This window comes from Panthera onca (genome assembly GCF_046562875.1).
Source record: "Panthera onca isolate mPanOnc1 chromosome Y unlocalized genomic scaffold, mPanOnc1 haplotype 2 h2.ChrY_unloc_6, whole genome shotgun sequence".
Classification (NCBI taxonomy): domain Eukaryota; kingdom Metazoa; phylum Chordata; class Mammalia; order Carnivora; family Felidae; genus Panthera; species Panthera onca.
In genome coordinates, this window is record NW_027675869.1 from 324625 (window position 1) to 396713 (window position 72089).

The following is a 72089-nucleotide window of genomic DNA, read 5'->3' on the forward strand; positions in this document are numbered from 1 at the left end:
TTAGACTATTCACATTTGGTGTGAGTATTGATATAGTTGGAATAATATCTACCATGTTTGTAACTGTTTTCTATTCACTGCATTTATACTTTGCTTCCTTTCTATCTTCACCTTTTTCTGCCTTCTGGATGTTAATGCAGCAGTGGGTATATTCCATTTCCTTCTTTCTCTTAGCATATTCACTATACTTTTTTATTTTAAACAGTTGGAGTGGTATCCCCTTTATTTGCATTTGCATTACTCATTTATAACTAGTCAAATTCCTCTTTCAAATCACACTGTACCACTTCAAAGGTAGTGCAGCTACCTTATAAAACTTTCTCAATTCCTCCAACCCATGCCTTCTAATATTGAGGTCATCTACCTCCTTATCCATATGCTATGATCAACCGAGTATATTGTTGCTGTTATCACTTTAAGCAAATTGTTATCTATCAGATAAGTTGGGAATGAGAAAAATAAAATATTTTATCTTACCTTCCCTTATTCCTACTCTAATCTTCTTCTTTTTTAAACATAGATCTGAATTCCTTATCTAAAACCTATATCCATATTCCTTTTTCTAAAGACCTTTCTCTTGAGAGAGACAGGGGGCACAAACGAGCAAGGGGCAGAGAGAGAATCCCAGGACAGGCAGAGAGAGAGGGAGAGATAATGCGATCTCACTCAAAGCATGTATCATGCTCACTTGCAGTGGGGCTGGAGCTCACTTGATGTGGCACTTGAACTCACAAACTGGGGGACTTGAACTCATGAATGATGAGATCATGACCTGAGCTAAAGTCAGGTATTTAACCACTGAGGTATCCTCCAAGGAAATTTTTTTTTTTTATTTCTTACAAGGCAGATCTACTAGTGATAAAGTACTTCCTTTTTTGTTTGACAACGTATTACTTGTTTTGGGGTTGTTGTTGTTTTTCTTGTTGTTGTTCTTGTTGTTTACAAAGGTGAGGGATTGTAAAATTCAGATGCTTTTGGGAAGAATAACGCACTCCATGCCTAACGTCTTTTTTTAATGTTTATTTATTTGTGTTGAGGGAGAAAGGGGCAGAGAGGGGGGGGGGAGAGAGAATTCCAAGCAGACTCCATTCTGATAGCAGAGAGCCCTATGTGGGGCTCAATCTCATTAAACATGAGATCATGCCTTGAGCAGAAACCAAGGTCGGATGCTCAACCGACTGAGCCACACAGGCACCCCAAAAAGTCTTTTTTCTTCAGTTTGAAATACACTTTTGCTGGATATAGAATTTTCAATGGGTATTTTTTTCCCTTTCAACACTATTTTTATTTTTATTTTTATTTTTATTTATTTTTATTTTTATTTTTATTTTTTTTTATTTTTATTTATTGTATTTTTATTTGTCCTTCTACCCTGGCTACGAAGAAAGGGATAGATGGGGTAAGAGGAGAGAGAGTGATGCTGGCTGGTGGAAGGGCATGACCTTAGCCTGGCTGGTGAATTGCTGTCTGACAGACACACTAAATGGAGCATTGAAGCAAACGTGCAGTCATCTGAGGGAAGATGCAGGAAGAGCTGTAAGTGTAAAAGAACAGTGGTATCACTGAGGTATTTGAGAAAGGGGATGATGTGACACACGCCAGTATTGTGTTGCCTCAAAAAGCACATCTGCAAGCAGTCTTGTATATTCACAAAAACACTTTCTACTTACCTGGCATTGTGGCTCTCTGAAGTTTTATGATGAGTGTAGTTTTCTTTTTCTTTTTTAGTAATGAAAGGAAAATGTTGAATTCTCTAGTTTCCAAACTCATTTCTGGGACATCATTTTTTCTTGGAAGTTTTTGAAAACCATCCAGTACTACTCAAGGGAAGGTGAGACTTTGCTTCTATGGTATAAGGGGAAGGCCCCAAAGCCAGACAGTGGGATGATGTATTTTTTTTTTAAGGTAGTATATCAGCTCAGAGGGGGCACATGGCAGAATGGCCGAATATGAGCCTGGAGCCAGATGACCTGGGCTTGAACCCTGGCTGACTAGATGTGTGACCTTGGGTAGGCTATTTAACCTTTCTGTTCCTTAAGTCTCCATTTGCAAAATGAGGCTAGTGATTCTATGTCCAAATGTTCCTGGATTGTGGCCGTGCCTGGCACATCTGTTAATGGCTTTCCGCTTTGATTCCCCAAAGTATCTTTATTTGGACAATAAATTATATTGTTGCCCTCACAATAAGCAAACCTGTGTCAGATGATCCATTTTGAAGATTAAAAGCATTAAAAACTATACCTGCTCATAATATGTGCTCAGTAAGTACTAGTTGCTATTATTAGCTGTGACAACCAGAATACACCTTTTAACTATCCAGTTTCATGCATTACCCCAGAGGCAAGGATTGTTACTGTAGACCTTGAACTCTGAAAGTGACATGTTTTGTTGGAAAATGGAGAATCACCACAGTGTGAGCAAATTTAATACAGTTTTGAAAAATTCTCTTCCAGTTTAACCTAGCATGGGTGAAACCAGTAGCTTGAAAAAAATGGCCGTTTTCTTTCATTTCACTAACAGGGTAATCACCACCCAGGACATGCTGGTGTTACAGAGAAAATACCATGGGGGTTGTTAATTTGGGTTTTGTGTTTACTGTGCTGTTCTTTCCGGTCTGATCCCTAGTTTTCTTTCTTTGATCTTTCTTTGGGCATTCCCTTCCTTCTCCTCCCCTCATGTAATGTCTAAAGTCAATTGCTGTCCCTTCTTCATACATCCTTGTGCTAGGGGATAAAGAAATTATACATAACTGAAAAAGCTTTATTTGCGGTAATGGTTTCATGTGCCTACTCTTAAAATCCTTTGACGTGTTTGAGATTGGGTAGAAAAAAGTGGGTTAATTGGGATATGACTTTTCTTCATATAGGCATCTTGATGAGAGTTTCTGCTAAGCTTGTGAGGTAGTCACGCTACACAGGCACAGAGGTGGGATGGACCTCGACTCCTGGCCCTGCCACAGGCTAGTTGTGTGACCTTGGGCACTCCATTTGTTTCATCTCTCTGAGTTTCAGTATTTAGCATGCTTAAAAAGGGGGGTAAAGATACTTGCTGCTTCCCAAGGTTAAACATGAGGCTCAAATGAGATGAGTTAGTGTGCTCTAAGCAAGTGTTGGCCAAGAGTTCCTTTCTTTAAAAATCGGTTGATGTGATTGGGACTCCTTTTGTAAGATGCATGAGCAGAGGCTTGGAGGAAAAGAAGATAAAAATGCTGCTTCTGTTTGTGTGTTTCTGAGTTGCCTGTGGCTGTAGTACTTGGCTATCTAACCAGGTGCTGCTTCAGCATGCATGAAATACTTCAAATGGGCGACAAGATGGTTTTTCTTTTATCCTAAACTTCAGGCTGTTGGAAGCATATCTGTGAAAGCCTGTGTGGTCTGACAGCTTGAAGGCTCCACGAGAAGTCAAGTGTGCAAGGGAGCCCAGCTTTGAGCCAACCAGGGAAAGGATGGCTTCGCTCTCAAAGGAGCGTGCACGTTTCTCAGGTGATAGAGTAGAGAATAAAATGTGTCCCTTTAAACTCCACATTCCCCTGCTCTTCAACTTCTAAGAAAGTCTTTGGCTACTAGCAGTCTGGGCTCTGGAGCCAGCATAGTATTTTTGTTCTTTTAGTTTATCCTGGTTTATGATTTGCTCCCCTTCAACTGAAAAAATGTTTTTATTATAGAAAATGTCAAATATGTAAAAGTTAAGAAAATAGTATATTATACCCCCATGTCCTTAGGACCTAGTTATAAAAATTAACAACTCATGTCTAATCTTGTTTCATCTGTATTTCTACCCGTTTTGTCCTTGCTCCCGTCTTCGCCTGGTTTATTTGAGACAAATCCCACACATTGCATTTTATTAAAAATATCATCCTGTTTGTTTTTATTTTTAAAAGTTTTATTGTAGTATAATTGGCATAACTTGCAGGAAACTAAAGTGTGCTATTTGATAAGTTTATACATCAGTGTGGATGAGTATTCACACAGATCAAAAACTATATACACACACATATCCATGGAACCACCACAGTCTAGATAGTGAACATATCCATCACCGAAAAGTTTCCTTGTTTCCCTTGGTTATACTTTCCTCTTGCCCCTCTCTGCCACCCATTACTGATCTGCACTCTGTCACAATATATTAATTTCTTTTTTTTAGAGTTCTAGATGAATGAGATCATAAACGACGTACTTTTGTTTTTGGTCCAGTTTTTTTGTTTTTTGTTTTTTGTTTTTGTTTTTGTTTTTTTTTCCGCCGTGGCATAGTCTTTGTCTAATCTACCAATATCAGCATGTTGTGACTAGGTACCATTTAGGAAGCTGCACGTCTGGGATGCAGACGGGATACCTGATCAGACCTAGACTAATCTTACAATCAGTGTTAGAGCTGTAATTTGGACCCAGGCAGGTCCCAGATGGTACTCCTGGGTGGCTCAGTTGGTTAAGCCTGCTTGGGATTCTCTCTCTGCTGCTCCCCTGCTTGTACACTCTGGGAGGAAGCCGGGTGATGTCCCGGAGGAGGAGACTGAGCAGGTACCCCGAGGGTCCGAGCTGACTGTGCTAAATTCATTAAGAGATAATATTCTCATTAAGAGATGGTACTCCTGGGTGGCTCAGTTGCTTAAGCCTGCTTGGGATTCTCTCTCTGCTGCTCCCCTGCTTTTGCTTGCTTTCTCTCTCTCTCTCTCTCTCTCTCTCTCTCTCTCTCTCTCTCTTTCTCTCTCCCTTTATCTCTATCTCTATGTCTTTCTCTCTCTCTCTCTCTCTCTCTCTCTCTCTGTCTCAAAACAAACAAAAATGTGTTCTTTTTTAAAAAAAAGAGATAATACTTGAGGTGGATCTTGCAAGATAAAGGGAAGTGTAATGGACTGTGGGGACTGGCATATAATGTAGAAAGAATGTAGTACCAATGCGGGGACATGAGAAACTTATTGGCCTGGGGGCTGATGATGAGAAATAATTTTGGTAATGATGGTATGACCAGAAAGATGTAGGGCCTAAAAAAAAAATACTTGTTTTGCTTATCCAAGGCAGCTTTTTCACTGATAATCTTATGAGGTCTTCAAAAAGTCTCCTTGAAATGTTGAATAAATGCAGGAGATCCCATTTCTGTTTTCTCAGTTCCAAGGATCTCAGATGGAGAGCTTCTGAACAAGCTGATCTCAAAAGCATTTTCTGATTTCAGCCAACCTAGGTTTTGCCATCCAGGAGTAAATTCACTGCTCCCACCTTTTCTGCTCAGCTCTGAGTCCCTTTCGTGTTAAAAGAGATCTGCTTGCTACTTTTAAACTGAATAGTATTTCCAAACCTGTCCCCACTGTCAGTAGTTGAAAGGCTAATAGTCAGCTAGCATCTGAATACCATTGGAGTGGTACCTCACTTATTTGGTTCATAAAAGGATGACGGTTGTAAAAAGGAAAGTGTACGATGTGGTGGTTTAGCCATGTTTTGGAGGCTAACTCTTGTTTCCTGCTTTAAAAATGCATTTTGCTATTTCCTAGTTAAGAATCAATTATAATGAGAAGCTAGTAAATGCAAAATAAAAGGTGCTTTTAGGTTTTAATGCACAGTGCTGTTGCTGAGTATCAGTGAAACAGATTTCTTTTTGTTTTTGTTTTTGTTTTTTAAATGAATAGGTAGTTTGTGGATGTGAATTTTAAAAGGTACACATGTTCATCCTATATCTCAAATCCCTTCTTTCCTCCTCAAGCAACTTTAAATGTTCTTTAGTGGCCCCTTTTATAAAGGGAGTCTATGCTTGTATTAGCGTGTATGAGTGTGTTATTGTTTCTAGGATTTTGTTATGGAAATGCAAATTAGTAAGAATAGAGAGAATGTTACCTCTTGCCAGTCATGATATCAACCAGTGTGTGTGTGTGTGTGTGTGTGTGTGTGTGTGTGTGTGTGTGCGCCTGGTGCGTGCGTGTGCGCGCGAGCAAATGAACAGATAATCTAAACAAGTGTTTACTTTTCACCTAAAAAAAGAAACATGTACATTAACAAAGTTTAACCCATACTAAGGAAAAAGATTAAATAGAAACTGACTAGGCCCACCTTAGGATTTAACAAACGCTTCAAGAGCTACTATATTTTTCGGTGAGTGGTGAATAAAGGCCACAGGTGGACCAATAAACTCACAAGCAAGCGAGCAAAGGCTGACAAGGGAAAATCCACCTGGTGTATGGTGGTATAGAGAAAGTAGGTGCTTTTAGCAATGCCAGTAAGAGGGTAAACATTATAGAACAGGCCAATTAGTGAATTCTGTGGGTGGAATGTTTTCCCCTGATTACAATGGGCAGCTTATCCATCCTCCAGCTCTGAAGCATATGGTAAGTGGACATCACATGCTGGGGACAACAAGTTCTGGAGTAAAGGAGTGGAAGTAACAAGTCTCCACCTTTGGTAACATTCCAGCCTCCATTTACACCCTCCATCTGCCCCCTGGCCATATCTTCTTCCCACCCACCCTGATTACTCCCACATATTATATCCTTACTGCAATCTTGCAATCCTTGGTTTTGAACCATCCTTCTAATCTGTTTTGTTGTTGTTTGTAAGATCTGTCATTTATCTCCGTAAAAACCTGGGGATTACAATCTTAACAAAGGTGAGATTACCTGGATGGCTCAGTCAGTTAGGCATGTGACTATATTGCTTTTGACTCAGCTCATGATCTCATAGTTTGTGAGCTCCGCTCTGAGTCAGGCTTTGGGAGGACAGTGTAGAAGCTGCTTGGGATTCTCTCTCTCCCTCTCTCTGAGCTTTCCTGGCTCTCTCTCACTGTCATGTTTGTGTGCTGCTTTTTAAACTGGCCTACGAGTAATTTGGGACGAGTGATATGATAAGTAACCTTCTCTTTCACCTTCTATGACAGCTCTAATGTTCCTGTTACTCTGCTGAGATAAGATGTAAGGCAGAGTGTCCCGAGATCCTCAACCAAACTACACGGTGTAATCGTATGAGCATAGGTATTCACACTTCTGTCCATTCCCTCATAAACTCACTCAATTCGCAAAGAGCGAACACTTACGCTGTGCACTCTGAGAAATATAACAGTAAGCAAAATAGCCTTCGTAAATTAATATTTTTCCCGCCTTGGGATTGCATGGGCCTATAGTACCCAGTCCTATGTTATTCAGCGCATCATTATGATTAACATATTTCACTTCTTCCAAAGATGTTTCTAAAGATTGGCAGAGGCAGTGGGATGTGACCGATGCTGGTTCAAATCCTAGCTCTGCCACATAGATGTGATATTTGGCAAGTTATTTAAACTTTCTAAGCATTAGTCTAGTTGCGTGTTAAATGGGAATAATAATACCTTTCCCACAGGCCTGTTATGTTTGCTTGAGAGGGAAACGTGTGTGAATTGCAGAGAACTGTACTGGTGTATGGTGGGAACTAAAGGAAAATTAGTTTGATCCCTCTGTTTTCCTATGGCTTTCTGATCATCTTGTTATGGGTTTGTACCAGGCCTTGTGCCTCTCTGTGCCTCTATGTGCCCTTGAGTATCGTCTTGCAATCACCAGCATCAGGGAGTTGGAACTCATTCTACCAAGTAAGCCTGACTCTGACATGGTGCCTTCCATAGTTCACCTCTTCTGTACATTCAACACAGACAATGTGGAGGTTTTAAGTAAGCAAGCAGCGACTTTGTCAAAAATGTAGTTACATCACTAATAAAGGTGAGTGTTTACTGACTCGCAGTTAAGAGGGTTCCATGCATTATTCTAAGTTTTTTACCTTTGTTACCTCACTGAATTCGTTTCAGAGCTCTATGGTGAAGGTGCTAGGTTGTGCCTGATTTTACAGTTGACAAAACTGAGTAACAAAGAGAAAAAGTAAGTTGTCCAAAGGTCTGCTGCTAGAAATAGAGCAAAATAGGATTTCAGATCCCAGGCAGCCTGGCTCCAGGGGCCACCCTCTTAGTCACTGAACTATAGTGCTTCTTGCTAAGCAAGAATTTACTCTAGGATAGGGAATTTGAGTGGTATTGGGTTGCAAATAAGATCTTAAGAGATGGCAAAGTTTCCACTCAATTCATCTGATCACAAAAGGGTAAGAGTTCATCAAAAGTTGATTATGCAGGTGTTTGTAAAAAGAGAGAATGTGAGAGAGAATCCCCAGTATAGAGTGCTGCTGTTACACATAAAATTGAAGTGAGACAGCTAGTTCTTCTGTAAAAATTGGGAACTGAAACCCCATAAATACATTGCATTCATTCATTATGTACAGGGTCCTTTGCACATGGCTGGCACTGTAGTAACGACACACGGATGGCTAAGGTGAGCCCTGTCCATGAGGAACACGTGGTCTAGGAGGGGAGCAATGGCTATGTAAGGAGGTTCATGGCAACACAACTAGTGGGAGGAAGAACTGTGGACACACAAAGGTGAAGTAAGCATCGCCAAGACACTTTCCATAAAAAAAGACATAAGAAAGGAACGAATCCTCTTAGAGTTCTGGAGGCATCCTTCACGTAGGCTCTCATGAGTGTATTTTCACTAAGTCCATAACAATTGGAAGCTAATCCCTGCTGAGCCAAACTCCTCCAGGGCAGAACCTTCCTCTGCTCAGTTGGCTTCAAGTGAACCTGGGTATTCAGCACTTCTCCAGTGTCCCTCTCCCACCATCCCACTTCTGGCCCTCTTGATTCCTAAATTTCTAGGAAAATCTGCCAATAAGGTCAAATCCTTATTTGTTGTTAGTTCCTTCCAGAGACAGGGTCTCCACGATGCTATCGATTACTTCAGTGGAATCCTGCCCATGGGCTGCACAAGGAACTCCATGATACTAGTTCAATGCCTCCTCAAATGATGGGTTTTATGAGTAGTTAAGTCCTCTTAGCTTGTGTTAGAAATAGTCCACATCATTCCCAATCTCAAGGCTTGTTTCGGACAAAGGATGAAGATAAAAAACAATGAATACATAAAAGCCTTTTGTAAAAGCTCAGCCTAAAAAAGGCAGAAGAACATATAGGGGGAAAATGTCTTTTCATTTCATGCTAAGAGCCAAAGAGAAAAGCTTCTTTAGATTTCAAGAAAAAAGGAATAATATCAGTACACAAAGCAAGCTTTAAAGATGAGTTTATCATCGTGTCAGTAGAGCTTTTTAGCTTATCTTAGTTCATCAAGCTTTTTAGCTTATCTTAGTTCATCAAGTTCTTTAAGCTTTTTAGCTTATCTTAGTTCATCAAATATTTTTTTTTCTTTTTTTGATGACAGAAATCTTATTTACACTCCTGAATGTCCTATTACCCTTGACAGGTACCTAGCATTCTACCTTGCACATCTACTTATTTATGTGGGGAAAAAAGAAAAAAAAATAGACATTTGTTTATTCACCGTCCACAGACAGAATAAACTCCTAACGGAAATCATAAAATATTTGGGCAGTGAACACCTGACTGCTCTTAAATGTTCATATATTCAATTTGAGGAATTTTTTTTTGACAGGTTTGCTTAAATGCTCAAAAGAACGATTCAAAAATAAAGAGAACTCTGGGAATAATTGGGTTAGGAAGGTAATGAAAAATTGGAGACTACGATCCAGATCTTAAAAAAAGCTCTGAATGTATACTCACAAAGACTTAATGACTTTTGATAAACAGGTTAGAAATAGTGCTTTGAAAGTCCATAGAGCTGTAGCATTCGAAGGCAGGGTTTCTTACAGTATGGTCTGATACCTCTCCCTAATCAACGGAATCATGGAGGGCTTACTACAGGTACGGATTCTGAATTCACAGCGAATTCTACATTTTTAGATAATTTGCCAGTTGTTGTTAAGATAACCCAAACTAGTAACAGCATTCCAATCTGCAAAGGACACACGAGGCCCACTCTCTTTAGCATAAAGTTTGGGTTGCTTTGGTAGGTGGATGAAAGCAACAAAACACAGACGTCTGCAGGGAGAAGTGGAGACTTGAAGGGTTTGAAATGCATACTGTCCCATTTCTGAGGGAGGGCACAGATACTGCTTGATGGCACCCAAATCAGGTGTTTCTGTCTGAACCAGTCCTGCTACCCAGGCCACAGGCAACCATAAAGATTATCCAGAGAAATGATCTGCATCTGTATCTGCTGGAGATTCACTGACTAACCATATTCTCACTGCTGCTTGGGCTGGGGGTATGGGGTGGGAGGCAGATAAACGGGAAAAATCAGACAAGGCCAAGTGGCCAAGAACTGGATGGAGTCCACCCTAACTTTTACCGTGGCCATACCTGTTACTGTGGCCATATCTGAAGTTTCCAGAGCTGATAATGCTACATTCGGGCCACCATTGTTCCCTGATGATATTGCAGTTGGTATATGATGCGAAGAAATTAAACAAGGAAACGGGGTAACTTAGTATACATTATAACGTGTCAACAAGAAGACAAAGAACACTCTTGGTTTTTACTTCATTGGCAATTACTAATAGATATGAAAGTTACAGTGCCTCCTAGGAGGCAAGGTTCTTGCCAACAGAAATACAACGCTAATACAGGAGCACCTTCCAAGGGTTCATCTGAGAGTATACTGAATGGCATGAGTATTTAATGTGATTTGATAAGGCAGAACTGGTTTCTCCATGACTCACAAGTATTAAATTCTAGAATTCCTATGAGTTTGCTTGATGCATTGATAAGCAAAGGAAACCTAGGAGGGGATTTGGTGAAGCCACATGCCCTAGAAATATGACAGCTAATTTTTGACTTAAGAAGAAAACGAATGACCTCCAAAAGACATCAACAATTCTACCTCACAGATGTGCTGTGAGCTTGAAATGCTCACACATGTGATGCATCTTGAAGATGGTAAGTGGTAAAAATATTTGTATTATTATATTAATGGCTGCTACCCTTTTCTCCAAAATTGTGTAGTAGGTCGTAAAGAAATTGGCAGCTCTGCCATTCCATGCAGCCTGCTGCAGATGACGTTGCTGCCTTAATGGGACACAGCCTACAGCCTCTTTGTGAGTAAAACTCTCTTTGTTCGTGCCACTGGTGGCAGCCTTTCTGTGACAGCTGAACACGTCCCTAACCGATACTACTTGCCCTTACTCAATGCCATTCAAATACAATTTCATGTTTTGTTAGCACAGATAACATCAATAATGTCACTCTTATTGAAGGTGAAATTATTACCAACCTCACTCAGCAGATGACATTGGGGAAAAGATGCTAGAAAAGTGTCCTAAATGAAGAAGGGTCTTGGAGAATACTGGTGTTCTCTCTCATAAGCATACCCTCGCAGAGTAAACTGTGGGGCACAGGGTTCTCTCTGTTACAACATAACTTGAAGTTTAGGAGTGGTTTTCCTTATAAAGGTTTGAAAAAGTCCATGGTAGAGAAGAGTTTACTTAATCCCAGAGAGTAAAATGAAAGAAAGCTTTGGACCCACAAACTCCTAAAATCAGTAAGTAGGCCGAGACAACCATAAGGCTGTAGACACAGGCTACCTTTCATGAGAAGGGAAGAATGACTTGGAGGTTGAAAGCCAGAACCCCGGAGGAGCTAGAGCCATGGAAAATCAATCCCAGGCCTTAAGACCCAATGAAAGGACTGCCTATCTGTGCCAGCTGATCTTCAGAATTGCTATGGACCAGTGACTCATGAAAACCTCCTTCCTTTCTTTGGGAACAGAAATGTTTGTGTTTTGTTGGTTTGTTTGTTTTTTCTGTGTGTGTGTGTGTGTGTGTGTGTGTGTGTGTGTGTGTGTGTGTGTGTGTTTTCTGGTTATCATGTGCCTGTGTTGGTTGTATGCTTAATTCATAGGTCTTCATTGATAGGTCTTCAGATTGAAAGTGGAATCGAGGACCAGTGCACACAAGGAGACTCATTCACACCTGGACCTAATTTGGATAAAAATATCCTGGACTTTGAGCTGATGTTACAAGGGTTGGGTCTTTAAGAGGGAGGATTCTTGGGGTAAGGTGAGGATATTTTCCATGCAGGATGAAAGTGAATAATAGGAGGCCAGCAGACAGGCTGTGGCAGTCTAAAATATGTTCATAAATTCTCTTTTAAGCCCTTCAAAAGGTGAACCTCCATTCCCTTTTCCTTAAGCATACGCCAGACGTACTGAATGGTTTTGAAAAATACAAGAAGGTGAAAGTGATGGTGAGTCAAAAACACTCTAAAGAGCAGATATTGTAGTTCCAATGATGTTGTGATCAGGGAATAATCGATGGAAGGGGCAACTGGCCAATAGACGCTAGAATTCTATGAGTGGAAGAGATGAACATAAGGGAAGAGAAACAAAAATACTATAAAATCAGGGAGGGGGCAAAACATAAGAGACTCATAAATATGGAGAACACACTGAGGATCACTGGAGGGGTTGTGGGAGGGGGAATCGGCTAAATGGGCAAGGGGCATGAGGAATCTACTCCTGATATCCTTGTTGCACTACATGCTAACTAATGTGGAGGTAAACTTTAAAAATTAAAAATAAATAAAATAAAAAAAGAAGCTAGAATTGTACACCTATCAAAATTATCAATTCAATTTGAGAGTGGACTCAAGATATCTTCAGATGTGCAAAGACTCAGAACATTTGATTCTATTCATTCTTCATTAGGAAGTTATCTGAAGGTGTACTCCAGCAAAACAAGGAGTGAAAAAAATAAAGAAAAATTATACTTAATAATAGCCAACATTAACAGTGTTTATTTTTGTGCCAGACACTGTTATGGGTTATTTTCACATATTATTACATATTAACCACACAAGAAACTTATAAAGTACATACAATTACGATTATTATCTTCTAGAGGAGGAAATAGGGTTATAAAGAAGCCAAATAACTCATCCAACATCCAACTTACACAGTTGGTAAGTGGAACAAGTAAAGACTAAGTCCAGGCCGTCTGGCTCTAGAGTCCAGGCTTTTAAATGCTCCCTCACTCCCCAGATAGCCATCTTACCATGAAACCATGGAAACAAACGGGGACTGTAGCAGAGGAAAATCACAGGAAGGAAGCTATGAAGCAGACCTACTGAGTCACCACCTAAATGAGGCAGGAAAAGAGAAGGGTCCATAAGTGACCTCTAAGAGGTTAACAGGAAGATGTCATAAGTGGCATGATTTGAGAACAGTGAAAGAGTGCAATAAAACAAAGAAGTGCAATTAGAAAACTAAGGAGAGCGAGAAAATATCCGTAAGATGGTCTTAGTCTGAATGAGCCAAGTGAAACATGGCGTGGTTTAAAGCACTGATGGAACACAAAGAAAAAGGACCCATTTCACCTTGATCCCAGAGGTGTTCTCATTCAGCAGGTCCAAGGACTCAAGGAAAAGTGTAGTAATTCTAATGTTTGCATATTATTTAATAATCCCAATTTTAAACCATTTATTAGTTTTCAAGTTTTAGAATCAACCTTGAACAATCTAAAGAGGCTTGATTGCAGAGCATAATACCAGTGTTAACAACAATGACAAACAGAAGTCCAAAGCTGATGGGAGACCGAGAAAAAGTGCAGCAAGGTTAAGGAAGACATTTATCTTACAATGTAAGGAATGAAAAATGACAGTACAGGTAAAGGAATTAGGTCTCTATTTTAAAATTTCATCTTGTGGGGTACCTGAGTGGGTCAGTGAGTTCAGAATCCAACTCTTGATTTTGGCTCAGATTATGATCTCACTGTTCATAAGACTAAGATGAGCATTAGGTTCTGCACTGACAGAATTCTCAGAAGTCTCTCTCTCTGCCCCTATCCTGCTTGAGCATATGCTCTCTCTCTCTCTCTCTCTCTCTCTCTGTCTCTCTCAAATAACATATATTCATTCACACATGCATACATACATACATACATACATACATACATACATACACACATAAAATTATATCTTGTGATGGTTAATTTCATGTTTTAACTGGACTAAGCCACAGGGTACCCAGATATATGGTTAAACATTATTTCTAGTGAGTCTGTGAGGACATTTCTTAGTACAGTGAACATCTGTATATCAGGAGACTAAGCAAAACATATTGCCTTGACAAACACTGGGTGGCCTCAACTAATCGGTTGGAGACCTGAATGGAACAAAAGGCAGAGTAAGAGAGAATCCAATGTTGTGTATCTGAGTGTCTTCAAGCTGCGATATTGGTCTCCTGACTTCAGACTCAGACTTGGAGTGGAACATACATCATCAGCTCTCCTGATTCTTAGGCTTTTGGAGTCTGCCTGGAACTAAACTACTGGATCTCCTGGGTCTGCCCTTCTCAGCCTCCATAATCCTGTGAACCAATTCCTATTGATACTGAGTCTCTGGAGAACCCTAACTGGGACATATATGTAACTTCATCCATTATGTCTTTTTGCCCTCAGATCCAGTTCCTGCACTTCTCCTACAGACTGTGTTTCCGGGTTCCTTGCCACCTGGCTTCCAGAGGGGTTTGACCAGTGGGTGTTTGATGGGAGAAAGGGAGGAAGGTATAAGCCCAGAGGTTTTTCTCTCGCCCGCTCCACTTGCTACTGGTGATTTTATCTCCTCCAAATTCTAGCTTCTTTCCAAGAGCCTCTTTCCCCATGTTCTCAGTTCCTGCTAGGTATGGTTCTGAGTTTCTCTAGCCCTGGGGGTGGAAACAGCTTTCTGATGATACTAATTCCTGATTGCTTCGCCATCCTTTGTTTGGCTTCTGGGATTTCCCATCACGTGTGTAACTCTTTAAAATACCGATAGTGACTCACCGGCTGGCGGGACCTGACTGAAACAGTACAAAGATAGAAGTTCAGGAATATATCAGAAGGTGAGGAGAGAGAAGACAGGTGGCTTAAGCGACCTATATACCTCATGTTCACATAGGAAGTCAGTAGACGGTGCTTAAAACTGACAAATCAATAAGCAGCAGTATGCTACATTACTTATATTCATGAAGATACCTAAGAAAAGAATATAAACCTGGAACAGTTAAAAGTGTTGCCTGAAATAATGGAGGCAGTAAAGAGACCTGTGGTTGCCAGGAACTCAGGGTGGAAGGGAGAGATGAATAGTAGATGAAGCACAGGGAATATTTACGGCAGTGAAACATCTTGTAAGACAGTGAAATGCTTTGAACCATGGCATTGTGCATTTGTCAAAACTCACAGAACTGCACACCACAGTGAATGCTAAGGTAAACTTGGGACTTTCATTAAGAATAGTTTCCATTTTGGCTCATCGGTTGTAACAAATGTACTACACTGACACATGAAGTTTACAATAGGGAACATTATGTTTTTGGGGGTAGGAGGGAGAACAGGGGAACTCTGTAATTTCCAGTCTTCTTCTGTAAAGCAAAAGCTGTTTTAAAAAATAAGCTCCCTTAAGGAAAGGAAGGCAGAGAGACAGAAGAGGAGGGAAGGAAAGAGGGAGAAAGGGAGCTACTTAAAAGTCATGCAGGAAACTTAAATGTGGATTACTAAGTGAAGGGAACAATCCGAAAAAGCCATATGCTTTACGATTCCAACTATGATAACATTCTGGAAAAACAAAACAAAACAAAACGACAACAACAATGACAACAACAACGACAAGAACAACAACAACAAAAACACCTTCGGAGACAGTAAAAAGACCAGTGGCTATGAGGGTTTAGGGGGAGAGAGGAAGTGGTAATAGGTGGAGCACAGGGCACTTTAGGGTGGTGTAACTATTCTGTATGATACTGCAATAGTAGGTACATACCATTTACATTTCTCAAAACTTATGAATCTATATAACACAAAATAAACCCTAACTGTTAATGATAATGTGTCTAATGATAATATGTCAATCAATAATGGCTCATCCACCACTTATAATTAATGTATCCACATTAGTGCAAGGTACTATAGAAACTAGTGGGGGTGAGGAAACTGGATTTTTTGTGTAATTTGTCTCTAAATCTAAAATTGTTCATACAAAATGGTCCGTTTAAAAAAACCCTGATTTTAAAAAAAAAGAGAAAAGAAAACAAAAGAAAGTGTTGCCTCTGGGGAAGAGGTGTTCGTGGGGGAAACAAAGCTTTTGTTTTTTTTATTGCAAGTCCTGATCTGCAATTTGGATGTTATGGGTATTTTTTTTAACTATTTGTAGACAATACCTGGATTGAAATTTCTCAAATAAAAAAAAAATCTGTACACCTGCCAGCATAGATAACATGAAAAAGACCATATTAGCAAGTGTTGGCAAAGCTATCAAGTATTCAGAGCTCACAGACACTATGCAGGCACTACTATAGAAAGAAGTTCATGTAAATTGGTATAACCATTTTGGAAACAGTTTGGAGGAATCTTACCAAAGCTGATAAGGTGGATGACATGCGACCCAGCAAATTCCCTCCTAGATAAATAAATACTATTCTAAAACATGTTCACCAAACAACGTGTCCTATAATATTCACTGAAGTTTCATTCATAATTACCCTAAGGCATAACCTACCTAAATGTCCACCAAGAGTTGCAGAAATATTGTAAACTATTCATATAAGGAAATTCTATACACCAATGAGCATAAAGGATCTATACACACAATAACATGAATATCACTAACATAAGTTTGAGTGAAAGAAGCTAGGTGTAGGACACATAATTCCATTTCTATATAGTGCAAAAACAAGCAAAAGTTGTATATTTTGTAAGAAGTCAGAATAATTCCTGTCCCAAAGGAGAGATAGACCGTGACTGAAAGAGGCACAGGTGGTCCCTTGGGGTATTGGTACCTTGTTTAATGAGTGCAGGTTCCACAAGTATATTGAACTTAACTTCATCAAGCTGTGCTCAGAATACTTTTAATAATATATGTCCTTTTTGGGTGCCTGGGTGGCTCAGTCGTTAAGTGTCCAACTTTGGCTCAGGTCATGATCTCACGGTTTGCGAGTTCGAGCCCCACATCAGGTTGTGTGCTGACAGCTCAGAGCCTGGAGCCTGCTTCGATCCTGTGGCTTCCTATCTGGCCCTCCCCTGCTCACACGGTGTCTCTCTCTCAAAAACAAACAAACATGAAAAAAAATAATATATGTCCTTTTGAATGTATACTATACTTCAGTAATCTTATTTTCATCTGAGTGCAGACCCATAAAACACACCCTTTTTTCTCTACTGTCTCTACTAAACATTTAAAGAAATTGTACTTTAAACATAAATATATTTAAAATATGTAAAAATAAATATAAACATATAAATATATGTACTTTATACACATTTTACATAACTTATTTCAGTAGTTGGAAGAATCTCAACATTAACATTTCTATGAATACCTTTCAAAGTAAGAAAAGTTCAGTTTTGAGTCCCCTAGAATATTTATTCAAATTTGCTTGGGAGACATACTGTCCCATCTTTTCTGAGCACTGCTTTCCTTTTGGGCTCTGGATATGTCCCGCATGTTATAAATTTCAGTGTAAGGTGACATTGCCCAGACAGGGAGTGCTGACGATAAGTCATTGCTCTTGCAAAATCTGCAGCCAGGCTCAGTTTTGATCTTCTTGCCACTGGATAAATTCCATCTAGGGAAATTCTTTTATTGTTAATTTCAGCTACTGTAACTTTGACTTGCTCCCCAACCTAGAATATGTTGTTATTCCTTCTGCAGGTGGGAGTGGAAAGAGAGCTAAGTCACAGGCATTAGACCCAAATCTAAAGATGAGTGTGTCCATGCTTCAACTGTGAGGCTATCTATTCCCTATGGTAACAACGTTCTGCTATTTCAAATCTAACTACTGCACTTACTTGTCTCCTTTAACACAGGAAGTACAAAACTCACACATATTGCTTCAAATTTAGTTTTGTACATGTAAACTCACACGGATTTACAGCAAACAATAAAGAGCTTACCCAAAATGAAAATTTCGTGGTGACATTTGGCAAGTTCGTGATCGGTAACTCTTATTATTTGTATAAATTCTCAGATAATTTAATATACATAACAGTATCTTTTAAATATATTTCGGAACAAGGGACAAAAAGACCCCAAATATCTAAGGAAGTCTAGAAAACCTCCAACAGTGAAAACTACCTAATAAATCAACTTAACCTCACCACCTGCTGTCTCTTTCTTCAACTAAACCCACTCATACATTACCTTCTCATCATTTGTCTTTTGGCTTTCTCAGACCACACTCTATTTTCAAGATGTTAAACTCGCAAGTACCTCTCAGCATATATATTTATTTTCAGCCCACATGCCTCCAATTAATAGCATTTATGAAGCATTTTCTATGTGTTCACCCATTAACATCCTTTTTTAATCCTTTCAGTAGTCCAATAGTTTACTTTACTAACCACATCTGATTCTTCAGGAAGCTAAAGCACAGAGTATTTCTGTAACTTACGTACAGTTCTAATGGTTTCCAGTGGTCAATCTTTCATCCCACTGCAGGCAATGTGATCCACAGTTAGTACGCTGCTGCCTCCAATTATTAATAGGAACTCAGACACAAAGACAAATCCAGGGCACATAATACTATGAATCCTGCCCTTGCTAGCACTCTACGTCTACCCCCTAGGCTGTAATGAAAATTCTGGCTTTACTTTATTCTCTAGGACAGCCTTTACTGCTGCTACTCTTATGCAGCACACTTACGTTCTTTTATAATATAAAAATACGTGAGTGTTAGGCTTTCTATCGCTACTAGAAGGGGGTTGGAGTCAGGACTCAAAATGAACTTTGATGCAGTTTTAAAGTCTTTATTGTGGCAAACTGGGTACTGGTTTGGACTGTGGCATGAAGCATTGTCTCAGAGATTCACTAGATCATCAGACTTGATATTGAAAAACTGTTGACTCCCAAAATAGCATAAAAACCATATCTCCAGGCTTCCAGGGTGTTGACGTTAACAAAAGAAATAAAAATTTCTCACATTGTTTTGCGATTCACATGCAAACATAAGATTCCATTTCAAAAACTTTCTAACATCATGAAAATAGACAGATACTGCATATTCTCTAACACATATGTACAGTTAATACATTAAAAAGAAAAGTACAAGCAGATTTTTAAACTTAATCATATGTGCACATTAAACTGTCCCAGAACACAATTCAATTCCATGACAAACAACTGAGTTCTATTTCCCATAAGACATGACTATCAACCAAAAATATTTTAAACACACCAATAAAGCAAATTTTATATATATATCCACTAAATAATATAAATATTATATATATAAATTATATATGCACTAAAAACACTCATTTTATGAGCTCCGTGGCAATCCTTGGAACACCAAAAAACTATGAGTTCAAAATTGCTCAGATTTCTTTGTATTCAAATATGTTTCATGCATTTTTATTCAACAGTGTTCAGAACACTAGTACTATTGTTTGCACACAGCAAATCAATATGTGTCAGCCACCGGTTTAAATTATACTGGAAAAATTGTGTACTCAAACTTGGACAAAACACACAGCACAACAGTGACAATACACAACAATGAAGCTTGCTCTCCACAATTATAACATTACTGGTTCTGTAAGGAAAATTAAGTTGCTGGGTGACAAGTAGAAGGGGGATAAAAATGACATCAGGAATTCAAAAGCTTATTTGAGGTGCCAGTCACCACATATAGGCACTCAAGCATAGCAAGGTCACAAACTTCCTCCTTACTTGTGCCATATGAGATATAAAGGTACGAGAATGAATAAAGACTATGGGATTTATTTCAAAAATCTGTACAACCTAAGCGCAGACTCGTTTTAGAAGACAGTAAATGAATGCCTCACCAGAAAGGCCACCGTGTCAAGTTCCTTTTCACGGTCTGCCCAAAAGGATACATAAAATACTTTCATTTTCCTATTAATATATGAATCAACTATATTAGTTGTTTCTTCACATTTTATAAGTTGTAAAACAAAACGTCAGCAAGGTTTTGCTAAAAACTTAGCAAAAACAAAGATTTTTTTTTTAACATCCTGTTTTTTAAACTAGAAATGGCAATATTTTTTAAGGGACCAGCTAAACAACATATTGAATTCAGGATGGACATTCAGATCCAAACCGAAATCGGATAGCCCAGATAACCCAAAGCGTGAATGCAAGTTCAAGTGCAACAAAGTAACAAGGTATAGCAGGGAAAAACTAAGATTCTCAGTTAAGTTCAAATAACTGCATGGTTGTGTTTCAAAGCTGTGCTGAGCAAAGTTATCCTCCCAGCTACATCTAATTTCAAAACCCTCTGGGAAGCTACCTCGGTAAGCTATATGTTGAAATTACATTCTAATATGGTCATTGGATTCATTTTAATTATTATACATTTATATAAAATAGGGAAGTTGTACAAATATGTATCTTTCCCTCAGGGGCTAATTAGCTAAAACAGTTACTTTGGGAAGGGTGGGGGAGAAAAACCTCTGTATTTGAAATACCATTGGCCATGGAAGCTAGTAACGAAAATTTATATAAGCTTCCTATGAAACGAGTATAATTTAACCCTCTGCATCTTTTAAATAATTATTCACTTTTATTTACTTATGTGGCAGTATTTGTAACAACACATTATCATTGAGTAGTGAAAAAAAGAATATGAGGCTTACTGGGAAACTGTATATTAGGAAGCTATGCCATTTGAACTCTACAAGCCCAAGAGTCAAAATCACAACTCTCGGGGCGCCTGGGTGGCTCAGTCGGTTAAGCGTCCGACTTCGGCTCAGGTCATGATCTCACGGTCCGTGGGTTCGAGCCCCACATCGGGCTCTGTGCTGACAGCTCGGAGCCTGGAACCTGCTTCAGATTCTGTGTCTCCCTCTCTCTCTGACCCTCCCCCATTCATGCTCTGTCTCTCTCTGTCTCAAAAATAAATAAACATTAAAAGAAAATTAAAAAAAAAAATCACAACTCTCATTATTCCCCTAAAAAGCTGCCAAGCAGAGAGAAACCGTAGTATGGAAGATTTAATAGGTCATGTTTCAGCCTGGGATGGATGGTTCTATTGCAGAATACTTAAACTTGAAAGAATAATGGTACAAAATCACTCCTTGGCCCTTCTGATATCGCAGTAAAATCTGGCTGCGGCACCACTGACTAAACACCATTAAGTCTTGCTGCCACCAATAACTGAGGTCACTTGGATAATCAAGAATTCCATGCTGGGCCACAGGATATAAACACTATCATAAAAGTGAAAAGTACTCTGTGTGGCTCTCCTGTTTGATCCCTGTGGTCTTTGATTGTCAAACAAAAGACCAATACCTGCTAACATAACTGTGCATGGACATAAGATAATAAAGGAAAGTCCTGGAGCAAAACTGTTAACCAACTGCCATGATATTGATAAGAGTGATGCATGGTAATGTGGATATTTCCTGTTATCCAACAATGACAAAAACAAGTGAGGAAAATCTATTTTGCCCAAAGATAACCTCCACCAGTTATTTGGTGCCAAAAAAAAATGTACCACCGCTCTAGATCAGTAATACTTCAGAGAATTCCAACGGCTATTATGTATGCAGGTTTAGTCACCACCCTTACCCATACTCATTTACACTATGTGATTTCTATTTTAAAATAAATTATCCTGGAAAGATTCCCAGATCAGTATGTGAGATTGGTACAAGGCCAAGTCATTTCCGAGTGGATTCCATCCATGTCCATAACCAGCACCAGTTTTTTATTCATTTATTTTTTGAAATTCACTCATTGGTTTTTAATAGAAACCATGTGGTTTCTCAATGCACTTTCAATTTTACCCACTTATAAAGAATTTCCCAAGTTAATTTTACTAAACAAAACCTTCCAAGTGTCTACCATTTCCTTTAGGAGCTCAGTAAACATAAACATTACATTTCAATATAAAATCTTTAGAAACGTCTTAAGAATGTGTACACAGTTGAACTTGGAATCTTTTGGTTTGTAATCACCGAGCCCATGACATTCAAAGCCATACAAATCCTTACATTATTAACAGTGATACGCTTGAATTTCTTAGACAATATCCTTGGTCAAAGCTTTGGAATCCAGTTAAAACTCAGAAAGGTGTGGGATTGAGAATACCCACTATTGCAATTGGTATTGAGAATACCAACTATTGCAACAACTTTCCACACATATTCGATCTTCCACACATATTCCACAGAATACATGGAATATTCCACACATATTCGTCCAAAAAGAGTGGCAGTCAAAAAAGGAAAGAAAGAAAGAAAGAAAGAAAGAAAGAAAGAAAGAAAGAAAGAAAGAAAGAAAGAAAGAAAAAAAAAAAAAAAAAAAACAAAAACAAATGGGGCGGGAGGAGCCGGGAGGTGGGTGAACAGCAAGGAAATTCTAGCTTTATTACACAAGCATGGAACCAAATTCCTTTGGAGGGGGTGGGGGTGGAAGTCTAACGACTTCAGACCAACGAGGGAACAAGAGAGAACATGGATCTGCCCCTACAGTCCTGGAGACATCTCAATCTGGGGTTAGGAAGAAAGGGGACCTCCCTTGTGGTCCAGGGGTCTCCTCCCTCCGCAGACCCGGTGCTGGGAGGCAGGCGAGGGCACTGCTGCCCGGGAGTCCAAGAAGACGGCGCCGCATCCCGGGGGCGCGGGCGTGGACCATCTGGTGCTTCTTCGCCCATAAAGTGCACTAGGGGACGCGGTCCCGGCTGTCCCTGGTTCATCCCTCCAGGCACAGCCCGTCCCGGGTCTGAGAGGTCGCGCGGCGGTGGCCCACATCTCACGCCCAGGCACTGGGAAGCGGCGGAGTCTCACCACGGGTTCCAGGTTCACTCCCAGGACTTGGCGCGCCTGGCGCCGCGCTTCTGCCAGGCTGCTCTCGACCCACACGTCGCCCGCTACGCGAAAGGTGGGGAAGGTGGTCAACGTCGGGGTGGCCGCCCTCCCACTCTCCTCCAGGGTGCGGCCCCTGGAGCAGGGCCCGGGTGCCGCGGGCTTACGGGGGCTGCTGTCCTCGCGGGACGGTGGCGGCGGGGGCGGCACCTTCCTCTGGCCGACCGCCACCGTCCGGGCTCCGTGGCGCCTCCGCCTGGCAGCTGGCCGGCGCGTCTGGAGGCGGGCCTCGGGGGGCTGGTGCCGGGGGTCCGGGACCAGGGCCAGGAGGGAGGAGTAGCCGTAGACGTCCTTGCTGCGCAGGATGTGGGGGGAGAACTGGTGCTTGAGGCTGCAGAGGTAGCTCCAGAGCTCCGCGACTGAGCTCATGAACTCCGTGCTGCGGGGCAGGAATAGCTTGAAAGCGTCGATCAGCGCCTTGGTGCTGCTGGCCAGCGACAGTCGCGACGGTTGCCACCGCATGTACACCACCTTCTCCTCAGGCGCCTCCAGCGCGGCCCCTCCTGCAGCGCTAGAGGCTCCTCCGCCGGCGGCCTGGGCCAGGGCCTCCCTGGGCCAGCGCCGCCTCCTCTTCATGCTGCTCAGGATGTGAGGCCGCTAGGGGCCGCCCGCGCTTGCCAGGTCTTGTGGCCGCCGCAGGGCCCTGATGAATTTCCTACCATGAAGCCAAATCAGGAGTCAGGCTGTGAGAGTTACATCGCAGTTGCTAGGAGACCAGGCGCTTTGTGAGGTCACAATGTCTGCACATCTTATCACGGTGGGCTGCCCAAAGCTGCCTTAGGTTTGGCTCTGTTTAAGATTATGCCCTTGAGAAAGACCTGCACGTAATCTTACCTGAGAAGGCCCATAATTCTTCACGAGTTCAAGAGGGTTGTCTTAGAGGTGAATGCACGGGTGCTTCAGCCTCCAATAATTCCATCTAACATGAAATGACACTTAGCGGTGGACAGTACACACACCTTGCAATCAAACATGACTCTAAGAGGGTTTTAGCTAATAAAATGCCTTGTCATGCAACGCACTGAAAGCCAAATTGAAATAACTACTCTACCCTTTCAAAGAATACCGATGTACTGTGCCTTGCTTAGGGTTCCATACGTGTGTTGCTACAGCTCACAGTTCAGGAAGCTGTTCTTCACAGCAGCAGCAAACAGTTTGCCTAGTTAGTATCCATGCTCACTTTCATGCAGCGTAGGGAAGACCGAGTCATTGTGTGCTTAAGAGCAAAGCGTCAACGAATTCTGTGTGAGTGGCCAGTAGGGCATTCAGTGCCACTAAAACCTATTCGCTACCTACCAATTCATGATATTTCAGGTAAGTCATACACAAAGTAGTAAGAGACCGTATGGGATTCCAAGGGTAGAAAACGTGTTACACCGTCCGTGTAAGTGCTTTTGAAAGCAACCGGCATAGTCCATCCATCATCACCACATACACAATTCATTCACAAAATACTACAAAGACCACCCACCATGATCAACTGAAATCCATTTGGTATGAAAGGATGACTCCAAACTAGGTGAATCACTAAGAGTGATAAGTCATGGTAACAATCAGAAGAGAAACTTGCCAAGGTCAACGTGATACATGTGAGAGGCCTCTGTCTTTATCCAGCTCCTTTTCTTAAACACACAAACAAAACTTTCATCTACGCAGCTTAAGCTACTACTACCTCACGCTCATAAAGTGCTGAAAATGGAAAGCTATCCTCATATTCAGTAAGAGCAAACCCTGGATTTTTTTTTATTAAATGTAATTTATTTTCAAATTGGTTTCCACGCAACACTCAGTGTTCATCCCAACAGGTGCCCTCCTCAATGCCCGTCCCCCACTTTCCCCTCTCCCCAACCCCACATCAACCCTCGGTCTGTTATCAGTATTGAAGAGTCTCTTATGGTTTGCCTCCCTCCCTCTCTATAACTTTTTCCCCCCATCACCTTCCCCATGGTCTTCCGCTGAGTTTCTCTGGATCCACACATGGATGAAAACATATGGTATCTGTCTTTCTCTGCCTGCCTTATTTCACGTAGCATAATACCCCCCAGTTCCATCCACGTTGCCACAAATGGCCAGATTTCATTCTTTCTCATGGCCAAGTAGTATTCCATCGTATATACATAAACCACAACTTCTTTATCCACTTGTCAGTTGATGGACAGCTAGGCTCTTTCCATAGTTTGGCTGTTGTTGAAAGTAGTGCTATAAACATTGGGGTACATGTGCCCCTATGTGTCAGCACTCCTGTACCCCTTGGGTAAATTCCTAGCAGTGCTGTTGCTGGGTCTTCGGGTAGGTCTATTTTTAATGATTTGAGGAACCTCCACAATGTTTTCCAGAGCAGCTGCACCAGGTTGCATTCCCACCAACAATGCAAGAGGGTTCCTGTTTCTCCACATCCTCACCAGCATCTATAGTCTTCTAATTTGCTCATTGTAGGCACTCTGACTGGCATGAGGTGGTATCTCAGTGCGGTTTTGATTTGGATTTCCCTGACGGGGAGTGCTGTTGAGCATCTTTTCATGTGTCTCTTGAAAATCTGGATGTCTTTTTTAGAACAGTGTCTGTTCAAGTCTTCTGCCCGTTTCTTCACTGGATTATTTGTTTCCTGGGTGTGGAGTTGGTGAGTTCTTTTGATAGCTTTTGGATACTAGCCAATTATCGAGTATGACTTTTGCACACATCCTTTCCCATTCGGTCAGTTGCCTTTTAGTTTTGTTGATTGTTTCCTTCACTGTGGAGAAGATTTTTATTTCGATGAGGTCCAATGGTTCATTTTTGCTTTTAGTTCCCTTGCCTTCGGAGATGTGTCAACTAAGAACTTGCAGATGCTGAGGTCAGAGATGATTTTTCCTGCTTTCTCCTCCAGGGTTTGATGGTTTCCTGTCTCACATTCATGTCCTTCATCCATTGTGAGTTTATTTTTGTGAGTGGTGTAAGAAAGTGGTCTAGTTTCATTCTTCTGCATGTTGCTGTCCACTTCTCTCAGCACCATTTGTTAAAGAGACTGTCTTTTTTTTTTTCCATTGGATATTCTTTCCTGCTCTGTCAAAGGTTAGTTGGCCATAGGTATGTGGGTCCAATTCTGGGATCTCTATTCTATGCCATTAAGTCTACGTATTTGTTTCTGTGCCAATACCGTGCTGTCTTGATGGTTATAGCTTTGTGGTAGTGGCTAAAGTCTGGCATTGTGGTGCCTCTCACTTTGGTTTTCTTCTTCAGTATTACTTTGGCTATTCAGGGTTTTTTGTGTTTCCATACACATTTTATGATTGCTTGTTCCAGCTTGGAGAAGAATGCTGGTGCAATGTGATTGGGGCTGCATATAATGTGAGGACTGCCTTGGGTCATATTGACATTTCGTCAATATTTATTCTTCCAATCCACGAGCATGGGATGTTTTTCGCTTTCTCTGTATCTTCTTCAATTTCCTTCACAAGCTTTCTGTAGTTTTCAGCATACAGATCTTTTACATCTTTGGTTAGGTTTATTCCTAGGTATTTTTTGACTCTTGGAGCATTGTAAATTGGATCCGTTTCTTTATTTCTCTTTCTGTTGCTTCATTATTGGTGTATAAAACGCAACCAATTTCTGTACATTGATTTTGTACCCTGCAACATTGCTAAATTCATGTATCAGTGTTAGAGGACTTTTGGCGGAGTTTGTCCGATATTCCATGTATAGTGTCATGTCATCTGCAAAAAGTGGAAGTTTGACTTCATCTTTGCAAATGATGATACCTTCAATTTCATTTACTGTCTGATTACTGATGCTAAAACTTCCAACACTATGTTCAACAACCGGGGTGAGAGTGGACATCTCTGTCTTGTTCCTGATCTCAGGGGGAATGGTTTCACTTTTTCCCCATTGAGGACGATATTTACTGTGGGTTTCTCATAAATGGCTTTTATGATGTTTAAGGTATGTTCCTTCTATCCTAACTTTCTTGAGGGTTTGTATTAAGTAAGGAAGCTGTATTTTCTCAAATACTTTTTCTGCATCTATTGACAGTGCACTATGGTTCTTATCTTTTCTTTTATTAATGTGATGTAGCACATTGATTGATTTGTGAATATTGCACTAGCCCTGCGGGCCAGGAATGAATCCCACTTGATCGTGTTGAATAATACTCTCTATATGCTATTGAATGTGATTTGTTAGTATCTTGTTGAGAATTTTTGCACCCCTATTCATCAGGGATATTGGCCTGTAATTCTCCTTTTTTTCTGTGTTTCCCGTTTGTGAAGCAAAGTAATGCTGGCTTCATACAATGAGTCTGGAAGTTTTCCTTTCATTTCCATATTTTGGAACAGCTTGGGAAGGATAGCTATTATCTCTACTTTAAATGTCTGATAGAATTCGCCAGGAAAGCCACCTGGTCTAGGACTCTTGTTTATTGCGATATTTTTGATAACTGATTCAATTTCCTCACTAGTATGGGTCTGTACACATTTTCTATTTCTTCCGGTTTGAGTTTTGCAAGTGTGTGTGTATGGAGGCATTTGTCCATTTCTTCCAGGTTGTGCAGTTTGTTGCCATAGAAGATTTTATAGTGTTTCCTGATGATTGCTTGAATTTCTGAGGGATTCGTTGTAATAATTCCATTTTCATTCGTGATTTTACCTATATGGGTCCCCTCTCTTTTCTTTTTGAGAAGCCAGGCTAGACGTTTATCACTTTTGTGTATATTCTCAAAAACACAACTCTTGGTTTCATTGATGTGCTCTACTGTTTTCCTTTAGACTCCATATTGTTTATTTCTGCTCTGATCTTTATTATTTCTCTTCTTCTGCTCGGTTTGGGGTGCCTTGCTGTTCTGCTGCCAGTTCCTTTAGGTGTGCTGTTAGATTTTGTATTGGGGATTTTTCTTGTTTCTTGAGATAGGCCTGGATAGCAATGTTTGTTGTTGTTGCTATTGTTGTTTTGTTTTGTTTTGTTTTGTTTTGTTTTGTTGTTCCCTGTCAGGACTGCCCTTGCTGAATCCCGAAGGGTTTGCATTGTTGTATTTCATTTCCATTTGTTTCCTTATATCTTTTAATTTCTTCTCAAATTGCCTGGTTGACCCATTTATTCATTAGTGGGATGTTTTTTAACCTCCATGCTTTTGGAGATTTTCCATCCTTTTTTCTGTGGTTAATTTAATGTCCCTTCAATTACCTCATTCTTATCAACAAGTTTCTGTATGTTTTTAATTAATTGTTTTATATATGTGTGTGTCTACGAATTTGGTGTGTAGACATTTAAAATGTTGAGCACTTCCTGATGGAGAGACCCTGAAATTAAAATAAAAAGCTCTTCGTCATCTCTTGTTACAGTCTTCAATTTAAACTCTACTTTGCATGATATAAGTTGGCTACTCCAGGTTTCTTTTGACCTCCAGTAGCATGATAGATAGTTCTCCATCCCCTCCCTTTCAATCTGAAGGTGTCCTCATGTCTAAAATCAGTCTCTTGTAGACAGCAAAGAGATGGGTCTTGTTTTGTTTTTTGTTTTTGTTTTTTCTATCCATTCTGATACGCTATGTTGTTTGGTTGGAGCATTTAGTCCATTGAAATTCAGTGTTATTAGGGAAAGATATGCGTTTAGAGTCATTGTGATGTCCGTAGGTTTCATGCTTAGAGTGGTGCACCAGTTTCCTTTCCCACCAACAGTGAGAGAGGGTTACTCTTTCTCCATATGCTCGGCAGCATCTGTGGTTTCCTGAGTTGCTCATTTTAGCCACACTGACTAGTGTGAGGTGGTATCTCAGTGTGGCTTTGATTTGTATTTTCCTGATGATGAGTGATGTTGAGCATCTTTTCATGTGTCTGTGGGCCATCTGGATGTCTCCTTTGGAAAAGTGTCTATTCATGTCTTCTGGCCCATTTTTTCACTGTATTACATTTTCCAGGTGTGACTTGGGTAAGTTCTTTATACATTTTGTACACTAACCCTTTACCAATATGTCATTCGCAAATATCTTCACTCCTTCCATCGGTTGCCTTTTAATTTGGCTGATTGTTTCCTTTGCAGTGCAGAAGATTTTTATCTTCACCAGGTCCTGATAATTAATTTTTGCTTTTCGTTCCCTTGGCTTTTGAGACATGCCAAGGAAGAAATTGCTGCAGTTGAGGTCAAAGGTTTTTTTTTCCTCTTTTCTCCTCTAGTGTTTTGATGGTTTCCTGTCTACATTTAAGTCTTTCATCCATTTTGCATTTATTTTTGTGCACGGTGTAAGAAAGTCATCTAGTTGATTCTTCATCATGTTGCTGTTCAGTTCTCCCAGCACCACTTGTAAAGAGACTGTCTTCTATCCATTGGATTCTCTTTCCAGCTTTGTCAAAGATTAGTTCACCATACATTTGTGGGGCCTCTTCTGGCTTAACTATTCTGTTTCATTGGTGAATGTGCCTGTTTCTGTGCCAATGTCATACTATCTTGATTACAGCTTCGTAGGAGAGTCAAAAGTCTGGGATGCCTCCCACTTTGGCTTTCTTTTTTCAACATAACTTTGGCTACTCAGGGTCTTTGGTTGTTCCGTGCCAATTTTCAGATTGCTTGCTCCAGTCTGGAGAAGAATGTTGGTACAATTTTGATTGGTATTGCATTAAATGTGTAGATTTCTTTGGGTAGTATTTACATTTTAACACTATTCATTCTTCCACTCTATAGGCATGGATTGTTTGTTTGTTTGTTTGTTTTTTCCTGATTTTGTTGTGTCTTCATCATTTTCCTTCATACATTTTCTATACTTTTCACTGTACAGATCTTTTACATCTTTGGTTAGGTTTCTTGCTAGGTATTTTACGGTTCTTGGTGAAATTGTAACTGGCAGTGATTTATTGACTTCTCTTTCTGTTGCTTCCTTATTGGTGTATAGAAATGCAACCAGTTTCTTTACACTGATTTTGTATCCTTTGAGTTTGGTCAATTCATGTATCAGATCTAGCAGCGTTTTCATGGAGTCTTTTGGGTTTTCCGCGTTCAGTCTCACGTCATCTTTGAAAGGCCAAAGTTTGACTTTCAGTGATATATGTTCAGTAAGTGTAGATAAAAAGAATTTACTCTTTGGGCTCTATGTTTACTTCATAATTGCACAATAAGTGAGAAATAAGCAAGAACTGTGCATGTTATCCCACATTAGATTTGGTAACTGGAATCTAACTCTTTAAAATATATTGAATTCCTCATGTTATGGATAGAAGTATGAAACATCTAACTTCACCCAGTGCACACGTGTGTATTTGTAAACACATATGCTAATCAGCAAAATTGTAATACTAGTGAGTTGTACCATATTTTACACGTTCATGGTACAGGTAATATTGTTTTACCATCTTTATGGTAGCAGCCCAAATAAGATATTTGGAAGCAAGGAGAGAATCCAGAACCTACAGGGTACATTCTCCATGCTCTATCCTGGCTTTCAAATAAATGAACAAATGGACTTAAAAAAAAAGATTGCACTGGTAATCATGTTTATGCAATTGTGCAATAACTTTTTATGGACTCTAGCCATAATAAGAGTGCACGTGAATAAGGTTTGGAAATAACACCTATTTATAACTTTGTTTGACATGGCAAACTCACTAGCAACATATACTTTCGAAAACTTTTTAATTTTTAGTATTAATCTTTTCAGATATTCTATAAGGCCCAATCACATCTTACTCCACATGTAGAAGAGCAAAGGTAGAAATGGTGAACTTTGCATGTGTTACAAAGGCTATTACATGATATTATTTGATATCCTAGAATTTTAAACAACTATACAGCTGCACGACTCATGCTAGATATTTAAAACTTGACATATTTTAGCTTTCTGCTTTTCATTATTTAATAGTTTTTTAGAATTAGCTTTTGCTACAATCGCATAACTATTAACTTGGGTAATAGACATCCAAGTTTCCAGCTTATCTGTTTTTGTATCAGTGATTAAAGTCAATCCCTATGTTATTGCCTTTTTAATTAACCATGGCTATTTTTTTTTAGTTCTTTTATCACTGCAATACTAAATTTTCTGCTGTCTTCTATGCCTTTTTTCAAGCCCAGTGATTAATCTTATGACAATTATTCTAAATTCTTGCTGTTATACTGCTTTTATTTATTTTGATCAATTCTTTAACGGTCACTTCTCCGGGAATTTCGTCTGACGGTAATTCTTCCGTTTCATCATTGTGGATAGTTTTCTATTCCTTATGTGTTTCAACGTTGTTGTTGTTGTTGTTGTTGTTGTTGTTGTTGTTGTTGTTGTGGTTGTTGTTGCTGTTGCTGTTGTTGTTTTGTTTTGTTTTGTTTTACGTGCTCTGCACCTGAGAGCACTGCTACATTAAAGTGGGCTCATCCCCTCTCCATGGCCTGGCCCTTCTGGGGGTGTGTTTTGGAAAGTGTTACTTGCTTTGCGTTGCTATGACTTTCGTTGTTTGATTTCTCATCTCAGAGTGAGTTTTGATAATCCCATGAGGTGTGCTTTGATTTGCTCCTTGAAGTACCGAATGAGGTAATTGGAGGTTTGCACTCTCTTGACACGGGTTAAAACACCTTAAGTTGCCATGGATGGATGTTCTTGCCCTTCCCAACAATGGGGGTTTCTCCTGGTAGTGAGATCCTGGAGATGTGATGGCGCCAAAGCCCGGGCCCCACACAGACGGCTCCTCCGAAAGGCTCTGGGCAGCTGCACTTATGAAAGCCGCTCATTTTCTGATTTCCCAGAGGTTACCTTGGACAAAATTGTGGATTTTTTAAATTACCTGGCCCCATCAATTTCTTCTACCAGCCAGATCTTAGATTGTATGCAAATGATACCTCACAGTTTGCTTTTCCAATTTGTAAAGTGCAAGTATACTGCCTATGTTCAGGATAGTTGTGAGATTATTGGTAATGCTGTAATACGTGTGGAAAAATCCTGGCACATTACACTCAATAAACACTGTATTTTTTTGATTTCCTCATAGTTGTCACTACATCCATGCAAACTGTATCTCCAGGGTGGGGTCTTTCGTAGGTCAAAATGTAAGCTACACCATAGAAGCTATCAACAAGGCAAACTCTTTTTCCTATTCTTGAGGAGGTGACCCATCCCTTTTTTTGAATATGAATATTAACTTTGGTGGTAGAGATTATTGAAGACTTGAATGTATATTGCAGTCCAGCACACCGGGAGATAGTTAAAAGTGCCCTATTTCAGGCACTGTGGATATACATATCGAGCACTTTAGGTGTCAGGTGCTATTAGGTTCAAGTACACAGTGATAATCAAACATGCACGCTCCATATATACAGGATGTTTCAGACCTTAGCTACAAAAGGTACATGTGTAATTACAACTTGTGGCAAAATGCTGTTAAATAAAAGACTAAATATTATGAGAAGGAATGACACAGGGGACAAAATGTCAATTAGAGGATTGGCCAACAAAGGTTTCTTGGGGAGAAAAGTCCTTTATTCAAACTTGGACCCGTAGCAAGTACGGTAAGGAAACTAGCAAACACAAAATGCATTCTAAGCAGCACCTGCGTGGGTCTAGTTTGAGAAACCAGGAGAAGAGACGGTCCCAATCACCTAAAGAAAGGAGATTGAGGAAAGATGGCATTAGAGGGGTGACAAGACAGGACTGCCAACGTCTGGTGGTCACGTTACAGATTCTGTGTGTCATTTTGAGTACAGTGGAGATTAGAGGGTTGTTTTAAGCAGAGGAATGAACTGCTCAGATTCAGGATTTTTGGATTGCATTCCTGATGCAGTGAAAGGAATGGACTGGGATTTTGGTGGGAAGGGAAAGACAGCATGGGGCTAAGAACGAAAATGGAGAGTAGGCAGAAGGTGGTGAGAAACTAGCTGGCTTGGCATACGTTGGAGGTGGAGTTGAGAACCCCTGCTGCTGAATGGATCACGACAAAGACGTTGAGGAGGGAATGACTGACAATGAGTTTCTTTCCCTCTTGAGCAACTGAAGACAATGTCCCATTAACAGAGAAACACAACAGGGGTTAAGTTGGTCATGGATTTCAATTGTTTATTGATTGGGTATTAATTCACATACTTACAGAAGTTTGCTTCGAATTTTAACTTTTCGTTGTTTTGTGTCTACCAAATTGCTTTGTTATTACCATCTTCAGGTTCTAACTGATGGTCTCCAATTCTTCGCTGTCAACAAGACCTTCTTTCATAAGATTATGGAATTGATGGGTTATGTAGGTACCTCATCTTCTACCCAGTCTTTGTCATCGTCAAAAATACTTAATGGCCACTGTTGTAGAAGAATCTCAAACTCCAACAGGGTTGTTCTCAGTGTTCTTGGAATGCCTGCCCCTCTTTTTTTCCCACACATTTGCTTTTGTTTCCTTTGTCCTTCTCCTTTGTGCCTGCCAGCTAGAAACTTGGTCATCCTTTAAGATTCTTTGTGCTATGCCTCTGAGATGCCTTTACTGATCCACTCGCTCAGTGGACTTCTCCTGATACATGAAACTTGACCTTGAAGTCTTACTGTGCTTTGTATGGTATTTGGGTTTTTTCTACCCTCAAATATTATAAGTTTCTTGAAGGCAAAGATGAGGTCTTCCATGCTTCCAGAAAATTTTATAAACACTCAAACATGGTCAAAGTTTAGAAATCTTTCTAGGTGAAGTGGTTGAGTCAACGTCAAATCAGGTGGGAGGGGAGTCTGCTGAAGGAATTTTCGGATTCAAGTGCAACCTTGAAACAACGTTTACATCACAAACCAGAGGCAATTACCTAACTTCACAAAAATAATAAGTTACTGCACATATCTTCACGTTTCACAAAAGAGTTATATCATGACCTCGGTTTTCTCCTACCTCTCAATGCATATTGGAGACTGAACTTGAAGAACGTGTTTTCAGAGTTTTGTGATACCTCAATGTTAACTGTTGCAGTACTTTCTAGAGTCACATTGTTCGTTTTTGGCTTTCATTCTCTGACATATATTCATCGAGACAGATTCTGGGCATGAATCCAAAAAGCAGTTTCAGGAAACTAGAAAATTAAAGAGCACCAACTAAATTTTCAGTTGTAACAGTTACTACTAAGGAGATCTCATTTAATTCTGTCTTTATCTGGACCATGGAAAATTAACTCTTGCCTTTTCCAGTCTCAGTATTTATGGAGCTGGTATACCAAACTAGGGTATGTCTAGATATTTGATACCCTAATCTCCCACTCAAGTGTGCCGTATCATGGAACACATATTTTTCAAACATGTCTAAAGACGTTTCCTTTGAGAATTTGGGGAATTTTCCACATATTATGGAAGCCATGCAGAGTCTCTTAAAGCCTATAGGTAGTCTTTTTGTGTAGGAGCTTTATGAAAAAAGAAGAAGAAGAAGAAGAAGAAGAAGAAGAAGAAGAAGAAGAAGAAGAAGAAGAAGAAGAAGAAGAAGGAGAAAGAGGAGGAGGAGGAGGAGGAGGGGGAGGGGGAGGGGGAGGGGTAGGAGGAGGGGGAGGAAAGAGATGTCAATATGGCCACAAAATAATTTTTACATTGCATTTTATTGTCCAGAAAGCGGAACCCATTGAGAATTCCTTAAACTGGATTCATCTCCTCCTTTTGTCTGGGGATTTCAACATCTACCCTAGTGGTTCTTAACCCAAGCTCAAATTAGAGTGATCTGTGGAACTGCCATCTAGACATCAGGGTGATTCTGATGTACAGCCAGGTTTTAAGGCTAAGGCAGCTAACTAAACATTAACGCGCTGTAGTAGATACGCTTCATGCTGAGCACAGTAATAGGGAAATGTTCATAGCAGTCTTCCGTATAATAAGTACAGTATGGAAACATACATTCCAAACCTGAATCAACAGTAGAATGGATAAGCAAATTGTTAAATAATCATGTAATGGAATACAATGTGGAAGTACCAATCCCTGAGTTACACCTATCCAAAACAACTTTGATGAGCGTTATAATGTTGAACGGAAGAAGCCAGATCTAAAGAAATACATATTATTCCATTATATTTTTATAAAATTCAAACATGGATTAATTTAATCTCTGTTGCTCAAAGTCAGGATATTGATTACATTGGGGAAGGGAGATGGAGCAGGAATGGGGAGTGATTGCAGGGAGAGAATTCATGGTGCTGTTAATGTCCTCCTTTTGGAGTTTCATGGAAGTTAGAGGCCTAAGGTTATACAATATAAAATTATGTATTTACTTTACATTTTCAGTATGTCCTCAAATCTATATGCTGAACTAATTGCAGAAGTTCATCTGTATTAAAAGCAATAGAATCCTTTGAAATAAGCTCTTTGGCCAAAAAAATAGTAACAAATTTGACAGTGGGATGGATCATTATGCGTCATGATTTGCTACTAGTTCTTGTTTTGTTTGTTTCTTTGTCTGTCTGTTTGTTGGCTTGCTTGCTTGTTTTTCGTGTTTAACATGATGTGGTCCTGGAGCAGACCCACTGAAGATGATATTTTGGAAGTTAATATATTAATTAGAGTAAGTGGGTTGATGAGTCTGTTCACTAAAGTCTTTCCTAAAGCCAATAGCATATGGTGTAAAGCCAATTATATGATTTTCAAACAAATGTAATATCTTATAAACTCACAGTTTTTATGGACTCCTGTGTGGCTCAATTGGTCAAGCATCTCACTTCAGGTCAGGTCATGATCTCACAGTCTGTCAGTTTGAGCCCGGAATCGGATTTAGATTTTGGATTCTCTCTCTCTCTCTCTCTCTCTCTCTCTCTCTCTCTCTGGCCCAGCTTTTAAACTTTCTCTCTCTCTTAAAAATAGATCAACATTAAAAAAATTAAAACAATAAAAAATAAAAAAATAATGTTGATTTTGAGACAGAGAGAGCACAAACAGAAAAGGGGCACACAGAGGACACAGATGATCCAAAGTGAGTTTTATGCTGATGGCACTGAGTCTGGTGTGGTGCTTGTATTCACAAATTGTGAGATCATGACCTGAGCAGAGGTTGGAAACTCAGATGACTCAGCTACCCAGGTATCCGTTGACTCCCATTGTAATCTAGACCTTAGCAATGTTAACACTGGACTATTTGAAACTATCCTTGATATGTTTAATGTACCTAATAAATTTATGAATTGAAATATTTTATTTATTTAAATGATACTAGACTGAATCATTTATTTGAAACGTGATTTTATGATTATGGTAGTCTTAAAGTGTATTGCAGAAAAGTTAGAAAATTAAAAATAAAAAAGAAAGAAAAATGGTCATAAGTCAAACACCTGGTGATAAGCATATCTAAACACCTTTTTTTATGTTTATGTATTTTTGGCAGAGAGAGAGAGAATGAGAGACAGATGAGCAAGAGTGAGCGATGGGAGGAGAGAGAGAGATAGAATCATAAGCAGGCTCCACGCTGTCAGTGCAGAGCCTAATATGCAGCTTGGTCCCACAGACTGTGGAATCATAACTGAGCTGGAATCTAGAGCCAGATGCTGAACCGACTGAGCCATTCAGGTGCCCCTGGAGGTAAGCACCTCTAACACTGTGGTATAATCGCCACGGAAGAGGTATATGTACATGCATTAACCAAAATTAGCTATTTAGCTGTGAATCCCATTTCTGGTCATCTAGTGATACGAGCATTTCGCTAGGTCATAAATGTTCTGCAGGGCTATGAATTTTAAAGGCCACATAGCATGCCATAACCTATTTAAACACTGCTATTGATCATTTAGCGTGTTCCATTTTCTTGCTTCAATTAGTTGCTACAAGTAGAATTAGCTTTTCATGGTCTAGACACAGTTTAGTAAATGTCAATTAAAAAATAAAAAGATCTGCAGCCGGTAATGTGAGGCGGAGGAACAGGTATGACCAGATTTGGCTTCACCTTGTCTATTGGTGGCAGTCTTTACATCCTTCTCTCCCTCATCCTCTTTTTCTCCTCCTTGACCCACAACCCTCACCTCTTTATTGCTCCTTCTTCTCATCCTCCTTTCTCTGTCTATACTGGCCTCCTTGCTTCCCATCAGTACACACGTTCACACTCCTGCCTTGGGGAATTCATGGGTCTCTCTGCCTAGATCACCTTCCTGTCAGCAGGTAGTTCTCTCATTTCCTTGAGGTATTTATTCAACTGACACCTTTTTCAGCAGGACCCTCTGTGTCTAGTATTTCACCCTGTCTACTATTTCACACCCCTTCCCCCAATTCTTATATCCTCTCCAAGATGTATTTCCTTTTTTTCCCCATTCATTATTCTCTACCATAGTTTCTATTTCCATTATCTTTGTCAGTCCCCCCACTGGACTATTAAGCACCAAGATCACAGTGATCCTTGTTCCTTTTGTTCACTAGTGGATCCTCAGGGCGTAGACTGTGTTGTCTCACTCTAAATGCTCCAAAAGTTTTTATTGAATGATTCAATGAATCAACATCACTCCTTCTTTCTTATGAAAGTTTTATAATTTTGTACTTTACACTTACATCTATGATCCATTTGAGTGAATTTTTATATAAGTTATGAATTTAGGTCAAGGCTTCTCTTAATTAATTAAACAATGAACCGATTAATTAACCAATTAATCACTTAGTTCATTGATTACTATTGCATACGAACACTTAATTGTTCCAGTAACACTTGATGAAAGACTATATCCCTTTTTCTGTTAGGTTGGCTATATGTCATTATCAGAATTTGGGTGAGGATGCCTGTGTATGGGGTCAGTTTCTGGATTCTCTGTTCTATCTTGTGACCTGTGTCTCCATCTTTCTTCACTATCACACTGCCTTGATTACGGGAGGTTTATATTGAGTCTTAAAATTGTGCAACATGAGTTCTCCAACTTGGTTATTTTTCAGAGCTGTTTGGCTGTTCTAGTTCCTTTGTCTTTTCACACACATTTTAGAATCAGCTTGCTGATATCCACAAAAGAATCCTGGGATTTCAACTGGGATTATGTTGAATCTCTAGATCAAGTTGATAATTGACATCTTACTAGCGAGGCTTCCATGGGTAGATATGGTATATCTCTCCATTTATTTATATCTTCCTTGATTGATCCAAACAGCCTTCTGTGGCTTTTAGCATACAGATCCTGTGCATGGCTGTTAGATTTAAATGTAAGTATTTCAATGTTTGGTGTGATAATAAATGGTTCTTCAAAAGCATTTCCTATTCTAATTGTTCATGGCTTATGTATAAAAATACAACTGAGTTGTATATATTGAGCGTGTATTCTGGGGCTTATTTAATTATCTTTGAGTTCTAGAAAACTGACGTATACCCCTTAGAATTTGTTTCATGTTGATAACCCCATGATTTAAGAGTCGCGGCAGTTTTCAGGGCACCTTGATGGCTCCATCAGTTGACTACCAGACTGCTGGGTTCAGCAGCTCAGGTCATGGTCCCATGGTCAGGGGATTGAGCCCCGTGTGGGACTCTGTGCTAAGCATGGAGCCTGCTTAAGCTTCTCTCTCTGTCTTTCTCTCTCTCTCTTTCTCTCCCCGTCTCTGCTCATTCTCTCTTTCCAAAATACAAATTGAAAAATAAATAAATAAAAGAATCGAGATAGTTTTTATTTTTACTTTTTCCAATCTGAAGGCCTTTTCTATGCCTTTTTGTGAACATGCCACGCTTGTAATCAGGGGAGGTACTGGTGTTTATGTCGATTTGTACACAGAACTGGCAGGTTCCTTGCTTGTATTGTCTCCTTCCTTGGATTTCTCCCAAACTTTCCCCAATCAAAATAGGATTCAGAGGGACCCTATTCTAGTTTCGGTTCAAGATGGCTGTGTAGGAAGGCCTTGAACTCAACTCCTCCAAGGTGAAAGAAGATTCCAACTACCTCCAGATTGACCTTAAACTTTCCAATTGATTAACTTTTTCTTTCCAGCTTCTCTCCTTCTTTATGATTCTTTATTTTTGAGACAGAGGGAGACAGAGCGCAAGGGGGGGGGGACGGGCAGGGATAGCAGGGGACATAGAATCTGAAACAGGCTCCAGGCTCTGAGCTGTCAGCACAGAGCCCAATGCGGGGCATGAACCCATGAACCATGAGATCATGACTTGAACTGAAGTAGGATGCGTAATTAGCCAAGCCACCCAGGCGCCCCCTCCCCACCCTCAGCTTATCTCTTAATTCAGGATCCTGAAAGCAAAGTATCACTTAATGGGAACTGAATCTACCGCTCTAGCAATAAGGACTGCCTGAGCCAATAAGACTCCACCCTCAAGCCCAAGACAATGACCAACCTGACCTTAGTGACCACCTGTGTATACCTACCTCTTTTTGTCCCACATTTTCCTTACATAAACCTGGAAGTATTTTCAGCACGTTAGAGAGAGTCTTTGATGTGAGTCTGCTGCATTTCTTGTGTCAGCTTCTGAATAAATTTCCCATTTGTTTCACCTCCACTAGTTCCTTTGAATTGCGATCTTGTCAGTAATGGGTAGCCAAACCTCACCTTTTTTGGGTCCCCTGGAGCTAGGTGCTCTTGTTCCTGAACTCCCTGACTACATTTCTGTTGAACCAGCCAGAAGGTGAACTTCCAGTTTGTCCAGCTCCCTAGGATTGCACCCATTGATATAACAATTCCTCCTGAGGAGCTGAGGATTGACTGCACAGATTGTGCCTTACAAAACATAGAAAATTGAAAGACAGAAAATAAAGAAAACAGCAAGACAGAGAGACAGTAACAAAGGGAACACTCACCCCTAACGTTGCCAAGTGTAGTTGGGGAAGGACCAGAAACAGAGTCCTCTGTCTTTGGGCAGAAAAAAGAAATAAAAAAAAAACAAAACACAACTCTGCAGTTTGAAAAGAGCAACTGTCATATAAAAGAGAGCATTAGAACTCTGTCAACGACAGAGGAGCCACAGGAGTTCTCTCTGGGTCATAGAGACGGGAGAATGGCAGGGTTACATTTTACATCCACATTTTTTAATGTTTACCTCTTTTTGAGAAGCAGAGAATACAAGCAGATCAGGGGCAGAAAGAGAGGGACAGAAGATTCAGGAAAGGCTCTACACTGACAGCATCAAGCCCAATGTGGTTCTCAAATTCATGAACTGTGAAATCATGACCTGAGCTGAAGTCAGATACTCCATCCACTGAGCAACCCAGCTGTCCACATTCTCCATCCACCTTAAAAGCATAGACCACAGCAGGGTCCAGTTGCTGTAGCTGGCCTGCTGCCTCAGTAAGTTCCAGGCACACAATACACACCAGCCCCAATTGCACTGGACACACACACATCCATGACATGCTTTCCCCCCTTAAACAATACACTTTAAAGAGGAACTAGCATATAAAAAGAGCCATTCCTGGACTGTAACCCACCTCAGCTCCCACGGCCCCTTCAGGGCACCCTCTCAGTGGAAAGTCCTGGTACACCCTAGTTGATATCCACTTCAGCTTCAACTATATTGGCAAGGTATCCTCCGCATGTACAACCCCCAGTGCCTTCAGCTTGTACCCACTTTAGCTTCACCTATCATGCCCAGGAACCATCTGCATAGAGAGATCAAGGACAACCTGACCCCCAGACTGCTTACGTTCTAGCCACCCTGTACAGGGCACCTATACACAGCACCCCAGCATGCCTCAACTTGCAATCATTTCAGCTTCAGCTGTCCTGCCAGGGTACCCTCAACACACAGAATCCTGGGACACTCCAGTCTGCATTCACTTCAGCTTTAACTATCCTGACAGGGCGCCTGCTATGTAGAAAGCCCCAGGATCCCCAGTCCATGCAAGCCACGGCTTCAGCCAGCCAGCCAATGTCACCAACTAGCACACAGAGTCTACCCAGGGGGACAATCATATATAAGACAATTCCTTCAAGTGTAGGAGGAGTAGCTGCTCTGCCTCATCTATAGAAACAAATGCAGAAAGGTAAGCAAAATGGAGAGACAGGGAAATATGCTCCAAAAGAAAGAACAATAAAAAACCCAGAAAAGAGCTGAAACAGAGGTAAGCATTGTGCCTCAATTAAATAAAGAATATAAATTAATGATGGTCAAGATGCTTGCCGGGCTGCAGAGAAAAGGGAAGAAATAAGTGAGACCCTTAATTAAGAGATAGCAAACACACACAAAATCAGAGTTCAAGAAGATAATAGCTGAAAAGTAAAAAAAAAAAAAAAAAAAAACACTAGAGGGAATCACCTGTAGAAGACGGCATGTGGAAGGACATATCAGTGATATGGAAGACAGATAAGGGAAAGCACCCCAAATAAACAGCAGTTGTTCTGTAAGGCCCGATAACTTTTTATTCCACATTTAGAAGAGCAAAGGTAGAAATGGTGAACTTTACATGTGTTACTATGGCTATCACGTAATATTATTTGATATCCACGAATTTTAAGCAAATATACAACTTTAGGAAAACAACTTTAGGTTTCCAAGTTTCCCTTTTACTCTTAAAAAATATTTTGTGCCTGAAATTTTTAGTTTCCCCGAAATGAGCTGCTGATACTGGCCATAGATAAAACCATGAAAATCCAATGTATATCCAGTCACTTCCCTGTGAAATCAAGTAAAAAACAGAAGATTGCTTTATGTTGCCTGTCTTAAATTATTTATTGTTAAAAGGGTTTTCTGTTTTGGGGAGCCTGGGTGGCTCAGTGGTTGAGTGTCCAACTTTGGCTCAGGTCATGATCATATGGTCTGTGAATTCAAGCCCCACGTCAGGCTATGTGTTGACAGCTCAGAGCATGAAGCCTACCTCAGATTCCCCCCCCTCTCTCTCTCTCTCTCTCTCTCTCTCTGTCTCTCTCTCTCTGTCTCTCTCTCTGCCCCTTCCCTGCTCATGCTGTGTCTCTGTCTCTCTGTGAAAATGAATAAACAATAAAAACATTTTAAGAGAGTTTTATGCTTATTTATTTTTGAAATATAGAAAGATAGAAAGAGGGAGAGAGAGAGTAAGAGGGCACAAGGTCGGATGGTGCAGAGAGACATGGATACACAGAACCCAAGCAAGATTCAAACCCTGAGCTGCAACGCAGACCCTGATGCTGATCTAGAACTCATGAACCATAAGATCATAACCTGAGCTGAAGTTAGATGCTTAACTGACACAGCCAAACTTGCACCTAGTTTCTTTCTTTCTTTTTTAAATGTTTATTTATTTATTTATTTATTTATTTATTTATTTATTTATTTATTTTTAAAATTAATTTTTGGTGTGTGTGTGCGTGTGCGTGTGCGTCTCCATCTGTGTGTGTGTGTGTGTGTGTGTGTGTGTGTGTGTGTGTGTGTGTGAGAGAGAGAGAGAGAGAGAGAGAGAGAGAGAGAGAGAGAGAGAGAGGTATGGAGGGAGACATGGAGAGAGAAAGAGAGAGAGACAGGGGAGAGAGACAGAATGAATGGGGGAAGGGCAGAAGAGCAGGAAATACATAATCTAAAGTAAGGTCCAGACTTTGACCTGTCAGCAAGGGTCAGATATGGGGCTTGAACTCATGGACCATGAGATCATGATTTGAGCTGAAGGTGAAAGCTTAACCATCCAGGAAGCATCCTCAAATAAGTGTATTTATCTATCTGCTTTCAAACAAGCCAAATTAACAGAGAGATGGCAATCTAATCTTCACACATATGTGTGATGAATAAATTTGTCCATCAGAATGTTTTGAACTAATCACCACCGTATCAAAGTTTGAATGGATTTTTACATTATCTGGTTTACTTTCTTAAAATGTTGTCACTTTGCCCTTGTTTAGCTCTCAATCAATAAAAGTAAATAGATTATTTTCTCATCTGATCAATTATCTTTATAGCAACCCTCCACTAGATTCTTCCTATGGAACCATTATTTTGTCCTGCGACCTTTTTTTTTTTTTTTTTTTTTTTTTTTTTTTTTTTTTTTTTGCCATCTGGCCTTATTTGAGTTTTTCTCTACATTTCTAGCATTGGCAAAACTGAGTATCTTGTCTTTGATGCCATGCTTCCAACCATGCTGATGAAATCTTTCACATCATATTACCTCAAGTTCATGGAGATTAGACAAGTTTCATGGCTCCTCCAAGGTTTGTTTGTGGTTTTGAATGGTACAGTACTGGGGAGAATTAGATTAGTCTTACAAAATTTGTTTCCCCAAAGCTGCACTAGCACATACTGATAGTACATATTAGAGTCAAAGTCCATATAAATTGGTTACTGAGTGTTACTTAACGTGAAGTTTACATACAAGCCAGAAAAAACAAAAAACAAAAAACAAAAAACTCTGGTATTGGGCTCCTGGGTGGCTCAGTTGGTTAGGCCTCCAACTTTTGATTTTGGATCAGGTCATGAGCTCATGGTTTCATGAGTTCAAGACCTGCATCAAGCTATGTGTTCACAGTATAGCGGCTGCTTGGGATTCTCTCTTTCTCTTCCCTCTCTGCCTTTTCCACACACACGCTGTCTGTGTCTCTCTAAAAGGAAATAAAAGTCTTCTAAAAAAAAAAAAACTTCTGGTCTCATTAATTTATAAGTGACAGGGAAATTGTCAAATGTTGTTTTACAGAGAAAACACAATTCCAGTATACTCTTTATACCGTGCTTAAAACTGTTAATTTTGAATTAATTATTGAATACAAAGTGTTCCTTGCTCTTGAATAAAATCAGTGTTCTGTCTTAGAAGGATACTGCATGAACAGTACAAAAGAGGCAGGGAGTGAAGACCAATGCAAGCTTGAAACAAATGATGAACGTGGGTAACACCACTGATGTGACTGGCCATATAATTTTATTTATGTTTGCTTGATTTGGGTGTTGTGATTCTTAGTTATTAGGCAATAATAGAGACACTCCTACTGAAATGAGCCCAGCTGGAAATAATGAATCACCCCAACTCACCTGTCACACGTTGGTAGCCATCTGTGCATCTGGCAATCTGTGGAAAATCCATATCTGCTAATTGAATGAGAAACACGTAATTTAAATCCTTTATCTTACATCGGACCACCATCTCCCTATTCCTGCCTTGGTACCTGCAAGAAGATTCTCTTTCATCTTCCCCTGGAGCATCGTCTACCAAATCTTGCTGGGAATATTTATCTTTCCATCTCCCTGGGAGCCCGATCTCCATCATCCTGCCTAGGAAGGACACCTTGGGACATCCTTCCAGAAAGCATCTTCTCCAGCATTTTGCCTAGGAATGCAACTCCCTAATCCTTCCTGGAATAGTGGTCCCCTACATCTTTCCTGGGACCTAAATTTCTGTCATCCTGCCTGGGAATGCCAACTCCATCATTCAGAGAGGAAGCAAGGCCTCCCTCATTCTGCTCTCAGCCACTGTTTCTCTCATTCTGCCTGGTAGCACAGTATCCATCACTCACGTTGAATGGCCTTGAAGGCCATTTCCACCATTTTTCCTGGGAGCAGCATTTTGGTTGTCATGTTTGCTGGCACTGTCTACGTCATCATCCTGGGAGCACTGTATCCTTCATCCTGCATGAATGTGAGGTATCCCTGATCCTCCTGGGAGGACAGTCTCCTTCATTCTGCTTTCCAGTGTGATCTCTGTCATACTTCCTGGGAGTACAACCTATGATATCTTGTATAGGGGATGAAGTCTCGCATACAGCCTGGTAGCCTGATTTCTTTCATCCTAATTGGGAGCTTCCTGTCCCTAGTCTTTTTTTTTTTTTTTTTTTTTGAATGCGATTTTTGTTGTTTTACCTTGGGGTGCCATCTCTGTCACCATGCCTGCAGCTATGATCTCTGTCTGTCATGTTGGAAGCGCCATGTACATCATAATGGTGGCGCGCATGGTATCTTCAACCTGCCTGAGATCACGTTATCCACCATTGCCTGGGGATATGAACTACCTCATCCTGCCTGAAATCACCATTTTGTCATCCTGTGTAGGAGTGCAAAATCTCTTATCCTGTGTGGCGGTGCATTCTCCAACATTCTTTCTGTGAGCTCATCCTTATTATCCTGCCTGAGAGCATGAAATCATTCATCGTACCTAAAAGTGCCTTGCCCTTCATTATACTTTGCAGTGTGATTTCCTTCAATTTTCCTGGGAGCACCATCTACCTTAGCCAGCCTCTGATCATGATCCACATCATTCTCCCCTGCATTGCTGTCTCTGCTGTACTGCCTCTGAGTGCTGTACCCTTCCTTCATCCTATCTGGGAGCACAATCTCCTTCAACCTGCCTGGGAAGTCAGTCGCTGACATCCTGCCTGGGAGTGCCTTCTATGTCATATTTGCTGGTATCATGTTCCCCATCATCCCGGCTTGGGATACAGTCTCCATCATCTTTCCATGGAGCACCATGTCTATACTCTGGTCTGGCAGCACAATATCTGACATCCTGCCTTCCTAGGAGTCCTGTATCCATCCTCCTGCCTCGAAGGGTCCTCTCCTTCATGATGCCTGGGAATGCAATCCCATAATCCTTCTTACAAGCACGATCTCTGTAATTCTGTCTGAAGGAATACCTCCAATTTATTATCTTGGAGAGCATTCTTGGTCGTCCTGAATGGGATCATTGTCTCCTTGATCCTTTTGGGAACAGATCTCCATCATCTTGCCTTGGAGCTCCCTCTTTCTAATCGTACCTAGTAGCATGTTCTCCTAATTCCCACCCTGGAGCACAGTCCACAATTCCTACCTGAAAGTGCCTTCTCCTTAATACTGACCAAGAGCAAGAAACCATCGTTTGCCTAGAAAGGCTGCCTCTGTCATCCTGCCAGGGAACACAGTCTCCACCAGCCTGCCTAGGAGCAGTTCTACCTCATTCTGCTTGAGATAGCAATGCCAGTCATAATTAAGAGCTCCAAATGCATCATCCTATCTGAAAGCAAGTTCTGAGACATACTGTCTGGAACACAATCCTTATCATCCTGCCCAGGAGCTCCATTTCAGTCGTCCTACCTGGTAACACAATACCTTTCATCTTGCCTCAAAGCGCCTTATGGTCGTTTACACTGCTAGAGCAATCATCCTCATACTGCCTGGGAGATCTGCCTCCATCATCCTGTCTGGGTGCCAGGGAGAAGGATGTGTTTCATCCTGACCTGGAGTTCTGTCTATGGTTCCTGCCTGGGAGTTCTTTTGTCATCCTTCCTTGGAGGTTTATCCCCACATCTTGCCTAGGAAGGTCATCTCTGACATCCTGCCAGGGAGCATCTTCTCCAGCATCTTGCCTGGGAGCACATCTGTCTCATTCTGCCTTGGTTGAATTTAGGATAATCTCTTTCTTCTTGCCCTGGGACATTTTCTTACAGCCCAGCCTGGAGCACGTATCCCTCACCCTTCCTGGGAGTGTGATCTCCATCATCTTGCCTCAGAATGCCAACTCTGTCATCCTTCCAGCGAACATTTCTGCCAACATCTTCCCTGGGAGCCTGTCTCCCTCATCGTGCCTGGAAGAAGAGTCGCCTCCATCTTTCCTGGGACCTCCAACTCTGTCATCCTGTCCAGGAGCGCCAAATATGTCATGCTGGCAGGAAGCTGAATCTCATTTGGAGCACCGTTTCTTTCATCTTGCCTTGTAGTGCAATATACTCATCCTGCTTGGAAGTCCTTATATGCCTTTTTGCCTGACAGCACCATATCCATCAATCTTCCTGGTTGTGTGGCCACGAGTGAGGGTAGTCACCTTCATCCTGTTTTTCGGCATGCTCTCTGTCTCCCTTCCTGGGAGCAAAGTGTACATCATCCTATTTATAGGATCATCTCCAACTTCCAGTCTGGGAGCCTCTTTTCAGTCATCCTACCTGAGAGCATGATTTCCTTTATCGTATTTTGGAGTGCCCTCTCCATCGTCTTTTTTTTTTTTTGGCGGGGGAGAGGCACATGATTTGTTTTGTTTTACCTGGGAGTGCCATCTCCACTAGCCTGCATGGGGCACGATCTCCATCCTTCAGGGTGGAAATGCCATTCTGTCATTGTGACAGGGTGTTTGGTCTCTGCATCCTGCCAGGGAACAGAATATCCATCAACAACTTGGGACACAAACTCCACCATTCTTCCTGAAAGTGCCCTTTTGCTACATGCATAGTAGAGCAATATCCCTTATCCTGTGTAGGAGCACCTTGTCCATCATCCTTTTTGTGAGTGTCATCCGCATAATCCTGCCTAGAGAAGCATATCCTTCATCCTACCTGAGAGAGCAGTGTCCTCATGATCCTGAGAGTGTGATTTCTTTCCACCTGCCTGGGAGTGCCTTCTACCTTTTCCTGCTTCAGAGCCCAATCTCTGTCATGCTCCCTTGGTGCACCATGTCCTTTATCTTGCCTGGTCATATGATCTCCTTCAACCTGCCTTGGTCTCAGTCATCAACATCCTGCCTAGGAGCACCTTTTAAGTCATCCTTCCTGGTATGCTGTTCCCTGTCATCCTGTCTCAGAACGCCATCTCCATCTGTTCCCAGGGATCACCGGTTGCCCCATCTCCTTCCCCTGTCTTGGACTCAGTCTCTGACATCCTGTGTGGGAGCACCTTCTACATCATCCCTCCTAGTATCCTTTTCTCCATCATGCTGCCACGGAATGCCATCTCCATCATCCTGCCATTAAGTCTGTATGCGTCCTACTGCCTTGGGAGCAGTATGCCTGTCATCCTGTCTTCCTAAAAGTGCTGAGTACGTCCTCCTTCTGGGAAAGGCCATATCCTTTATCATGCCATGGAAATCAATGTCCCTCTCATGATTGGAAGCATGTGTTCTGTCATTGTGGCCTGAGGAAGATCTCTGACATATGTTCTGGGAGAGTGATCTCAGTCTTTTTGCCTGGGAGAATATCATCTCTGTTCTCCTTTTGGAAATCTAACTCACGTCATTTTGTCTGGGAACATCATCATGGTCATCCTTTATGGGAGTATAAACTCCCAATCCGCACCATGCAGCACAGTCCAGTTCCTGCCGGAGAGTCACTTCGGTGTCATAGTGACTGGGAGTGATAAACGCTTGTCCTGCCTTGAAAGGCTGTATATGGCATCCGCTCAGGAAGCACTATCTCTGTCATCTCGCCTAGGAGAATTTCCCCCTCATCTTGCCTGTTATAGTGATTGTCTTTCACATGCCTGGGGATTCCAGTCCATCATCCCGCCTAGAAGCATGTTCTCTGACATGCTTCCTGGAACATGGTCTCTTTCATCCTTCCTGGGATCACTGTTTCAGTAATTCTCCCTGGTAGCACAATATCACTCAACCTGTCTTGGAACAAACACCTTATGGTCTCTTACCCTGGTAGAGTAATCGTCGTTGTCCTGCCTGTGACCAATGTTACCATCACAGTGCCTAGGAAGACCACCTCTGTCATCCTGCCAGAGATCATGTTCTCCACCACCTTGCCTGGGAGCACATCTCTCTCATCCTGCCTGGACGTGTGATCCCCTTCGTCTTGCCTGGCACCCCCATCTCTGTCATCAGGTCTGGTAGCACCAACTCTGTCATCCTGGTAGGAAACACAACCTATCCGTTTCTTCCTTGGAGAGGTGTTTCTCTCATCATGCCTGGGAGTGCATTATCCCTTATCCTGGCTTGGATAAGGGATATTTTCTGTCCTTTTGTCTGGGAGCTCCATTACCATCATCCTCACTGGGAGCACCTTCTTTGTCATCCTTCTGGGGGTGACAAATTCATCATCCTCCCTGTGTGTGTGGTCCCTCTGATCCTCCTGGGAGGGCAGTCTCCACCATCCTGCTTTCCAGCGTGTTCTCTGTCACACTGCCTTGGAGCACGATGTACGTTATCCTGTTTACAGGAAGATCTCTGACATCCAGTCTGGGAGTGTTATTTTGATCATAATACCTCGAAGTGAGACTTCCTTAATCCTACATGGGAGCGTCTCCTCCATAAGTCTTTTGGGAATGTGATATGTGTTGTTGTATCTTGCAGTTCCATCCCCATCACCCTGGATTTGGACACCAACTCCGCCTGACAGGTTGGAAGTGCCATCTCCATCATCCTGGCAAGGTGCCAGGTATCCGCATTCTGCCAGGGAACATGATATCCAACGTTGCCTGGGGACAATAACTCCATCATCCTGCCCAGGAACACAATTTTGTCATCCTTCCTTAGAGCTCACTATCCCTTTTCCTGTGTTGGAGCGCTTTCTTCATCATCCTGGCTGGCAGCACAATTTCATTCACTCTACTTCAGGGTGCTGTGTCTTCCATCATGCTTGGCTGGATGATTTCCTTAGAGCTGCTTGGAGGGCAGTCTACCATATCCTTCCTTGGAGCAGGCTCTTCATCATGCTCTCTTGGTCTGCTGTGTCTGTTGTGCTTCCTGGGAGCACAGTATGCTTCAGCCTACCTCCGAGCAAAACCTCTGTCAACCTTCCTGGGAACCAAGCATCCGATGTCCTGCCTCGGGTGCATTTCACCTCACCTTTACTGCTATCGTGTTCCCCACCACACTGACTTTGAACACTGCCCCATCATCTTGCCATGGACCAGGATCTCCATCCTCCTCCTCCCTGGGAGCATTATCTCCTTCAACATGCCTGGGCCACCTTCTCTTTCATCATACCTGGGAGATTTGTGTCATTTACCTTGCCAAGGAGTGCAATCCTCATCCTCCTTTGGAGCACAGAATCCATCCTTCCTGGGAGCATGATCTCCTTCAATTGGCCTGGGAACCCAGTCTCTGATCTCCTGCCTGCCTGGGCGTGCCCCCTACATCATTCTCCTGATATCATATTTGCCATCACCCTGCCTTGGAAAACCATCTCCATCATTTTAGCATGGAGCGCCATCTCGGTACACCTGCCTGGCAGTACTGTATCTGTCATCACGCCTGCCTGGGAGTGCTTTGTATGTCCTCCTGCCTGGAGGCTTGATGTTACTCATCCTGCTGTAAGTACTGCCTCGGTCCTCCTGACTGGAAGACGCATCTCCTTCAGGATGCCTGAGAACACAGTCTCTCTCATCACGTCCAGTAGCACAGTCTCTGCTGTTCTGACGAGAGGAAGATCTCTGACAAATGCCTGAGAGAGCCATCTCAGTCTTCCTTCCTGGGATAGTCATGTCCATTCTACTTTAGGGAAGGTGATTTCCAATATCTTGACTGGGAGTGCCCTCTTTTCATCCCGACTCGCAGCATGAATTCCTAGTTTCCTTTCTGGAGTGCAGTCGATGCTTCTTACCTGAGAGGACTTTCTCCCTCATACTGACTGGGGTGAAGAAACCATCACACTGCCTAGAAAGGCTGTGTTGTTATCCTGCCAGCAAGCACTATCTTTGTCATCCTGCTAGGAGGGTTTCTACCTCCTCCTGCCTCGGGGAACGATGGCCTTCTTCATGCTTTGGAGCACCAGCTGCTTCATCCTGCCTGGAAACAAGTTCTCAAGCATACTGCCTGGAACATGATGTAAGCGACCCTGCCTTGGAAACGCCATTTCAGCCATCCTACCTACCTGGTAGTGAAATATCCCTCATTTTCCTCAGAGCACCTTACAGTCATTCAAGCTGTTAGAACAATCATCCTCATCCTGCCTGGGAGCACCATCTCCTACACCCTACTTCAGTGCCTGGGATATTGCTCTTTTAATCCTCCCTTTGTGTGCCATCTACGAATCCTACCTGGAAGTGCGTATCTGTAATTCCTCCTAGTAGTGAAATCTCCATATCATGTCACAGAAAGCCATGTCCGTTATCCTTCCAGGGAGCATCTTTTCCAACATCTTCCCTAGGAGCGTGTATCCCTCATCCTGCCTTGAGTGGATAACTCCACTTTATCTTGCCTGTGACTGCCATCTTAATCACCCTACCTGGCAGCACCATATCTGTCATCCTGGCAGGAGGCACCATCCCTCTTCTTTTCCTTGGAGAAAATCTTCTCTTATCATGCCTTTTAGCACAATACCCCTCATCCTGCCTTGGAGGGTATTTTCTGTCATTTTGCCTGGGAATGCGGCATCCTTCATCTTGCATGAGTATGTGATCTTGATCTTCCTGCCGTGCAGACTCCTTCTTCCTGCCACGCTGTGTGGGCTCTATCACCCTTCCTGGAAGCATGATCTACATCAGTCCGTTGAGACGATTTTTGACATCCGGCCTGGGAGTGTGACTTCAGGCAATCCTATCTGAGAGCGTCATGTACTTCATCCTACCTGGGAGCATCCTGACCCACCATTCTTTTTGGGAATGCAATTTCTGTTGTTTTACCTTGGAGGGACTTTTCCTTCATCTTTCCTGGTGACACGATCTCCATCTCTCAGGTTGGAGGAGTCATTTCTGTCATCGTGGTGGGGAGCATGGTATCTGAATCCTGTTCAGGACCATGATATCCACCATTTCCTGGGGTCACAACCTCTGCCACCCGACCTCCAAGTGTCGTTTTTTGGCATCCTGCCTAGGAGCGCAATATCCCTTATCCTCTGTGGGAATGCCTTTACCGTCCTGTATCCTGCATGTGCAGTCTCTGTTACCCTGCCTGGGAGCATATCATTCATCCTACTTGAAAGCGCTGTGTCCTTCATTTTTCCTGGGTGGGTGATTGCCTCCTACCTGCCTGGGAGTGCCATCTAACTTAGTTTGTCAGAGTGTGAACCTATCGTGTTCCCTTAGTGTGCCATGTCTGTCCTGTTGTCTGGGAACACCACGTACCTCCTCCTGTCTAAGAATATGATTTCCTTCAACCAGCCTGGGAATTCTGCTTTTGACATTCTGACTGTGAGAGCCTTCTATGTCATCCTTCCTGTTATCATAGTCCCTGTAATTCTATCTTGGAACGACTTCTCCATGAACATGCCATGGAGGACCATCTCAGTAACCCGACCTGGAAGCACTGTATCTGTCATCCTGTATGCCTAGAAATCATTTGTACGTCATCCTTCCTCCATGGGTGATCTCTCATCCTCCTTCAAAGTGCCCTCTCCTTCTGCCTGCCTGGATTGGTGATCTCCTTCCTCGTGCCTGGGATTGCAACCTCCCTCATCATGCCTGGGAGCACAATCTTGTCATTCTGCCTCAGGGAAGATTTCCAACGTAGTTCCTGGGCATGGATCTCAGTGTCCCTGTAGGGAAAGTCATTTCTCTTATCCTTTTGGGAAATTGACTTCCATTATTTTGCCTGGTAGTGCCCTCTTTGTCATCCCATCTGGGAGCAGAATCTCCTACTTCCTGTTGTGTAACACACTATGATTCCTGCCTGAAAGTCCCTACTCCATCATACTTACTGGGAGTGCAAAACCATCTCCATACCTAGAAACACTGTCTCTGTCCTCTTTACGGGGGCACCAATCCATGTCTTCTTGCCTGGGAGCATTCTCCTTCTTCCTGCCTGGGAGAAATATGACCAGTCATCATGCTTAGGAGCACCAACAATCATCGTGCCTGGTAGTAATTCTCCGATGTACTGTATGTAACACAATCTCCATCAACCTTCCTGGGAGTGCTGTTGTGGCCACCCTACCTGGTAGCATAAAATCCCTAATCATGCCTCAGAGTGTCTTGTGGTCATTGATCCTGGTAGAGCAATCACCATCATCCTGCCTGGGAACACCATCAGCCACTTCTTGCCTCTGTACCTGGGACAATGATCTCTCATCCTGCCATGGAGAGTCATCTACGAATCCTGCATGGGGGTGCTTATTCGTCCTTCCAGAAAATGCAGTCTCCACCATCCTGCCTCAGATTGCCGTCTGCATCATCCCACCAGAGGGCATCTTCCCCAACACCTTGCCTGGGAACACGTCTCCTTGATCTTGCCTGGAAGAATGGTCCCCTTCATCTTGCAAGGAACCGCCAACTCTGTCATTCTGCCCAGGAGGACCAAATCCTTTTCATCCTGGCAGAAACCACCATCTCCCGCGTTCTACCTTAGGGCACCATTTCTCTCATCTTGCCTGGCAGTGCAATGTCCCTCATCCTGCTTCAGAGGTCTTTATCGACATTTCGCCCTGGGAGAGCCATATCTGTCATCCTGCCTGGGTGGATGGTCTCCTTCTCCCTCTTGACCTGAAGGAGTTCAGTGTCCTTCATCATGCCTTATAGCATGATCTGTCATCCTGTCTGGAAGCATGCTCTTCATCCTGTTCAGATGACGATCCCCAACATCCACCATGGAACTGTGTTTTTTGTCATCCTTCCTAGGAGTGCTATTTCTTTCATCTACTTGGGAGCATCCTCTCCCTCATACTTTGTGGGAACATGTTTTCTGTTCTTTTACCTGGGAGTGCTTACTGGGGCATGACCTCCATCCTTCAGGGTAGGAGCTCAAGCTCCGTCATTGTGGTGGGGAGCATGGCATCTGCGTACTGAATGGGAACACGATATCCACTCTTACCTAGGGACACAAACCCCATCATCCTGTCTGAAAGTGCCATTCTGTTATTTTGCCTAGGAGCGCAATGTCACTCCACAAATGGGCCATTTCTCCACCATCCTTTTTGAGATTTAGTCTCCATCATCCCTTCTGAGAGCAAGGTATCATTCACCCTACCTGAGAGCTACAAGTTCTTCATTAGGCCTGGGAGTCCTATTTCCTTCAAACTGACTAGGAGCACTGACTATCTTCTCCTGTCAGTTGTGAACTCCATCATGCTCCCTTGGTGTGTCGTTTCTTTCATACTTCCCAGAAGCCCTATGTCCTGCTTTCTGCCTGGGACCATCATCTCCTTCAACCTGTTGGGGGAACTCAGTCTCGAAATCCTGCCTGGGAACTCCTTCAACGTCTCCATTTCTGGTATCGTGTTACATGTCACCCTGCCTTGGAACACCATATTCATCAACCTGGCCATTAGGTGCCGTCTCGGGTTTACTCCCTGGGAGCACTATATCCACCGTTTTGCCTGGTGAGGAGTATTGTGGAGGTCCCCCTGCCTGGAGGCCTTATTTCTTCCATCGTCCGTGGAAGTGCTGGCTCTGTCTTCCTGCCTGTAAGGGGGATTTGTTTCTTGATGCCTTGAAATGCACTTTCCCTCAACATGCCTGGGAGCGTGATCTCTGTCATTCTACCTAGAAGAGGATCTCCAACATATTAATTGGCAGAGCAATCCTGGTCTTCATGCCTGGGAGCATTTTCTCCTTTTGGGAATGTGATTTCCATCATTTTGCCTGTGAGCACCCACTTTGGCACCCTGACCGGGATCATGATCTCCTACTTCCCACCTTGGAGTGAAGACTACAACTCTTGCCTGACAGTGCCTTCTGCCTCATACTGTCAGGGAGAAAGAAATTGTCATCATGACTAGAAAGGCCACCTCTATCATCCTGCCAGGGGGCACTATCTCTTTCATCTGGCTTAGGAGTGCTGCTCCCTTGTCCTGCCTGGGAGAGTGATGTCCTTCATCCTATTTTGGAACTACAGGGTAATCCGGCGTGGAAACGAGGTATGAGACATACTGTCTGGAACATGATCTCTGTCAACCTGTCTGGCAGCGTTTTCCTCATACTACCTGATAGCACCATATCTCACATCCTGCCACGGAGTGACATATAGTCATTTACCCTTGTGGAGCAATCATGGTAATCCAGCCTCAGAGCACAATCACTAGCATCCTGCCTAGGAAGTCTGTATCAGTCATTTTACCTGGGAGCATCTTTTCCAGAATCTTACCTGTGAGTGTTGTCTCCCTCATCTTGCCTGGAAGTATGGCCCTCCTCCTCTTGCCTGGAACCACCATCTCTGTCGTTCTGCCTGGGAGTGCCAACTGCTTCCTCTTGGCAGGATGAATAATCTCCCTTATTCTGCCTTGGAGCACCATTTCTGTCCTCCTGTCTGGTAATGCAATATCAGCCATCCTGCCTTGGAAGGCCGAATCTGTTAATTTGCCTGGAAGCATTATTGTCATCCTCATGCCTGGGAGTGCCTACTTTGTCAGTCTCTTTGTAGCCCTGTTTCCATCATCCTGCCTGGGGGCATGGTCTCCTTGATCCACTTGGGCAAGTAGTCTCCTTAATCCTGCTTTACAGCATGATATCCGTCACCCTGCCTAGGAGTGTGATAAACGTTATCCTGTTTAGAGCATGAACTCCAAAAGCCAGCCTGGGACAGTGGTTTTGGTCATCTTATTTCAGAGCATGATTTCCTTCATCCTATTTGGGAGTGTCCTCTCCATCACGCTTTATGGTAAAGTGATTTCTTTTGTTTTACCTGGGAATGCTCTCCATCACTTTGCTTGGCGGCATCATCTCCGTCCTTCAGGGGGGAAGCAATATCTCCATCTTTGTGGCAGGAAGCATTGTAAAGGCAGCCTGCCAGTGAACACGATATGCACCATTGCCTGGGGACACAAACTACATCATCCTACTTCAAAGAGCCATTCTTTTATGTTGCCAAGGAGTCCAATATCCCTTATCCTGTGTAGGAGCACCTGCTCTGTCATCCTTCCTTCTAGAGCAGTCACTGTCATCCTTTCTAGGACCACAATACCTTTCATCCTACCTGAGAGCGCTGTGTCCTTCATTATGCCTGTGAGTGTATTTTATTCCGCTTTCCTGGGAACACCACCTGATTTATCTTGCCTTGGAATGAGATCTCCATCATGCTTCAGTGGTGTGCGGGATCTGCTGAACTGCCTGCGAGCGCTATGTCCTTCATGTTTCTTGGGAGCATGTTCTCCTTCACCTGCCTTGGAACTCGGTCTCTGACTCATGCCTTGTAGTGTCTTCTCCATCATTCTTCCTGGTATCATGTTCCCTGTCCTCCTGCCATGGAACACCATCCCTACCACTTTGCCATGGAGAGCACCTCAGTCTTCCAGCTTGGCAGCACAATATCGGTCTTCCTGCATGCCTATGAATGCTCTGTGCAATCTCCTGCCTAGAGGGCCACCTCTTTCATGATGCCTGGGAATGCAATCCCCATCATCCTATATGTGAGCGTGATCTCCTTCACTCGGCCTAGAGGAAGATCTTCGACTTATCCTTGGAGAGCAATCGTGTTCTTCCCGCATGGGATCATCACCTCTATTCACCTTCTGGGAACGTGATTTCCATAATTTGTTCTGGGGCAACCTCTTTGTCACTCTGCCTGATAATACGATCCCCTACTTCTTGCCCTGGGGCACAGTCTAGGATTCCTTGCTGAGATTGCTTTCTTTGCCATCCTGACTGCGAGCAAGAAAAAAAAAATGTCATTCTGCCTAGAAAGGCTGTCTCTGTCATCCTGTCAGGGAACACAGTGTCCATCATCCTGCCTAGGAGCCATTCTCACTCTCCTTTCTGCCTGGGAGAGTGATGTACTTCATCATAGTTAGCAGCACCAACTGCATCACCCTCCCTGGAAGCAAGTTCGTAGACACACTGTCTGGAACATGATCCTCATTATCCTGCCTGAAAATGTTTCATTCATCCTGAGAGATGACCCTTCTTTGTAGCACAATATCCCTCATCTTGCCTCAGAGCACCTTACAGTCATTTACCCCGTCAGAACAATCATCATCATCATCATCATCATCATCATCATCATCATCATCATCATCATCATCATCTTTTCTGGACAGCCACCTCCACCATCCTGTTTCGGTGACTGGGAGAAGAATCTCTTTCATCTTGCCCTCAAGCACCTTCTCTGAATACTGCCTGGGAGCACTTATTTGTCTTCTTCCTGGGAGCATGATCTCCATCATCCTGCCTAGGAAGGCAGTGTCTGTCATCCTGCCAGGGAGCATGTTCTACAACATCTTGATTGGGTGCTCATCTCCCTCAATCCTGCCTGGAAGAGTGGTCTCCTTCGCCTTTCCTTTGGCTGGCTTCTCCATCACACTACCTCAGTGCCTGGGAGAATGGTCTCTTTTACCCTGTCCTGGGGCATGGTGTACCAAACCCTCCTGCGAGTGGTTATCTATCTTCCTTCCTGGAACCACCGTGTCCAACATCCTGCCTCAGAAGACCATCTCCTTCATCCTGCCAGGGAGGATATTCTCCAACATCTTGCCTAAGAGAGCACCACTCTTATCCTGCCTGTAAGAGTCATTACCTTCATCTTGCCACGGACCCGCCATCTTTGTCATTATGCCCAAGGGCGCCAACTCCAGCATCCTAGAAGATCTCACTTGTTTCTCCCATCCTGCCTGGTATTAAAATATTCCTCATCCCTGTGAGGGCCTTATCTTTCATTTTCCCCAAGAGCACCATATTAATAATCTTGCCTGGGTGCATGGTCTCCCTGTTCCTCCTGACCTGAAGGAGGGAAGTCTCCTTCATCCTGCTTTGCGGAGTGATCTCTGTGATTCCGTTGTGAGCATGATCTATGTCATCCTGTTTCATGGACGATCTCCACTATCCAGCCTCAGAACATGTTTTTAGCCATCCTACCTAAGAGTGTTATTTCCTTCATTCAACTTTGGAGCATATTCTCCATAATCTTTTTTGGGAACGTTATTTGTATTGTTTTACCTGGATTTCCATCTCCTTCAGCCTGCAGGGGACATGAGCTCCGTCCTTCAGGATGGAAGCGCCATCTTCACCATCATGGCAGGGAGCATGGTGTCCACATCCTGCCTGGGAACATTATATGCACCATACCCTGGGTACACAGACTCCATCATCCCGGAAAGGGCCGTTCTCTTGCCTAGTAGCACAATATGGCTTATCCTGTGTCAGAGCACCTTCTCTGTCTTCCTTTTTGCAAGTGCAGTTTCCATCATCCTGCCTGAGACCATGATATCCTTCCTCCTACCCAAGAACACCATGTCTTCTATTATACCTGGGAATGTGATTTCCTTCCACCCACCTTCAAATGCCATCTACGTTAGCTCCTCTAGGAGCACAATCTTCATCATGCTTTCTTGGTGTGCTGTGTCTGTTTTACTTCCAGGGAGCACCGTGTCCCTCATCCTGCCTGGTTACATGACCTCCCTCAAGCTACCTGGATACTAAGTCTCCAACTTCCTGCCTCGGAAAGTGTTTTCTTCATCCTTCCTGCTATCATTTTTCCTGTCCTCCTGTTTGGACCTTGTCTCCCTCATCTTCCTTTGGAGCACCATTGGTGTCTTTTTGCCTGGAAGTACTTAGCCATCCTCCTGCCTGCCATGGAGTGCTGTGTCCATCCTCCTGTGTGGAGTTCCAATCTCTGTAAATCTTCCTTGGGAGTTCCATCTCCTTCCTGCAGTCTGGAAGGGACATTTTCATCATAATACCCAGGAACACAAGCCCCCTCATCATGCCAGGGAATACAATCTTTCACATTTGCCATGTATAGAATGTCCAATTCCCCCCCCCCCCCCCCCGGGATATCACTCTCTCCCTTCCTGTCTGGGAGTGTAATCTCTGATCTCCTTTCGGGAAGGTTATTTACATCATTTTACTGGGAGCACCCTTTCCATCATTCTGTCTGCGATCATGATCTCCATCTGCCGGCCTTGGAGGCTCTTCTACAATTCCAGCGTGTGAACACATTCTCTGTCATACTGACTGGGACCAAGAAACCATATTCTGTTTTGAAAGGCCATGGATATCATCTTCCCAAGGAGCACCATCTCTATATCATGCTGCCTACAAGTGCATCCCTCTCTCATGCCTGGAAGAGGGATCTCCTTCATCATACCTGAGAGAGACATCTCCATCATCCTGACAGGAAGCATGTTCTCCAACCTATTGTCGGGAACATGATTTGCATCAGCCCACCTGGGAGCAATGTATTTGTCATCCTATCTGGTAATGCAGTAACCCTCTTCCCGCCTCAAATGCCTTACTGTCATTTACCCCAGTAGAGCCATCATTGTCTTCTTGCCTGAGATCCTGTTTCCATCTGAGATCCATCAGATCCTGAGATGCTGTCTCAGTGCCTGCAAGAAATTTCCCTTTTATCTTGCCATGGAGTGCTCTGTATGAATCCTCCTGGGAGCACTTGTCCGTCATCCTCCCTGAGAACATATATCCATCATCTTGACTAGGAAGACCATCTCCATTATCCTGAAAAGGAGCGTCTTCTTCAGAATCTTGCCTGGGGGCATGTCTCCCTCATTCTCCCTGGAAGAGTGGTCCCCATCATCTTGCCTGGGAGCACCAATCCATCATCGTAGCAGGAAACATAATATCCTTCGTTCTTTTTATTATTATTATTATTATTTTTAATTTACATCCAAATTAGTTAGCATGTGGTACAACAATGATTTCAGTACTAGATTCCTTAGTGCCCCTTTACCCATTTAGCTCACCCGCCCTACAACCCCTCCAGTAATCCTCAGTTGGTTCTCCATATTTATGAGTCTCTTATGATTTGTCCCCCCATGTTTTTATATTATTTTTGTTTCCCTTATCTGGTGTTCACCTGTTTTGTCTCTTAAAGTCATCCTATGCGTGAATTCATATGACTTTTGTCTTTCTGTGACAAATTTCACTTAGCATAATGCCGTCCAATCCCATCCACATAGTTGCAAATGGCAAGATTTCATTCGTTTTGATAGCCGAGTAATACTCCATTGTGTGTGTATGTATGTAAGTATGTATGTATGTACGTATGTATGTATGTATGTATGTATGTATGTATGTATACATATATATATACACACACACATATATATAGATAAGTATGTGTATATGTATATCTATATCTATATATATCTATATATCTGTATATATCTATATCTATATATCTATATATCTATATCTATATCTATATCTACATCTACATCTACATCTACATCTACATCTACATCTACATCTACATCTACATCTACATCTATATCTATATCTATATCTATATCTACATCTACCTCTACCTCTATCTCTATCTCTATCTCTATCTCTATCTCTATCTCTATCTCTATCTCTATCTCTATCTCTTTCTCTATCTCTATCTCTATCTCTATCTCTATCTCTATCTCTATCTCTATCTCTATCTCTATCTCTATCTATCTCTATCTCTATCTCTATCTCTATCTATCTCTATCTCTATCTCTATCTCTATCTCTATCTCTATCTCTATCTCTATCTCTATCTCTATCTCTATCTCTATCTCTATATCTAATCTTTTTTATCCATTCATCCATTAATGAATAGTTGAGCTCTTTCCTTACTTTAGCTACTGTTCATAGTGCTGCTATAAACATTGGGATTCATGTGTCCCTTCGAAACAGCACCCCTGTATCCTTTGGATAAATGCCTACTAGTGCAATTGCTGGGTCATAGGGTAGTTCTATTTCTTTTTCTTAGGAACCTCCATACTGTTTTCCAGAATGGTTGCACCAGCTTGAATTCCCACCAACAATACAAAAGAGATCCTCTTTCTGTGCATCCTCACCAACATCTGTTGTTGCTTGAGTTGTTAATGTTAGCTATTCTGACAGGTGTAAGGTGGTATATCATTGTGGTTTTGATTTGTATTTCCCTGATGATGAGTGAAGTTGAGCATTTTTTCATTTGTCCGTTGGCCATCTGGATGTCTTCTTTAGAGAAGTGTCTATTCATGTCTTTTGCCCATTTCCTCACTGGATTATTTGTTTTATGCATGTTGAGTTTGATAAGTTCTTATAGATTTTGGATACTAATATTTCTCTGATATGTTGCTTGCAAATGTCTTCTCCCATTCTGTCAGTTGCCTTTTAGTTTTGCCGATTGTTTCCTTTGCTGTGCAGAAGGTTTTTTTCTTTGTTTCTTTTTTGTTTGTTTGTTTCTGTTTTTGTTTTTTACATGGTCCTATTAGTTCATTTTTGCTTTTGTTCCCCTTGCCTCTAGAAATATGTTGAGTAAGAAGTTGCTGCAGCCAAGATCAAAGATGTTTTTTCCTGCTTTCTCCCTGAAAACCTCCCTCATTCTTACTTGGTGCATCATTTCCCTCATCCTGCATTGTAGAGCAAAATCCCTCCTGCTGGTTTGGAGAGGCTTATCTGTCACTTTGTCTGGGAGAGCCATTGCCACCTTCTCGCCTGAGAACACCTTCTTTGTCATCCTCCTGGGAGTGCCATATCCATTATCATGCCTGGGTGCATGGTCTCCATACTCCTGCTGGGAGGGTAGCCTCCTTCACCCTGCTCTGTAGCATGGTCTCTATCATCCTGCCTGAGAGAATTACCTAAGCCTTCCTGTTTAGAGGATGATCACTCATATTAAGACTGAGAGTGTGGTTTTGGTCATTCTACCTGGGAGTGCAATTTCCTTCATTCAAATTGGGAGCATCCTCTCCATCATCCTTTTTGGAAATGAGATTTACCTTGTTTTCCTTGGAGTTCCATATCCATCACCCTGGTTGTGGTCACCATCTCTGCCCCACTGGTTGGAAGCAACATTTATGGCTTCATGGCAGGGAATGGGCTAACTACCTCCTGCCGGTAATACTATGTCCATCATTGCATGGGGACACAGATTCCATACTCCTGCTTGAAAATGCCATATTGTCATCCTGCTTTGCAGGATAAGTGACAATTTATCCTGAGGAGTTATACTTGTAATGTGCTGTGAATTCAGTATGTATTATCACATTGCTGATGCATGTGGGTATACTGGATGAGAAATAACTTTCAGTATAGGTGAAGAAGGCATTCCGTTTCTTTAATCTCCTACACAATCATGCATCGCTTTGATTGTAGTTTTAGTGAAATGTCATTTATTTCTAGATTTAAAAAATGGGTTAGTGGGCATGGGATTTGCAAAGGCACAATATAGAAATGATGTTTGCGACCTGACGGACTTAGATCTTTCCCCGACAAGTATTCCTTGTCCTATGTGGGAGTGCTCCTCCGTCATCATTCCTTTGAGCAGCAGTCGTCATCTTCCTTCATGGGAGGACATATTGTTTCTACATGAGAGCACCATGTCTTTCATTTTTCCTGAGAGTATGACCTCCTTCAAGCTTCCTTGGAGCGTGGTCTACCTAATCTTGCCCCAGAGCATGATCTCCATTATGCTCCCTTGGCATCCCATGTCTGTCATACTGCTGGGGAGCACAGCATCTTTCAGCATGCCTAGGGGCATTATCTCCTTAAACCTGCCTGGGAATCTCAGTTTCTAAATTCCTGCCTACGAGAACCTTGTACATCATCCTTCTGCCATCGTGTCCCCCATCATTCTGCCTTGGAATACCGTCTCCATAATGTTGATATGGAGCACTCTCCCCATGTCCTCCTTCCTTAGAGCACCTTATCCTTCATCATGCCTGCCTAGGAGTGCTGTATACATCATTTATCCTGGGACCTCACTTTTTGTCATCGTTTCTGGAACCATGATCTACTACTTTCCACCCTGGGGTGTATTTGGCTGTCATTCACCCTTGACAATGTGGAGTGCTATTATTATCAGGGCTTTATTAGGGTAAGATACAATTAAAATTAATTTTCTTAGGTATCCATAATACAATTGTTTTATGAAGTGGCGTTTTGTCTTTAGCAATTGAGATTTTTTATGTTTATGATCTTCGTGTGTTTTTTTTTTTATGTCCCTAAATTTGGATTCACATCACCTGACTTCAGTTTATCGTGAGGATCTATACTTGTAATGTGCTGTGAATTCAGTACGTATTATCACATTGCTGATGCATGTGGGTTTACTGCATGAGAAATAACTTTCAGTATAGGTGAAGAAGGCATTCCTTTTCTTTAAACTCGTACACAATCATGCATTGGACTGATTGTAATTTTAGTGAAATGCCATTTATTTCTAGATTCAAAAAATGGGTTAGTGGGCATGGGATTTGCATAGCCACAATATAGAAATGACGTTTGCGACCTGAAGAACTTAGACCTTTCCCCGAGTCAGGATGAGAGAGGTGACACTCTCAGGCAAAACAACAGAAAAAAGCATCATAGACAGAATGATCCCAAGTAAGATGAAGGAAACCGTGCTCCCATGATGGATGTAAGAGATCATTCTCTAAACGGGATGACAGAAATCGTCCTCCCACACAGGGGGACAGAGATCATGTGCAAAGCAGGATGAAGAAAATAGTCCTCTCAGGATGATCAGGGAGACCATGGACACAGTAGGATGACAGATACGTTGCTCCCAGGAGGATGACAAAGAAGGTGCTCCCAGGCATGATGATTACAATGGCACTCCCAAGCAAAATCACAGAAAAGACCCTGCAGGACACGATGAGGGATATTGGGCTACCAGGCAGGATGAGAAAAACGGTGTTCCAAGGCAGAGCAAGGGAGATCATGCTTCCTGTAAACGTGATGGTGTTTGCATTCCAGACACGATGACAGAGATGGTTGTCCCAGTAAAGAGGAAGGGGACTACTCTTCCAGGCAGGATGAGGGAAATGTACTCCCAGGGAAATTCTGGAGAAGTTTCTCCCTTGAAGAACAATGGAGACAGCCTTCTGAGACAGGGTGATGTACATCATGCTCCCAGAAGTGTGACAGACAAGCACTGCCAGACATGTTTGGTCAATGAGGGGTACTGTGCCTCCAGGTGGGATGAATAAAGGACAGTTCTGGGCAGGATGATGATGACCATATTCTACACAGGATATCTGAGAACTCACTTCCTTACAGAATGGTGCAGTTGGCCCTCCTAAGCATGACGAAGGACATTGTTCTCCCAGGCCATATGAGGAAGAATCACTCCTAGGCAGGATTATGGAGACTGTGCTCCCTGGCAGGATGACAGAGATGACCTTTCTATGCAGAATCATGATGCCCCACTCCCAGTAAGTATGACAGAGAGACGCTCTCAGGCAGGAATTGTAGACTTCACTCCAGCACAGAAATTAGGAGATCATGCACCCTGAAAAGATGACAAAGCAGGAGCTCCCAGGGGGGAAAAATGATGGGAATCAGGTTCGTGAAGAGGGAATGGAGATGATGCAGGAACACCTAGATAGCTCTCCAAGGCAGTAAATCCAAGATCTTCCTCTAGACACAATTACAGAGATTGTGCTGTCAGGCAGGATGACAGGCATAACAACCAAGGGAGCATGATGGAAATCGCTCTCCAAGACAAGATAAGGTAAACGGCACACCCAAGCAAGTTGAAGGTAATCACACTCCCAGTTATAATGAAGTGCGCAGCACTCTCAAGTATGATGAATGATATCCTGTTCTCAAGAAGGGTAACAGAGATGCGCTAGCAGGAAGGATGACGGAGAAGGCACTCCCACACAGGATAAGAGATATTGCTCTCCTGGCCAAGATGACAAAACGGTGCTTCCCAGGAGGATGATGGAGTTCATGACTCCAGACGATGGTGGATGTCATGTTCCTATGAGTGATGTGAACACCACGCTCTCAATCAGGATGACAGAGATGGCTTTTCCAACCTGAAGGACAGAGATATTATTCTCAGTCATGGTAATGGAGATGGCATTTCCAGTTAAAACAAAAGAAATAGTTTTTCCAAATGGATGTTGGAGAGGACACTCTCCAGAAGGATTAAAGAAATCGCGCTTCCATGTAGGATGTCTGAAATAAAGCTCTCAAGTTATCAGTAAAAAAAAAAAAAATCATGCTCAGAACAGGATAACGTAGATCTTTCTCCAAATCAGGATGAATGAGACTTCCACCCCAGATGGATTAGCGAGATCATGCATCCTGGCAGGATGATGGAGACATTGCTCCAAGAAGAAAGACAAAGAAGGTAGTCCCAGACATGAGGACCACAATGGCCCTCCCAGGAAAAATGATGGATTAGGCCCTCTAAGGTAGGAATATGATACTGCACAAGTATGGTGGATGACATAAATGGTGCTCCATGGGAGAAAAAGGGAGATCATGCATTCTGCAAGGGCGAAGGAGTTGGCACTCTCAAGCAGGATGACAGAAATGGCACTCCCATGTAAGATGAAGGGGACCATTCGTCCAGGCAGGATGAGGGAGATGCACTCCCAGGCAAGGTATGGAGAAAATGCTCCTTGGCGGGATGAAAGAGATGAGCTTACCTTCACAGGATGCAGGGTAGTACCCACCCAGGAAGGATGACAGTTACGTCCTCCCATTTGGATGACAAAGAATGCACTCACAGGCAGGGTAATGGCAAGGAGGATGGAGATAGCACTTCCAGGGTGGATGACATAGATCATACCTCCAGATAGGAGGATGGACACAGGTTTCCTAGGCAGGCAGGAGGATAGATATTGTGCGCCCAGGGGAAAAAAAAAAGATAGAGACAATGATCCAAGGTAAGATGATAGAGATAGTGTTCCAAGACAGGAGGATGGGGAAAATGATAACAGGAAATGTGACATAGAAGGCACTCTGAGAAAGGATGTCATACACTGGGTATCCAGGTAGGTTGAAGGATATTGTGCATCCAGGCATGATGAGAGACATGGCCTTCCCTGGACGTACGATAGACATGATACACCACAAGAGCATGATGGAGATCGTGCTCTGAGATGAGATAATTGAGAAGGCACTCCCAGTCTGTTTGAAGGTAATCACACATTCAGGTACAATGAAGGGCGGGACACTCTCAAGTAGGGTGAGTAATATCATGCTTCAAGACATGATGACTGAGACTGTGCTTGCAAAAAAGATGAAGCGGAGGCTTTCCCACGCAAGATAAGGCATATTGTGCTCCTAGACAGGTTGACGTAAGAGCACTTTTATTCAGGAAGATGGAGTTCATGTCCCCAGGTGATGGTGGATATAGTATAACCAGCAACTATGTGGCTTCCACGCTCCCTGCTACAATGACAGATGGTGTTTCCACCTTGAAGGAAGGAGACCATGTCCCCAGGCAGGGTGACAGAGCTCGCTACTCAGGCAAAACAATAGAAATTGCATTCCACATGTGGATGATGGAAGTCCTCTCCCATGTAGGATGAAGTACATCTCACTCCCAGGTAGAATGTCTGAAAACATGCTCCCAGACTGGATTTCTGAGATGGCCATCTAAACAGGATGACATGGATCCGCACCCAGGCAGCATGACAGAGATCATGATCCAAGGCAGGAAGAAGGATACCATCCTTTTTCAGGAAAAGAGGGACAGGGAGACCACACACCTAGGCAGGATGATGGATATGGTGCTCCCAGACAAAAAGAGAGATAAGGCCCTCCATGACAGGATGAGGGATACTGCCCTACCAGAGAGGATGAGAGAAATGGTTCCCCATGACAAAAGTGAGTTTGTGCTTCCTGCCACGATGACAGAGTTGGCGCTCCTGGGAAGCATGACAGAGGTAGAGGTCCTAGAGATGAAGGGGACCACTATTCCAGGCATGGTGAGAGAGACATGTTCATAGGCAAGATGTTGGAGAACATGCTCCCTGGCCTGATGAAGGATATGGTCTTATGAGGCAGGATGGTGAAGATCATGTCCCCATGATGGATGACAAATAAGTGCTACCAGGCAGGTTTCTTAGACGGCACTCCAGCGCAGGATGAAAAGAAAAACCATTCTCCCAGGCACCAAGACAGGACGACGGAGATGGATGTCCCATGCAGGATGAAGGTAACCACTCTTCCAGGCAGGATAAGGAGATGTGCTCCAGGGAAAATTTTGGAGAAGATGCTCCCTGGTTGGATGATGAAGACAGTCTTCATAGGCAGGATGCTGGAGATTGTGCTCTGAGGAAGGGTGACAGATATGCAGTCCCAAGTAGAATTTGTAGGTGGTACTCCAGCGTACTGATGAAAGAGGTGCTTCTTCCAGACCCTGATATAGGATGAAAGAGATGATGCTCCCAAGCAGGATGACGATGACTGTTCTAGCAAGGTAAATGACCATAGGGTTCTCTGAAGCAGGATGCAAGATATGTGCTACCAGGTAGGATGAATAAGACAGCAATCCCAGGCAGGTTGACCAACATCATGTTCCCGACGGTATGTCTGAGAACTTGAATTCCAGACAGAATGAGATAGTCCGTGTTGCTAAGCATGATGAAGTATGTCACTCTCCCAGGCTGGAAGAGGGAGAGTCACCTGTAGTCAGGATTATGCAGACTGTGCTCAATGGCAGGATGAAAGAGATGGCCTTTCTATGCAGAATTATGGTTTCTCACACCCACTAAGTATGACAGAGATGACACGTCCAGGCAGGAATTGTAGACTGCCCTATAGGGAGAAATGTTGGAGATCATGCTCCCAGGAAAATTTATGGAAATGATGGAAACCATTTTCCCAAAGGAGAAAAAGGTGACACTCTCATGTTAGGAGACTGGGATTCCTCCTCAAGGCAATAAATCAGAAACCTTACTCTAGACATAATTAAACAGATCATGCTCTCAGGCAGTATAAGAGACACAGCAACCAAGGGAACGTAATGAATATTGTTCTCCAGGGCAGGAAAATGTAGACAGCACATCCAGGCAGATTGAATGTATTCACACTCCCAGGTATAATGAAGGATACTGCACTCTCAGCTAAGATAAATGATACCCTGGGGGAGGAGCCAGAAGGGCAGAACAGCATGGACGTTTTTTGTGTGTCTCACATCCATGAAATACAGCCAGACCAACAGTAAACCATCCTACACACCTAGAAACTGATTGGAAGTTTAACACAACAATCTGCACAACCTGAAACACATTATTCAGCAAGTATGCGACACAAAGAGCTGAACTTGGGGAGCAAGAGACTGGGGGAGGGAGAAAACATACGGGAAAAGGACACCTCCCCAAAAGCAGCTGGAGAGAAAGTAGAAAATTGGAAACACCCACAGGGACTAAACTAAAAATGGAGAAAGGACCAAGGAGAAAGCAGAGGGTTTAAATTCCATGAAGACTGTAGACAAGGGGAGTTGCAAAGGCTGCAACTCCTCAGCTCGATACCTGGCAGTGCTCTGGTGGGAAAGGTGAATGCCCAGGAACAGAGTGGGGTATGGGAGGTTCTTGTACCACATGGGGAAAACTGGTTTCACTGCTGGAAGACCATTTGGTAGAGACTGTTGACATCACCTGTTCCCAGCTGACCCTGGAAGACAGCCACATTTGGTGGTGCTGGGGCAAGGTTGTTGTGGGTGATGCCTGGTGCCAGATCTGTGTTGCGATTTTCCGTAATCCCTGAAAAGCTGATGCTACACTGTCTCGCGATCTTTTTCGGGGGCGGGCTGGTACCTGGCCGCAGTGTCGGGACACTGGCAACAGCAGAGTCTGGCGGGAATTCCTGGGTGCATCCAACCTCCGCCATTGCTCATTTGGCCATTGCTCGGTGAGACCCTCCCACAGAGGGGTGCAACAGATCAAAGCTGCAATCTGTCAGAAGTAAGGGGCTGGGGAAAACAGCCGCATCTGAGACAAAACTTGGGACAGAGTACTGCCTGGGGCCTGGTCACGGAGAGTGCAAAAGTGGGGAGTGGATGAGAGCTGAAGATGGAGGACCGGTGAGCGATTGAAGATCCAAGAAAACAGACTGGGTAACTGGGTGGCGCCTTTTTCACAACTGGCACAATGCCTAGGCGCACCTAACAGCTCTGGAACAATCAACCACAGTAGGCTAGCAGCGCCATCTAGTGGAGAGCAGAGCTGTTACACGAAGCCCGCCCAACTGGGCCAACTTTGCTCTTCAAAAACAAAAACCTCATCCCCGGCTTAATTTGTGGACTACAAAGAGCTACATGGACTGATCTGTAGGGGAAAATGAAGCCATTTCAGTCCTACTTCAATCTGTGAGCACTTTTCATCTATTCATTTTTTTCTTTTTTTCTCTCTTTTCCTTTTTCTTTTTTAGAATTCTTTTGTTTTTCTTCAATACAGAAAGAAAAAATTTCATTTTATTTTCAATTTTTATTAAATATATCTGTCTTTAGTTGTTATTACTAAAATTTTTTCCTTGTGTAATTTTTTTTAAATTCTACTTTACTTCCATCATTTTATTTTAATCTACTTCAGTGTACTCACCTTTTCAAATTTTCAAGCAATTTCCTTTTTTTCTTTCTTTTTCTTGTATCCCTTTTTCATTTCTTTTTTTTCTTGAATGCAGAAAAACAGAGAAACTTCATTTGTACTTTAAAATTCTTTTAAAATATTTTATTTAATTTTTATTACTATATTTTTTGCTTTTATATTTTCTTTTTCAAATTCCATCTTACTCCCATATTTTATTTCAACTACTACAGTGTATTCACTTTTACAAATTTTCAAACTATTTCTTTTTTTTTGCTTTTTTATCTTTTTACTCATTCATTTCTTTCTTTTTTCTTAAATACAGAAAACTAAAACATTCATATTTCTTATTAACTTTTATTAAAAATATTTTTCTGTAATTTTTATACTATATTCTCTACTATTGCGAATAATTTTTTTCAAATTCTATTTTACCCACATCATCTCATTTTAGTCTACTTAAGTGCAATACTTTTCTCAAAATCTCAAACGATTTCCATCTTTTACCCCCCCCCTTTTTTTTCATTTCTCTAATCTGTCAAACCACGTTAACACCCAGACCAAAACACACCTAGGGTCTAGCATCATCTATTCGAAGTGTGTGTGTGTGTGTGTGTGTGTGTGTGTGTGTGTGTGTGTGTGTGTGTCTGTGTGTGTAATTTTTGATTTTTATGTTATTTAATTTTAATTTTTTTTAATTTCAATTTTTCTACTTCTTTAATTCCTTTTCTCCCTTCAAATGACAAAGTGAAGGATTTCACCCCAAAGAAAGTCAAAGAAATGACAGCCAGGGATTTAACCAACACAGATACAAGAAACATGTCTGAACCAGAATTTAGAATCATGATAACAAGAATACTAGCTGGAGTCAAACATAGATTAGAATCCCCTTCTGCAGGGATAAGAGAAGTAAAAAATATCCAGAGTTAAATTTAAAATGCTATAACGGTGCTGCAATCACAGATGGATGCAGTGGCGGTAAGGATGAACAAGGCAGAACAGAGAATCAGTTTTCTGAGAACATAGTGCACAAGCTTATAGAGAATACAGAAGCAGAAACAAAGAGGGAGATTAAGACAAAAGAGCATGATTTAAGAAGTAGAGAAATCAGTGACTCATTAAAAAGGAAAAACATCAGAGTCATAGAGGACCCAGAGGAGGAAGAGAGAGAAATAGGGGTAGTAAAGTTATGTGAGCAAATCATGGCAGAAACTTTCCTAAACTGTGGAAAGATACAGACATCAAAATCCAGGAATCACAGAGGACTCCCATTGATTCAACAAAAACTGACCATCAACAAGCCATATCATAGTCAAATTCACAAAATACTCAGGCAAGGAGAGAATAATGAAAGCAGCAAGGTGGGGAAAAAAAGTCGCTAACCTAGAAGGGAAGACAGATCAGGTTTTCAGCACACCTATCCACAGAAACTTGGCAGGCCACAAAGGAGTGGCGAAATATATTCAGTTGGCTGAATTGAATATGGCTGAAATAGAAAAATACACAGCCAGGAATTCTTTACCCAGCAAGGTTGTCATTCAAAAATAGAAGGAGAGAGAAAAAGATTCCCATACAAACAAAAATTAAAGGAGTTTGTGACAGTAAACCAGCCCGGCAAGGAATCTTAAGGGTGACACTCTGAGGGGAGAAAAGATGAAAATTATATATACATACATATAAATTATAATATATAATATAATAAAATATAATAATATGATATGAATGATATAATAATATAATATAATATAATATAATATAATATAATATAATATAATATAATACAATACAATACAATACAATACAATACAATACAATACAATACAATACAATACAATACAATACAATATAATATAATATAATATAATATAATATAATATAAATGCAAAAATATGTATACATATACATACATATGTATATGTATGCATATATGTATATATGTACATATATATGTATATACACATATATATGTGTGTGTTTACATATATATACACACACCAAAAGGAACCAAAGACTAGAAAGGACCATAGAACACCACCAGATACTCCAACTCTACAAGCATCATAATGGCAATAAATGCATATCTTTCAGTACTCACTCTAAACGTCAATGGACTCAATACTCTAATCAAAAGATATGATGGATAAGAAAACAAGGGGCGCCTAGGTGGCGCAGTCGGTTGAGCGTCCGACTTCAGCCAGGTCACGATCTCGCGGTCTGTGAGTTCGAGCCCCGCGTCAGGCTCTGGCCTGATGGCTCGGAGCCTGGAGCCTGTTTCCCATTCTGTGTCTCCCTCTCTCTCTGCCCCTCCCGCCTTCATGCTCTGTCTCTCTCTGTCCCAAAAATAAATTTAGAAAAAAAAAAAAAAAGAAAACAAGATCTATCTATATGTTATTTACAAAGGATCCCCTTTAGACCGAAAGATCCCTTCAGATTTAAAATAAGGAGGTGGAGAAGGCAGGAATAGCCATACGTCTATCAGACAATCTAGACTTTAAAATAAAAACTGTATCAAGAAATGCAGAAGGGCATATATCATAATCAAGGGGTCTATCCACCAACAAGACCTAAAAATTGTAAACACTTATGTGCCAAATGTGGGGACCAGCCAAATATATAAATCAATTAAAAACAAACATAAAGAAACGCATCAATAGTAATACCACAATAGGAGGAGTCTTTAACACCCCACTAGCAGCAATGGACAGATCATCTAATCAAAAAATCAACACAGAAACAAAGGCTTTGAATGACACACTGGACCAGATGGACTTCACAGATATATTCAGAATAGCTCATCCTAAAGCATCAGAATATACATTCTTGTCCAGTGCGCATGGAACATTCTCCAGAATAGACCATATACTGGAAACAAATCTGCCCTAAGTAAGTACAAAATGATCAAGATCATACCGTGCATATTCTCAGACCACAATGGTATGAAACTCAAATCAACCACAAGAAACAATTTGTAAAGGTAACACATACTTGGAGACTGAAGAACATCCTACCAAACATTGAATGGGCTAACACAGAAGGGAAAGAGGAAATTAAGTATATGGAAGTCAAAGAAAATGATAGCACTACAACCGAAACATCTGCGATGCAGCAAAGGTGGTCATAAGAGGAACGTATATAGCAACGCAGGGCTTCCTAAAAAAGGAAGAAAGATCTCAGAGACACAACCTAACTTTATGCCTTAAGGAGCTGGAAAAAAAAAAAACAGCAAGTAAAACCCAAAAACACCACAAGACAGGAAATGACAAACATTTGAGCAGAAATTAATGTTATCAAAACCAAAAACAAACAAACAAACAAACAAACAAACAAACAGTAGAACAGATCAATGAAACCAGAAGCTGGTTCTTTGAAAGAATTAACAAAATTGATAAACCACTAGTCAGTGTGACCAAGAAGAAAAAGGAAAGGAACCAAATAAGCAAAATCAAGAATGAAAGAGGTGAAATCACAACCAACACAACAGAAATACAAACAATAATAAGAGAATATTATGAACAATTATATGCCACTAAAATGGACTATCTGGAAGAAATGGACAAATTCCTAGAAATATATACACTACCAAAGCTGAAACAGGAATAAGTAGAAAATGTGAACAAACCCATAGTCAGTAAGGAAATCGAATTACTAATAAAAAAAATCTGCCAAAAAAAAAAAAATGATTCCAGGGCCAGATGGTTTTCCAGAGGAATTCTACCAAACACTTAAAGAAGAGTTAACACCTATTCTCTTGAAACTGTTCCAAAAAAATAGAAATGGACAGAAAACTTCCAAACTCTTTCTATGAAGCCAGCGTTACCTTGATTCCAACACCAGACAGAGACCCCACTAACAAAGAGAACTATAGACCAAATTCCCTGA

At 42.0% G+C, this 72089-nt stretch overlaps 1 protein-coding gene across 1 annotated transcript; it reads right to left on the reverse strand.

Moving 5' to 3' along the window:
• Positions 1-7996: 7996 nt before the first annotated feature.
• On the reverse strand, positions 7997-47874 carry LOC145715279 (coiled-coil domain-containing protein 71L-like). The gene is made up of 3 exons (XM_081794940.1): positions 47842-47874; positions 22589-23294; positions 7997-8028 (listed from the first exon to the last, which is right to left on the reverse strand). Exons 1-3 carry the CDS (start codon positions 47872-47874, stop codon positions 7997-7999), a joined length of 771 nt encoding a protein of 256 aa, XP_081651066.1.
• Between the last annotated feature and the right edge of the window lie 24215 nt (positions 47875-72089).

What these genes read in the sequence shown, in the direction of transcription:
- LOC145715279 (XM_081794940.1), bottom strand. Translation starts at nt 47,874, where the DNA reads ATGACAGAGGTGGTCTTCCTAGGCACTGTGATG. An exon ending in TCTTCCTAGGCACTGTGATG is followed by an intron (nt 23,295 to 47,841) that starts GTAACATTGGTC and finishes GGCGGCCCCTAG; the next exon opens with CGGCCTCACATCCTGAGCAG. An exon ending in CCGCTTCCCAGTGCCTGGGC is followed by an intron (nt 8,029 to 22,588) that starts GTGAGATGTGGG and finishes TTTTGTGATCAG; the next exon opens with ATGAATTGAGTGGAAACTTT.